The sequence below is a fragment of the Rattus norvegicus genome, chromosome 5, assembly GCF_036323735.1.
Source record: "Rattus norvegicus strain BN/NHsdMcwi chromosome 5, GRCr8, whole genome shotgun sequence".
Classification (NCBI taxonomy): Eukaryota; Metazoa; Chordata; class Mammalia; order Rodentia; family Muridae; genus Rattus; species Rattus norvegicus.
Window position 1 is genome coordinate 66,708,358 of NC_086023.1, and position 72,089 is coordinate 66,780,446.

The 72,089-nt window shown below is 45.1% G+C and overlaps 1 long non-coding RNA gene across 1 annotated transcript; it reads right to left on the reverse strand.

The window, feature by feature from the left end:
* Window positions 1–37,493: 37,493 nt before the first annotated feature.
* Window positions 37,494–51,018, reverse strand: LOC120102872 (uncharacterized). Its single transcript, XR_005504752.2, has 3 exons — window positions 50,957–51,018; window positions 49,751–50,057; window positions 37,494–41,002 (listed from the first exon to the last, which is right to left on the reverse strand). It is a non-coding gene; the product is annotated as an uncharacterized LOC120102872 (long non-coding RNA).
* Window positions 51,019–72,089: the final 21,071 nt, after the last annotated feature.

Sequence of the window (72,089 nt, forward strand, 5' to 3'; positions counted from 1 at the left end):
CAGCTGACAACTCTAAAGAAATAACTGCAAGACTTTGGGAAGGTGCTAGAAGAGGTGGCATTGTAGTTAAGCTTTTCACAAGCCTGTACTCTCCCTGGGCTCTCCTGCCTAGCGGCAGGAACTAAGTCTCACCATCGTAGTTTTTCCTGCACAACTATGGTGCTCTGGGAATCTTGGTTGATTTGCTTTGATCCAAGTGAATCTCTCAAATGGTACCATGCAACTGACGCTCTCTGTAGTGTGGGTTACAAACCCTCAGGGTAAGCAGTTGTTTCTGAAGCTGGACACAGAGAGATAGTCTGCTTAGAGCCACAAGGATGCTCAAAATAGGAAAGATGTGTACCACAGCAAACTTGCTCACCGTGGGCTCCTTTGGTTTCTGGGTCATTTACAGCTGGCTGCCTATTCTTGAATGTTCTAAAAAGCTCCTGGCTGTTCTGTTTCTCTGAGTAATAGACTGAAGATGCAAAGTAAGAAGGCAGATTGCAGTTTTGTAATGTGAACCCCACAGGTCGCCTCGTACGTAATAGCTGGCTATGTGCCATTGTGACTCTTTCCCCACAACAATTGCGCCCTTCTGTCTCTGTGCGGATATTTCCAGGGATGGGAAGAGAGCTGTCCAAAACCTTCTTACTAAGTGAACACTGCTTCACTAGACTCCCATCTGAGCTGCCTCCCTGACCCAAGCCAGGGAGGTCCCATCACTTCCTCTACCATAAAAATCCCCCTTACAGATGAACATCAGACTTCTGCCACTGTCACAGCCCCTGTACTTGTCAGTGACTCCTCCTGTTCAGCATAAGTGGCTGTGAACACCAGGACTCTAACTGAGCGTGACACCGAGATAGGATTTCAATGAGCCTGAGTTAGCACACTGTAAAATAACCATCGTGTTCCCATAGCCACAACCCACTTTTGACATTTTTCTATCTCAAAGGGCTAATACCCATTCAGAATTGTCAGTCTCAGGGTTCTAGAACCATCAGTGGGAAACTCCCAAGGGTCAAGAGAGAAGAGAAGAGAGAGGACTCCAGAGCAGAGAGGACAGATGAGCCTCTGATCCTTCCGTAAGACTCTGCATGGACAGACTGGAGGCACAGGATACAGTCCAGACCAAAGATAGTGGGCAGATGTAAGAGGCCCTGGGAAAGGATGCTGGCCTGGGGTTGGGGGTGGGGAATTTAGCTTTTAATATGTGGACTCTCCATTTAAATGTTGAAACTATAACCCTTATACTGTTAGTGCTTTAGAGATAGTGTCAAGAAGAGTGAGGGTGGAGATTTGATGCAAAAGAGGTGATGTCCTAAGGAGGGTCACGAGATCCCTCTTCTTCTCTTCCTTTGTCTGACTGTCTGTCTGTCTGTCTGTCTGTCTGTGTCATACAGAGAAGCTGCCCATACACTGACCAGAAAGAGGATCTTTATAGCTTCCAGGACTGCGTGAAGATACATTTGGTTTGTATCAACTCTCAGGTCTCTGGTCTCTCATTACAGCAGTTCAGGCTGGCCAACATGTAAAGCACACTGTTCCACGTACCATAGCAACAGCTGCCAGGCTCACACATGTAGTCAGGACAGGTGTCATGCAGCCTGGGTATGCTTGCTGACAGCCAGCCTGCTTCCTCCTCTACAGGTCATGTAGAGATGAAATGTTAGTGGGACATCTGAAGCCAGTGACAACCTCTACCTGTTTACTGAGGTCTCTCGAGAACAGGCTAAACCTGTCCCTCTCCCACCTCAGTGGCTGCACTGACTATTTTTTCTACCTCTCTTTTTCCTAACCTGTAAGCAAAACTCCCTAAAGGGCTAACAAGGGAAACCAGGGTTGAGCTCACTGCTATCATTTTGGGTTTTATTAGTTTTATTTTTATCTTATGTGCATGGGTGTTTTGTTTCAAAGGCACGAGAGCTGCCTGTTCACTTCAGAGATATTCCTACAGCACCTAAACTAGTAAGCTCCTGGCCCTCCACCCCACTGAAGGAACCTGTAAACTGAAGGGATTCCCCTTCCTCATTGACCTCTGCAGAGCCAACCCATCCCCAACATCGCATACAGCCCCCATAAGCTTTGGTATCAATGGCTAAAATATAGTGTGATTCACCTACCAAGGCTGGAAAAGTTAATTTTGGAAAGAAACTCAATATGAACTATCTTCTTGTACCTCTAAAATAATATCCCCTTCTATAGTAAAACATCAGTCAGCAGCATTGTTTCAGGGCCCGGGGCACCGGCTCTGTGATTCACACTGCTGTGTTTCCTGGGGACATCGTGGGATGAGAGAGGGCAAGGTGAACACAGTGATACTTTCCATTTGGAGCAGTGTGTGCTTCCAGGACGGTGCCAGGCTGCCACAGAACTGGGTGAGGCAGAACCCAGAAGGCTCCCTGAAAGGTGGGATTTGAGAGTCCTTCCTAGATTATCAGATCTGGAAGTAAGAGAAACAGGAAAAGAAAGATACGGTGCCTAGGGATGTTAGGTTCCAGAAAGGGATTTTTCTCAAGACTCTTGGAAAAAGCTATGAATGCCAAGTTCAGGAAGTTGGAGGGTCTTTTAATAGGTTCAGGCAAAGGGTGTGTGAGCTATAGACTGGAAGGGAGGAGAGTGATGTCAGATGGCTGGGGGTTTGTAACCACTGGGAAAACTCTAATGGGCTGGGCCAGGCGGGCGCAAGAGAGGGTCAAGAAGAACAGTTTAAGATAGACTATGACTGTCCGTGACATGGGTGGCAGCCATGTAAATCCTTCTGTGGATGTGGGCAAGAGTTCTAAGACTGTGAGATGAGAGTGTTCCCTCTCAGTCACTTCTGGTTCCTTTGTCAGGCGGAAGCCATTGCTGAGGGTGAGGGCAATGTCGATACTGGTAATGGAGATAAGGACAAAGGATGCAGGACTGGCTGCAATGCCCATGTTTGTAAATGCGGAGAAGCTGTAATTTTTAGCCTCTCGTCACTAGGGCAAAATATCTGGCATAGTTAACTAATAAAAAGCAAACGGTTCTGTAGTTCAGTTTTGAGGTTCAAATCTATTTGGACACCATTTTGGTTTGTCTGCTGATAAAAGCAGCATAGGACAGTAGTTGGAACACAGAGCATTATGCTTCAATCCAGGCAGCAGAGACAGGAGAGTGCGCCTCACAATTTCTTCTGGAGATATCATCAGAGAGAGTCAGCTACTCGCTTCATACATGTCCGCAGCACCTCGCAATGCTACCCTTGTATGTGATACCGTAACACCAGGAACTCTTGCAGGAGGGGCCTTTCCTGTTTGCACCCTCTGTCCCCCTAAGTTTCTCCTAAGGGGAAAAATTCTAAGTATGGATTAGCACCTGGATCCCAGGGAAAGGGTCTTCTGAAGGCAGAGTGATCATCTAGGGCATCACTGGAAAGTCCACCTCAGGATGTGGGCAGGAAGCTTGGATGCAAAGAGTTCGGCAAAGGACCACATGTGTGCTGTGCCAATCCACCATTTCCTTCTGTGTTTTAGATTTACCCATTTTTAGAACGTTCACATTGCACCAAGGGTCATGAAACCAAACACCACCAAGGCTCTGCCACCAGAGGGGTGCACACATTCCAGGGTGCTCCCACAGAACAAAACAAGGTCCCGCGGGACTACTTTCCATGGGGCACTTTGTCTTTACTAGAGAACCAGGGAGGCCTTCCCAGGGAAGTTCTTAACTCCAACGCAGGAAGGACCAAATGAACTGGGTCCTGTGGGAATGCTTGTGTTGGCCACTTCGTCCTTGCTGGGGAATCATGAGGACCTCCCGGGGGAAATCTTTAACCCAGGAGAGCCCCCTGCCATTTGTCGGTTCCCAGGACTCTCAGGACAGACTGGAGCAGCCATGGCGCTGGCAGTTCAGCCCTTGCCCACAGAGTCTGTCTCCCTGGGCACGTTGCTCCCTCCCGGCCTCCTTCACCAGGGCTTGCTACTAGACTTCTCCCAGGCCGTGGCAGGACAGGGCAGCAGGTAGGTAAATGGCCGCACTGGCTTCTGGGTATGGCTGCCCTGGGAATGGTTCTGGGGTGGGGTGGGGTGGGGGTGGAAAGCTCTCAGGATACTTTCCTAGCACTTGAATTTCATTGTGGAAAATCTCCCTAGGCTCCAAGCGCTGACTCATCCGTTGAGGCTGGTCCAGGAAATCAGTTTCCAAGATCTCACAAACTCACATGCAGAAGAGCTATCAATATGTTCGCGTTTGTGTCCGCGTCAATCTCCTTCTCTTAGTCTTTGATATAATGAGTTGTCTAATTATGGTGACATCTGTTGAAGAGGACTCTAGCTTCCCCCTCCCCATCAGAACCCACTACAGGGCTCTTTTGGGGGGAGATCACGTGCTACGGGGTTTGTGTGGAGAGGCAGAAACCCCAACGGAAGTCAGCCACGGCTGCCACACGTATTTGCTACCCCCAAAGTCCAGCTGTATGGCCCGCAATACCTCATAGAGGATCAGACCCATAGGCAGAGCTGATGGTAAAGCTACCGGTCATTGCCCACAGGTCTATGTAATTTCAACCCAAGCTGACCGAGAAATCAAGAGAAGAAGGAAGATCGTATGCTGGGAGACCCATTTTTTTTCTTAATAAATTATCAACAGGTATAATTGATTTTGACCCGGAAGTGAGTTTTGGGTGGCACATCACAGGACTTATGGTTCCTTTTCTCACATATCAGTGTACCCTAAAGGTGCATTTGAAGGGCCAGAATTCACTCATTCATTCCTCCATTCATTCAATGGATGTTTGTTGAGCCTATATTGGGAATTGGGGTCCTGAGACAAAGAAGCACAGTTTTGGGAGAATGTAGCATCCAGTAACACAAAGGGATGATGGCCACAGTGGCAGATGGCGGCAAGAGTTAGAGAAGATTCTTAGAGAAGCTTAGAAGACAGGCCCATCTGGTCTAGATCTCCGTTTTGCCATAGCATTTCTGGAAGTCACAGTATTTTCACCTTTCTGGTGGCTCTTTCGTCAGGACACAGGCCACTGTGCCAAACCACATATTTGGTAGGGTTAAGGGCTCCCCACTGAACTGGAGGCGTTTCCCGTGTGTCTCTCCTAGTTCCACATTCCAAGATGATTCTGAGCAGTGTTGATTCAGGTTTTCCAGTGTCCTTGGCTTTTGTGGGAGGTGTGGCTGCTTCATGGTCTTCTGACTTGTGACTTCCGAGTAAATAAGGAAGCCAAGGAACCATATCTCACTCAGCCCACCCTGTGTTTGATAAGATCTTCTCAGTGACCTAGCGCTGAGTGTCCCTCAAAGGATTTTTTAAAAATTAAAAACATTCTTCCACCCATTTTTCTAGGAAATTCACGTAGTCACTAAAAAACAACTCTTGATGTGGATCGATGGCTTAGTGGTTAAGAGTACTGGCTGCTCATCTTGAAGACTAGAGTTCCATTCCCAGCCCCCACAGAACCTCATGACCATCTGTAAGTCCAGTCTCAGAGGGTCTGTCCTCTGTGGGTATCAGGCATGCACATGGTGCACAGACATGCAAGCAGGCAAAACACCCAAATAAAAATGAGAACAATACATCTTACGTCTTGAGTCTACTGATTTCAATAATAGAACTTTGGGACTATACAGGATCTTCAAAGTAATTTTATTGAACTTATTTTGCAGGTGGAAAAAAAATAAAGGATCAGATTTTGGAAATGTATCTTGCAGGGGTTGGTCCATATTCCTTCTGACTCAAATTCTTAGGATCCTGTCACTCATTACTCACACACTTTGTCTCTCTCCATGAAAAACAAATGTCCTTGTATATAATTATTTGGGGGTTCTATAAAATGGCTCAGTGGGTACGGGGTCTTGTCACATAGCCTGGTAACCTGTGTTTGACCCCTGGAACTCACATAAGGGTAGAAGGAGAGACCCAACTCTACAAAGTTGCCGTCTGATCTCTCTCTACATGTACACCATGGTGTGCATACCCTCACATAATCATGTTCACATGCAATAATAATAATTAAAAAATTAAGGAATATTATTTTTATCTCATAATAATTAATATAATTAATTTCAATTCTAATGATAGCATTGTCACTTGATCTCTATAGGGGCATTGGTTCCAGAAAATTCCACTGGTACCAATATCTGCAGAAACTTAAGTCCCTTATATAAAATGGTGTAGTGTTTATAACATAATAATTTCTTACTCTTCCTACATACTTTAAACATTTTCTAGATTATTCATGGTCCATGGGATAGTGAAAGTTGTATGTAAATAACTATTAGCCCATGTTGCTTAGAAGAAAATGGAAGACAGATGTCTGTTCATGTTCATATGCAACCAGTAGGTAACTAGATAGCACAGACAATGAGTGATGTGATATTTTTCTTTCTTGGTCAATTGTATGTGAGTATGAGGAACTGGAAGATGAAGAGGAATGAGTGCAGACCTTCCAGGAATATTTATTAATCACATACTATGCGACTACCTCATACTACTTACATAGGAAGATGCTACAATTTGCAAAGCACGGTCCGTAGCTTCAGAAATCTCAATTTTACTTGAGTTGGCAAATAGTAGTGTCATGGTCCAAATTTAGGTAGCCTGGGGCTAAGGTAAGGACTGTTGTACCTGAAAAGAGATGAGCCCTCTGTGTTGTGAATAATTTTTTTCCATGGGAAGGTGTCTGGACCTGAGTAGGGTTGATTCGAGGGAGACAGAATGCTGCCTCAGCTTGCTTGTCTTTGATATGAAGGTCCATACAGGTAGGAACCATATCACGGTGATGTGACTCCATGTACTGAGGAAGGACATTCGTAGAAGCAGCAGTCTGAGTAGCTCCTTATCCTTAAGACTGTTCTTACCAACTCCTCCGTTTGCTTCATGTAGAGAGAGATGAAAGAGGGTGTTTTCTACTTAAAATCTTCTTGGGGCTGCACAACGTCCTCAAGGGTCAGCCCTGCTTCTTATATCTGTCATCTGTCTCTCCTGCACCCATTCATAACCACTTGCTCATTCATTCCCCGTATCCACCTAACTACAGGGTACTTTCATCACCATAACAACGGATTCCTAAGAATCCTTCAGTGTTCTCCTCTTGCTGGGAGGGTACCACTCTTCCAGACTGGACTTCGAGGATGTCTAGGATATATGGACACATACAGGTCCAGCCCTGAATGTCATGCCCATATTTCACTAAAAAATGGTCCTTCTCCAACCACCTTAATCAGACACAGGAGCACATGCTTCTCATGCTCAGCCCCCCGCCAGAATGAGAGTGCTGTGTCTAGATTGGCTTGGGTGCTCTGGAAGCCTCTCCATTAGTGCGGCAGGGTGGAGGAGGTGAGGGTTAAGAGGCGGGGTCTAGAGATTGGTAGTTATGCCATGAAGGGCATTGCCTTTGGAAGAGACTATGGTTTCTCAGAGCTCATTGATTATCAAGGAAATGGGTTGTATAGGGTGGTGCCACCCCACGTGTTTGGAGGCCTCCTGTGTGCGGCACTCCCCTCTTTTCACCTGTGTGTGCATGCATGCATGTGTGTGTGCATGTGCATGTGCATGTACATGTGCGTGTGTGTGTATATGTATCCTTGCCAGAACACTGGCACTATACTCTTTCAACCTTCCAGGTATCAGATTCATAAGCCAAATATATATTCAACATCAGGCATTCCATATGCCATACACACCTTGAGCTGATAGAAGGACTTGGAAGCTGTGTCTGTATTGTGCTGGTTTTGCAGACATGCAAAATGGAGGAATTATGAGATCACAGACACTGTCACTAATGCAGCAGCAACAAAAGGGCTAGTGAGTCCTGGCGGTATGTGCCAGGGTCATTTTCCCCATTGCATGAAGGTGAGGAACCCAAGTTACAGTGGAGACACTAGCCCTGTGGACTGTTTCTTTTCTGAGGTTCGAGTTGGTCCTTTCTCAGCTAGTTTGGTCTTGACGGTTCATTTAGCCACGTCTTCGCCTCTGTGCACACTCACATCCAGGGCCAGCGGTGGGCCTTCGAGCCTTTCCTGTGAAAAGCCACAGCAGGCTCCTCCGTTCCCACGGGGGTATCGGGAGTGTCATCTCTGGGCGTCTGTAGAGCTGATGATTTTACTTCAACGTGTGTTTGTTGGCAGCAGCCGGGTGCATCATCACACATCCAGCTCAATGTGTGATGTGCGGTACACACTGAGTGCTCTTATGAGAGCAGTAAACAGTGAGCGGAGCAAGCGGCTGTCATTTGTCTCAAAACGTCTCCATTCGGAGAATTGCAGACTGCAGATAAGAACTGTCAATCAGCAGTCCTGAATATTGCTAAAACTGCCAAACATTCTTTGCACACTTGTCTGGAGAAGAAAGTGCGAACTCTTAGCCAGGTCCCTAAACTCAAGGTCTCTCAAGAACTCGTTCAGCAACCAATATCAATTCAATACCTATTGATGCCTGACATGCACCAAGCATGGTAGGTAGGCATCACAGAGAGTATGAACCCAAAACAAAACCCTTCCTTTCCTGAAGCCTGCATCTTAGGAAGCTGCCAATAGCTGTTGACTGATTGTGGCCATAGGTCAACTCTAATTTGTGTTGTAAATAAAGTTTTATTGAGACACATCCATGCTCATTTGCTTACACGTTGAGGCCATTTGCTCACTGTAACAGCAGAGTTGAGCGGTTGTGATATAGACTACATGGCCCTCGCAACCTAAAATATCTCCCATCGGGTCCTTTGTAGAAAGTTTGCCAACACATGGCCTGGAGAAGCAAGGGGATGATTTGGGTATGAAAGTGGAAATGATGAAAAGGCACAGATCTGTGACCTCAGAGGACAGAGCTATCAAAGGAAGGGAGGGAGAACAGGAGACAGCAAGCAAGCCCACTTGGTGGGCTCAGAATCGTCCTGCAGGCACACAAGGCTGGTTGGAGCAAGCAAAGGGGCAGGAGAAGCAGGTGAGAGGACAACGGTAGTGGACTGGGCACCTGTGGCATGAATCTTGGTTTTCAATTGAGTGTGGTGGGAAGGCTCTGTAGGTCTAGTGGGAAACAAGCTGATCTTGTATTTAGAAAATCGTTTGGCTATGTAGAGGAAGGGGTACGGGTGGCTGTTGGGGGTCCAGGAGTAGAACATAGGAGGCTGCTTCCATAATCCAAGTAAGAGAAGTCTGGTATCCTGGACCAGGTATGCAGTCCCAACGGTACCCATTGAAGTTATTCTGAAGGCAGAGGCAGTGCATTTCCCTTATGGGGCAGGCTTGGGGAGAAAGAGACGCTGAGATTTCAAGCCTGAGCCACTAGAAGTTGCCATGTATGCGATGGGAAAAGGACAGAGAGATGTATGTTGGCAAGGAGGGGCAGTAGGCATCAGGGCTTCTGAATGTACCAAGCTCAAGCTTGTCTCTCACCCCCTATCCTTCCTCTCCTTCTCTTCTCTTCTCTCCCTATAGTGTCTCATTAAGTTGCTCAGGTTAGCTTAGAACTCCTGAATGCTGGGATCACAGGTGAAAACCACCACCATACCTAGCTCTCTGAAATGCAGACACAGAATAGGCCGCTTCCTCTGGCCCAGCCTTCCTGTACTTGCCTTGTGGTTTCTTAGGGTCCTGTGGTCCTTCCAGCTCTCGGCTCTCTTTCTCCATCATTACCTCCCTCCTGGCTGCAGGCATCTAGTGCAGTTTTCTGCTTCTGTCCCGATTACAATTTAAATATTAGGACACTGTAAGACGCCCCTCATGTCCCTCTCTGCCTCAACCTTCACAGACTGTCTCACATGCCTGGCCATTGGGTGGCTTTTTTTTTTTTAAAGATAAAGATTTCATCTCTTGTCTTTGTCTCTTGGACCCCCCCAAGACCCCACAAAGCTGAAAATCCAAGAGTATGCCACAGGATAGGCGTGTAACCTCCGTTATACTCTGAGGGCCTGGTGCAGTCTTTGCTACAGTTTTTCCCCCCAGTGTTTTAGAGTGAGCCCTGGCCTTTTACATAGTAGTGGGGCATTCCTCCAGGGAGCTATAAACCCAGCCCTTTTACATTTAATTTAATTTTTTTTTCAGATAGGGTCTCACTCAAGTTGGCCACACAGGCCTTGAATTCCCTCCATGTCACTAGGCCCAATGCCACACAACATTTTTTTTCTTCAGCTGTGTTGTGTGAAAAGCTATGTAGGAACCTGATACTCACATTTATTTACCTATTGTGAGGAGATGAAGGGTGTGGCCTCAAGGTTGAGGGACCTTTGTTCTGAGAGCTGTTCCCCTTGCTAAACTGAACATCTCACGCTCCGGTTTTCAGAGTGTTAGTGTCCAAAATGTGTATTCCCAGAGGTAAGGCAACTGTCAGAAGAAAAGGAAAAAAACAGAAACCATAAAACAACAATAGTAAGGGCCTGTTGGCATTTCCTTTTGCTAAATAAAACGAAAGAGAAGCCCATCCAGGAATGGTATTAGCCAGACTCCACTGAGAAGACAAATAGTTTGGCAAATCTCTCAGTTCCTATGATCAAGGTTCGATTTTCACTCCCGTTGCATGCTCTTCGACACTGGCACTGGGGTCCAGCTGGTGCAAGCTCTGTCTTGGCATTCACTTCCAGGACCTCTGAGTCAGGAAAGGAGATTTATACCTAGCTGTCTCTCAGGACTTTTGCCCGGAAGTGACCCGTTTGTCTTACTTCCATTTCATTGTGAACACAAGTTATTGGGCAGACCTAACTTAAAAGGAGCCAGGACAGTAAATCCTCCCACAGAAAGTAACAGCAGACAGAGGTCCTAGTGTGACTGCAACTCTCAGTGTTGTGATGAGGACGATGGCTTTATGAAGAGTCCCTTTCATGCTCCACATGATACAGGACAACTTCTGGTCAAATGAATGATATTTACCCATATTTTTTAAAACCATGATTTTCTCACTTTTTTGTGGGCTAGAGAAAAGCTACCATAGGTGGATTCCGGCCCTCAACTCAGTGGGTTGACCCAGGGTGCGAGCCACAGAAGTACCTCCTCAGACCAGTTCTTTGCTCAGCAGTGGCTCCCTTTTGATACCTCTCCTTCTCTACAGAGCTGCCCCAACCAGAGAGTGTCCCCACCGGCTCCTCTCCAAACCTCTGAACACCTTCTGTGTTGGGTTGAGGGAGCGCGTGTGACTGATCATGAAAGGAGATTCTGCAGGCTTCCCATGGCTGCCTGCTCAGAGATTCAGGGAGGAGAGCAACACATGGGCTTACTGCTTCCAGATTCCTTCTGTGGAAATAGATGAGATACTTGGAAGGAACAGCCAGCCAGCCCCCAGTGCCTCAGTTTCCCCTCAGACATGTGTCCAGTGGGAGGCAGCAGAGGCCTCAGGAATCTGAAACCTCAGTCCCTGCCAGTGGGTTTGGACTATGTAGAGAGCTCAGGGTTCCAGGGCTTTTTAGAAGGGAGGTTTGAGAGTCTGTTTTCCTTCCTGTTGTGCTGGTCTTAGGACACAAACTAGGCCACCTCTGTTTCCTGTAGGGAATATATTTGATGTTGCAAAGGCAGAGGGGCTCAGATTGTCCTGATGCACCACAGTGCCTGAATGAGGCCAAATCTAGAGATGGGAATCAATTCATGGCAGAGAGTTTTGTCGACTACACCCGTTTGGTTAATGCATGTTACCAAAACGTATAAGAACAACTGTGACCACAGTAGCCTAAGTTTTCTGGCACTCTTTGGTTGATATGAAACATGTTTTCTCATATACTTTCTTACTTGCTCCCACTGAGCTATGCAGGGATGGATTCTCATCAGGCCCAGAGGCTGGTACATGCTTGGGAAACAACAGAGGAAATTCACTCTTGGTGTAGTCAGGGTCGGAAGGTAAAGCAAGTGTTGTAGCTGGCTGATTCGGCACCCGAAGTTTTCCATTTAGAGTCCCTGTCCTTCCCACCTCAGTGCCATCCTCGGTTTGGCTGCTGATAGGACAGCTGCAGGAGTGCCAGAGTACCCCACAGCTATAAGAACAGCCGAAAGAGAGGAGGTTTTCTCCCATGGTGCCCATCTGGATGGCTGACCCTTGACCCCAGGTATGCTTCGCATCTCCTGACTCATTTCTAAACCACTCCCTGGGATGGGCACTGAGGACATCTCAGATCATCTTGGTCCTGGCGTAGGGAGGGGTCACCTTCACTTGGGCATCGGATGGATGGGTTGTGTCTGTGCCATTCCAGAACTGAGATCTGCTCTGCCCACTGCACCATAGATGGACTGCTAAAGTATAGCTCTTCTTTGTCTGGTCACCAGAAAAAGTAAAAATGGCAGGCTGTTGGTTGCAGTCCTTCAAATGTGCCTTCCAATCAACACATATTTAAATAACCATGTTTTATATTATATATGTATGCATATAATTTTTATTTGTCAATTTTAAAAAGAGATTAATATAGTGCCAGGTTAAATGTGATTTTTTTATAATAATGCTAGTTGCACATTGGAACAGTAGAATACTGGCACATTTAAAAAAATATTATTCTGTGCTAATTAGTCTATTTAAGTTTCCCACTTCTTGGTAAAATATATATATTTTAGAAAATTATCCATTCCACCCAGGTTTTCAAGTTCACTAGTAATTTTTTAATATTCTTTTTTAACTTAGAGTTTATAAACTTTTTCTCTTATAAAAAGAATTTATTCTTCCAAAACAGATAAATGTTTCCAACCGTCTTCAAAATGAAAGCTGCTACCCAAGTTGCCTCAAGTCCAGGGATGGGAACAGAGCTATCCTGGAGCATGGAGGCCAGCACATCTTGCCTGTGATAAACAGTTTAAGTTCTAAGGAGGAAACAGAAACTCAGAAGTCACAGGTCAGGTGGCTGCTCATGCTCCAGCCCAGATGAGGACCTGGAAGAGGAGGCGGCCAGAAGTTGTGCAAAAACCCACCTTCAGCATCCCTGTGGAAGAGATGGACCACACAGGAACATCTCCTAGGCAACTGAGTCCTCTCCATTTGCCCTTTACACCAGCACAGCCTCATCCTTGCTTCCCATTGTAACCCCAAGGGCCAAAGATAGCGCCCTGCTCTACCAGTGAGAGACAACAGAAGCAAACGTTTTTCTGAGGGATCATAGATCCTTGTTATAGTTTGAAAGGAAATTGCCTCTCAACCCCCCAACACACACAAGTTCATGTGTTTAGAAAACTGGTCATCAGTTTGTAGCACTGTTTTGGAAGGTAGTGGAACCTTTTTTGAGAGAAGGCATAGCTGGAGGAAATGTGTTGTTAGGGTGCAGGATATACAGATTTAAATCCACCCAGACCCAAGTGTTCTCTGCTTCTTGGCTTGTCAGTATGTGAGGAGTGTGTTCGTGCCACACACTTCTGCTCCCATGAGCTGTGTCATGCCTTCCTTGTTATAACATAGTGTGCTCTCTCAAACATTATTGTCCCCAAAACTCCTTCCTCCTTTAACTTGCTTCTTGACAAATATTGACTAATCACAGTGATGGTAAAAGTAAAATAAGAAATTGGTCTGAAAGGTGAAGTCATTGGCAGAATAAACCTGACGGTCGCGCTTAGGTCTTTAGAAGTGGTTTTAGGGAGGAATGTGAAAAACTTTGGAGCTGAAGGCTAGAGAACACAGTAACACTGTAAGCAGAGCTTAATGGGCTATTTTCATGGGAATTTGGAAGATCAGAACTAAAAGGCAGATTGTGAAGACCAGGCTCATGAGGTCTCAGAAGAAACAGCTCTATATCAGTAACTGGACTGAGGCCATTTACTGTTATGCTCTGCCGAAGATTAGGGTTTTATTCTGTCCATGTTTTGAAATTTTGAGTCAGTCTAAATGTAAAAGTAATGGACTGGGTTGGTTGGTGGAGGGATATTACGACAGCACAGATTTCAAGGTAAGGCAAGACTGCTTATGGTCTTAACCACATTTATAAGAACAGGAAATGCAGCTGGATGGTGAAGAAGGTTTGTAGGTGGAAAGGCAAGGACCATGAATTAAAAGGTTGAGGACAGTCTCTGCTCCCAGACCCCGTGAGAGAGAGACCCAACCGCCTGGTCAGGTGGGCACTCCTGAGGCTGCAGAGCAGAAGAGACCACCAACACTGCCCACCCCTGCCCACATCCCTGGCCCAAGAGGAAACTATATAAGGCCTCTGGGCTCCCGTGGGGGAGGGCCCAGGAGCGGCAGGACCCCTGCCTGAGACACCGCTGGAACCTGAAGGAAACAGACCGGATAAACAGTTCTCTGCACCCAAATCCCATGGGAGGGAGAGCTAAACCTTCAGAGAGGCAGACAAGCCTGGGAAACCAGAAGAGTCTGCTCTCTGCACACACATCTCGGACGCCAGAGGAAAAAGCCAAAGACCATCTGGAACCCTGGTGCAATGAAGCTCCCGGAAGGGGCGGCACAGGTCTTCCTGGTTGCTGCCGCTGCAGAGAGCCCGTGGGCAGCACCCCACGAGCGAACTTGAGCCTCAGGACCACAGGTAAGACGAAATTTTCTGCTGCAAGAAAGCTGCCTGGTGAACTCAAGACACAGGCCCACAGGAACAGCTGAAGACCTGTAGAGAGGAAAAACTACACGCCCGAAAGCAGAACACTCTGTCCCCATAACTGACTGAAAGAGAGGAAAACAGGTCTACAGCACTCCTGACACACAGGCTTGTAGGACAGTCTAGCCACTGTCAGAAATAGCAGAACAAAGTAACACTAGAGATAATCTGATGGCGAGAGGCAAGCGCAGGAACCCAAGCAACAGAAACCAAGACTACATGGCACCATTGGAGCCCAATTCTCCCATCAAAACAAACATGGAATATCCAAACACACCAGAAAAGCAAGATCTAGTTTCAAAATCATTTTTGATCATGATGCTGGAGGACTTCAAGAAAGACGTGACGAACTCCCTTAGAGAACAAGTAGAAGCCTACAGAGAAGAATCGCAAAAATGCCTGAAAGAATTCCAGGAAAACATAAATAAACAAGTAGAAGACCATAGAGAGGAGACACAAAAATCCCTGAAAGAATTCCAGGAAAACACAATCAAACAGTTGAAGGAATTAAAAATGGAAATAGAAGCAATCAAGAAAGAACACATGGAAACAACCCTGGATATAGAAAACCAAAAGAAGAGACAAGGAGCTGTAGATACAAGCTTCACCAACATAATACAAGAGATGGAAGAGAGAATCTCAGGAGCAGAAGATTCCATAGAAATCATTGACTCAACTGTCAAAGATAATGTAAAGCAGAAAAAGCTACTGGTCCAAAACATACAGGAAATCCAGGACTCAATGAGAAGATAATAGGTATAGAAGAGAGTGAAGACTCCCAGCTCAAAGGACCAGTAAATATCTTCAACAAAATCATAGAAGAAAACTTCCCTAACCTAAAAAAAGAGATACCCATAGACATACAAGAAGCCTACAGAACTCCAAATAGATTGGACCAGAAAAGAAACACCTCCCGTCACATAATTGTCAAAACACCAAACGCACAAAATAAAGAAAGAATATTAAAAGCAGTAAGGGAAAAAGGTCAAGTAACATATAAAGGCAGACCTATCAGAATCACACCAGACTTCTCGCCAGAAACTATGAAGGCCAGAAGATCCTGGACTGATGTCATACAGACCCTAAGAGAACACAAATGCCAGCCCAGGTTACTGTATCAAGCAAAACTCTCAATTAACATTGATGGAGAAACCAAGATATTCCATGACAAAACCAAATTTACACAATATCTTTCTACAAATCCAGCACTACAAAGGATAATAAATGGTAAAGCCCAACATAAGGAGGCAAGCTATACCCTAGAAGAAGCAAGAAACTAATCGTCTTGGCAACAAAACAAAGAGAATGAAAGCACACAAACATAACCTCACATCCAAATATGAATATAACGGTAAGCAATAATCACTATTCCTTAATATCTCTCAATATCAATGGCCTCAACTCCCCAATAAAAAGACATAGATTAACAAACTGGATACGCAACGAGGACCCTGCATTCTGCTGCCTACAGGAAACACACCAGGAGACAAAGACAGACACTACCTCAGAGTGAAAGGCTGGAAAACAACTTTCCAAGCAAATGGTCAGAAGAAGCAAGCCGGAGTAGCCATTCTAATGTCAAATAAAATCAATTTCCAACTAAAAGTCATCAAAAAAGATAAGGAAGGACACTTCATATTCATCAAAGGAAAAATCCACCAAGATGAACTCTCAATCCTAAATATCTATGCCCCAAATACAAGGGCACCTACATACATAAAAGAAACCTTACTAAAGCTCAAAACACACATTGCACCTCACACAATAATAGTGGGAGATTTCAACACCCCACTCTCATCAATGGATAGATCATGGAAACAGAAATTAAACAGAGATGTAGACAGACTAAGAGAAGTCATGAGCCAAATGGACTTAACGGATATTTATAGAACATTCTATCCTAAAGCAAAAGGATATACCTTCTTCTCAGCTCCTCATGGTACTTTCTCCAAAATTGACCATATAATTGGTCAAAAAACGGGCCTCAACAGGTACAGAAAGATAGAAATAATCCCATGCGTGCTATCGGACCACCACGGCCTAAAACTGGTCTTCAATAACAATAAGGGAAGAATGCCCACATATACGTGGAAATTGAACAATGCTCTACTCAATGATAACCTGGTCAAGGAAGAAATAAAGAAAGAAATTAAAAACTTTTTAGAATTTAATGAAAATGAAGGTACAACATACCCAAACTTATGGGACACAATGAAAGCTATGCTAAGAGGAAAACTCATAGCGCTGAGTGCCTGCAGAAAGAAACAGGAAAGAGCATATGTCAGCAGCTTGACAGCACACCTAAAAGCTCTAGAACAAAAAGAAGCAAATACACCCAGGAGGAGTAGAAGGCAGGAAATAATCAAACTCAGAGCTGAAATCAACCAAGTAGAAACAAAAAGGACCATAGAAAGAATCAACAGAACCAAAAGTTGGTTCTTTGAGAAAATCAACAAGATAGATAAACCCTTAGCCAGACTAACGAGAGGACACAGAGAGTGCGTCCAAATTAACAAAATCAGAAATGAAAAGGGAGACATAACTACAGATTCAGAGAAAATTCAAAAAATCATCAGATCTTACTATAAAAACCTATATTCAACAAAACTTGAAAATCTTCAGGAAATTGACAATTTCCTAGACAGATACCAGGTATCGAAGTTAAATCAGGAACAGATAAACCAGTTAAACAACCCCATAACTCCTAAGGAAATAGAAGCAGTCATTAAAGGTCTCCCAACCAAAAAGAGACCAGGTCCAGACGGGTTTAGTGCAGAATTCTATCAAACCTTCATAGAAGACCTCATACCAATATTATCCAAACTATTCCACAAAATTGAAACAGATGGAGCCCCACCGAATTCCTTTCTACGAAGCCACAATTACTCTTATACCTAAACCACACAAAGACACAACAAAGAAAGAGAACTTCAGACCAATTTCCCTTATGAATATTGACGCAAAAATACTCAATAAAATTCTGGCAAACCGAACTCAAGAGCACACCAAAACAATCATCCACAATGATCAAGTAGGCTTCATCCCAGGCATGCAGGGATGGTTTAATATACGGAAAACCATCAACGTGATCTATTATATAAACAAACTGAAAGAACAGAACCACATGATCATTTCATTAGATGCTGAGAAAGCATTTGACAAAATTCAACACCCCTTCATGATAAAAGTCCTGGAAAGAATAGGAATTCAAGGCCCATACCTAAACATAGTAAAAGCCATATACAGCAAACCAGTTGCTAACATTAAACTAAATGGAGAGAAACTTGAAGCAATCCCACTAAAATCAGGGACTAGACAAGGCTGCCCACTCTCTCCCTACTTATTCAATATAGTTCTTGAAGTTCTAGCCAGAGCAATCAGACAACAAAAGGAGATCAAGGGGATACAGATCGGAAAAGAAGAGGTCAAAATATCACTATTTGCAGATGACATGATAGTATATTTAAGTGATCCCAAAAGTTCCACCAGAGAACTATTAAAGCTGATAAACAACTTCAGCAAAGTGGCTGGGTATAAAATTAACTCAAATAAATCAGTTGCCTTCCTCTATACAAAAGAGAAACAAGCCGAGAAAGAAATTAGGGAAACGACACCCTTCATAATAGACCCAAATAATATAAAGTACCTCGGTGTGACTTTAACCAAGCAAGTAAAAGATCTGTACAATAAGAACTTCAAGACACTGAGGAAAGAAATTGAAGAAGACCTCAGAAGATGGAAAGATCTCCCATGCTCATGGATTGGCAGGATTAATATAGTAAAAATGGCCATTTTACCAAAAGCAATCTACAGATTCAATGCAATCCCCATCAAAATACCAATCCAATTCTTCAAAGAGTTAGACAGAACAATTTGCAAATTCATCTGGAATAACAAAAAACCCAGGATAGCTAAAGCTATCCTCAACAATAAAAGGACTTCAGGGGGAATCACTATCCCTGAACTCAAGCAGTATTACAGAGCAATAGTGATAAAAACTGCATGGTATTGGTACAGAGACAGACAGATAGACCAATGGAATAGAATTGAAGACCCAGAAATGAACCCACACACCTATGGTCACTTGATTTTTGACAAAGGAGCCAAAACCATCCAATGGAAAAAAGATAGCATTTTCAGCAAATGGTGCTGGTTCAACTGGAGGTCAACATGTAGAAGAATGCAGATCGATCCATGCTTATCACCCTGTACAAAGCTTAGGTCCAAGTGGATCAAGGACCTCCACATCAAACCAGACACACTCAAACTAATAGAAGAAAAACTAGGGAAGCATCTGGAACACATGGGCACTGGAAAAAATTTCCTGAACAAAACACCAATGGCTTATGCTCTAAGATCAAGAATCGACAAATGGGATCTCATAAAACTGCAAAGCTTCTGTAAGGCCAAGGACACTGTGGTTAGGACAAAACGGCAACCAACAGATTGGGAAAAGATCTTTAACAATCCTACAACAGATAGAGGCCTTATATCCAAAATATACAAAGAACTCAAGAAGTTAGACTGCAGGGAAACAAATAACCCTATTAAAAAATGGGGTTCAGAGCTAAACAAAGAATTCACAGCTGAGGAATGCCGAATGGCTGAGAAACACCTAAAGAAATGTTCAACATCTTTAGTCATAAGGGAAATGCAAATCAAAACAACCCTGAGATTTCACCTCACACCAGTGAGAATGGCTAAGATCAAAAACTCAGGTGACAGCAGATGCTGGTGAGGATGTGGAGAAAGAGGAACACTCCTCCATTGTTGGTGGGATTGCAGACTGGTACAACCATTCTGGAAATCAGTCTGGAGGTTCCTCAGAAAATTGGACATTGAACTGCCTGAGGATCCAGCTATACCTCTCTTGGGCATATACCCAAAAGAGGCCTCAACATATAAAAGAGACACGTGCTCCACTATGTTCATCGCAGCCTTATTTATAATAGCCAGAAAATGGAAAGAACCCAGATGCCCTTCAACAGAGGAATGGATACAGAAAATGTGGTACATCTACACAATGGAATATTACTCAGCTATCAAAAACAACGAGTTTATGAAATTCGTAGGCAAATGGTTGGAACTGGAAAATATCATCCTGAGTGAGCTAACCCAATCACAGAAAGACATACATGGTATGCACTCATTGATAAGTGGCTATTAGCCCAAATGCTTGAATTACCCTAGATCCCTAGAACAAACGAAACTCAAGACGGATGATCAAAATGTGAATGCTTCACTCCTTCTTTAAATGAGGAAAAAGAATACCCTTGGCAGGGAAGGGAGAGGCAAAGATTAAAACAGAGACTGAAGGAACACCCATTCAGAGCCTGCCCCACATGTGGCCCATACATATACAGCCACCCAATTAGACAAGATGGATGAAGCAAAGAAGTGCAGACCGACAGGAGCCGGATGTAGATCGCTCCTGAGAGACACAGCCAGAATACAGCAAATACAGAGGCAAATGCCAGCAGCAAACCACTGAACTGAGAATAGGTCCCCCGTTGAAGGAATCAGAGAAAGAACTGGAAGAGCTTGAAGGGGCTTGAGACCCAAAAAGTACAACAATGTCAAGCAACCAGAGCTTCCAGGGACTAAGCCACTACCTAAAGACTATACATGGACTGACCCCGGACTCTGACCCCATAGGTAGCAATGAATATCCTACTGGGAGCACCAGTGGAGGGGGAAGCCCTGGGTCCTGCTAAGACTGAACCCCCAGTGAACTAGACTATGGGGGGAGGGCGGCAATGCGGGGAGGGTTGGGAGGGGAACACCCATAAGGAAGGGGAGGGGGGAGGGGGATGTTTGCCCGGAAACCGGGAAAGGGAATAACACTTGAAATGTATATAAGAAATACTCAAGTTAATAAAAAAAAAAGAAATGTAAATAAGAAATACTCAAGTTAATAAAGATGGAAAAAAAAAGAAAAAAAAATAAAAGGTTGCGGACAAAGCAGCAGTAGTTGTTAAAGGGTTTGGTGCATTTGAAAACCAAGCACACATCCTGCATTGGGACAGTGGAAATGGCCCCTCAGACTTCAGATCCTATTCGTTAAAATTTCTAGGTCACAACAATATAAACTCCTCACTTACAGAACTTTTATTTAAAAAAGAGAAGACCTGTGAAGAGTACCTGAATGGTTTCACTAGTAGTTGCTCTGACAAAGCCACCTAGGGAAAGGCTTTCCCCGTGTTTCACCTCCATACAACCAAAGGCTGTGGTGAAAGGCAGACAGACCCCACCTGGAGCAGGCAGCAGAACCGGGAAGCAGTGTCCACGCGGCGTTGACTCTGCAGGCAGGTAGAATGCAAGAGTACTGGAATCATGAAGGGTTGTACCAAGGCTTCTGGAAAAATCCAATGAAGCCAGGCAACATTGGGCGGTCATATTCCTTGCAAAGAAGCCTTCAGAAGCCATTGCACGATGCTAGGAAACTGAAGCTTAAGATGGAAAGGAGACCTCGGGATGTTGGAGATTCTGAGGATGAGGACTGTGCAAGGAAACTGCAGGTTTTCTTGTGGAGCTGGCCCAGGAGAGGCCATGGGTGCTGCAGGCAGCAGAGCGGTAGGGGAAGCCTGGATGATGGATAGTGCCAGATGCCAAACGTGAATCTGCAGGATTTGGAGTTTGTGGGTCGTACTAAGTTTCGTTGCTTTGATCTGGTCTTTTTGGTTGTTAGACAACCTTTTCTGAAATGGGTCTGTTTACTCTGTGTATATTGGATATAAAGAGTATAGGTTTTGCACTCTATAGGGATTTGCAGTTAAGAATTTCCCTTCGGTTTCAGAAGATGTTGGGATTATGAAAGAGATGGAGATGGTTTAGATTGTTAAGACTATGGGGGCTTTTGAAGTTGTATCGATTGGACTTTGCACTGTGAGACGATGCCTATGAGGGCCAGGGGCAGAACATTAGTGCCTGATTGTAAGATGATGCACATAGGTAGATACATTCAAACACTTAGCGCCCTTGTGATGATTGTGGTGGTTTGAATATTCTTGGCCCAGGAGGTGACACTGTTAGGAGGTGTGGCTTCTTAGAGTAGGTGTGACTTTGTTGGAGGAGTGGGCTTTGAGACTCTCCTCCTAGGTGCCTGGAAGCCAGTCTTCTGTCCTGGCTGCAGTTGGATCAAGATGTAGAACTCTCAGCTCCTTTTCTAGCACCATGTCTACCTGCACACTGCCATGCTTCCTGCCACAATGATAATGGATTGAACCTCTGAAAGTGTAAGAGTTTCCCAATTAAATGTTTACCTTCGTGAGAGTTGCCTTGGTCATGGTGTCTTTTCACAGCAGTGGAAGCCCTAGCTAAGACAGTAGTGCTACCTTAGCAGGCCTTGGAATCTCCAGGAGGTAGAGTCTCCCTGAAGGAAGTGGGTTTCTGAGGGCAGGGTAGGCTTTATGAGATATAACCCAGCCCTGTTTGCTACCTGAGCTCTCTGCTTCCTGGTCTATTGAGACCTGACCCATTCCAGTCACACGATCCTATAGCCATGAACTCTCTGCCTTGATGGGCTGCCCCCTCTCAAGCTTCAAGCCCAGCAAACCCCTCTTTTTAAAAGTTGCTTCTTGTCAGGTATCTGCTCACAACAACCAGAAAAAGTAACTAAGCAATGCACACACACCCTGATTTTCAAAATCATGTGTCCCTTTTTATAGCAAGAGGGGTTTTGCGGCTATGATTAAGTTAAGGACCTCAAGGTAGGGAATGCTCTAGGCAGACTCAGTGTGATCCAAAGGGTTTTACTAAGATGAAGGTTTTGTGGGTGAGAGTCACAGAGCTGTGGCAGTGACAGTTGTATCATTCAGAAAGGGGCTGCTAGCTAAAGAATGCGGGCAGCTGTAAACTAGAGGACTGGTGAAAGTCTTCCCTGGAGCCTCCATGATAGAGGGGCTGTCCCATAAGAACCGTTTTGGATTTCTGACCTAACACTTACTATTACCATGAGATAATAAATGTGTGCTGTTTTACGCTACTTGGTGGCAGTGTGTTAAAGCGTAGTTGAAAACTAACACTGCTCCTCCAGGAGTGGAGGGAGGCCTTGAGTACATCAGGCTCGCCGGCCTTTGGTATCTGCTCAACCACAGAGGCCAGCATGTGAGGTCTGTCACTGCCCCTGGAGCTGCTGTTCTATGAAATGATAGACTGTCCAGCTGCAGACATGGATGTACTGCACCAGCAATGGTTTGATGGAGGCCCAGGCAACAGATAAGGCAGATAAAATAGCTAGGCAGCAGAGAAGGGGAGCTGGCCGAGGGGAAAAGGCAGAGGAAGGATTCCGTGTGTCAGGTGAGGGAGAGGAAGGGCCTGATAAACTCAGATGTGGCTTGAAATGGGAAGTAACACTTAACCTAGACAGTTGACCCCAGAGGAAGAGCCAGGTTGGTGGTAAAGAGGAGATTGGATTCTATGTTGCCAGGTAAGTTGTTTATATGGAACTGACCTATACAGAAGAAAGAATTATCTAAGTGAGGACCTGGCTTTGGGGAACATTTGTGGATCTAGCTGAGAAAGTAGGAGTGGGTAAGGGAAGGACACTGAGGATGAAGCCCCAGGGAAGTATCCAAGAGTCCACTGAAGGAAGAGAATGCAGTGCAGGACACAGATCAATAGGCAGGTAGCGGGCAACCAGCACTTAGTCGCACCATGGAAACCACGTGGAGGAGAAGACTGGTAAAAGATGCCAGTGAGCCTTGGCTAGCCCAGAAGGCTGACAGGGGCCTTCAGAAAGACTTGCCATTAGGTTTGGGAATTCAGAATCCATCAGTGACCTCTGGGTGAGCCGTTTCCATGTAGAGGCGGGGGCGGAGGGAGGAGTCAGATTGTAGTAGGTTGAGGAGGGAACTAGAGGTAAGGGTGCTTGGGTGGTGAGCTACGGGGACATGTGTTTATTTCAGTAGGAGATGCAATGCAAAACACCAAAGACATCTAGAAACCTTTCCAAACAATGGAAAGAACAGAAAAACACCCCACAAACAAACAAGCAAACAAATCAGCAATGACAAAAACGCCCCTCCCCACACACAATATAAAATGACAAAATTCCTCAATGTTTGGAGCTTTGTGGTAACAGAAAAAATGTGGAGAGGAGCCTCTAAGGAGAGTGGCAATACACAGCCTAGGAATTTGAGGATGGCTACCATAGTCACTGACCTACATAGTGTCTGTCCTCATGGCTACAGCCCCTCCATTAGCAACTCCAGGTCAGCTCACTCTACAGTTTTGGTAGCCTGCATGAGTTCCAGGCCACCCTCTGCCCTTCTCCTTGGGCAGGTGCAGATTTCTTGATTCCTAACTTTTCTGTATCATTTTGACTGAGGGCAGACACTCAAATGTCCACACAAAGAGCAGGGGCCACAAATCTCTACTGGATGGAAGCCATCTCCTCCCAACCCTTGTCAGTTTAGCGCACAGCCTGACTGCCAACCTCCAGCACTGGTGGGTATGTTGCATATGGCTTTCTCTGCCCCCCCCCCCCGGGGCAGATGACGTGTGGCTTCAACCAACCACCATTACTCCTGGGAAAGCTGTTGACAAGGGCTGAAAGGGTTGGTTTGTTCACACCCTGATGACAACCCTCAGACAGTTGCCCCTAACTCTGCCTCTAGCTGGATGAAGCAGTTGCCTCCAGTGATAGGGACTAACTTCCTCACACCCTCTAGTGACTATCTTTCCAGCCCCACCTTTTTATTTTCCTGGGTTCATCTCCTACATGAGCCTCTTGCACCAGCATCCTTTATTCAGTATAAGCTTCCAGGACAACACAGATAAGGCAGAGGGCTAACTGACTCCATGTGTGGCCAAGCTCCTCTGGTCCTACAGAGCTGCTTCTGGCAAACAAGGAGGAGTTCTGGAAACCTTGCCGGCTATCTATCTGTTCACAGCATCGGCACCTGTCATCTGTATTTATTTTCATAGTCCGAGAACTAACACGAACTTCCCAAGGCTGGGTGACTGAAAAGAGCTGGGGACCCAGACAACCTGATTCTACAGGTGCTTTACAGTTTCTCATGTAAAGGCATTTGTCTAAGACCTCCGGCTGTAGTTGGAATAATGAACTCTATAAAGACGTTTATATCTCCTTTCTTAAAATCCATACACATATCTTCCGAGGTAGGTGTGCACAGAGACTGTCCTTAGTAAATGAGCATCCCGGTGGAATACTAAGGTTTTTAGAAGAGACAGGCAGGGCACACAGTTAAGAGAGGAAGAAAGTGTGAACGGAGAAGCAGGACTTGCAATGATGTTGAGAAGGAGGGTCAAGGGTCAAGGGTCAAGCAATAGAAGCAGTTTCTGGAAATAGGCAGGGTAAGGGGTCAGATTCTCCCACAGAATCTTCACAAGCAGTGCAGCCCAGCAGACTTCAGGACTTCTAATCTCTAGAATTGCAAGAGAGCAAATCTGTGTTTCATTAAACACCAAGCAGTAGTCATTTGTGACAGTAGGGCACTAGCAAAGTCTGCACGCAGGTTAAATAGACAAATCTGTAGATTCCCTGTCAGATACACAAGCACACAGCCTGCCCACCTTGTAAACTATAATAGCCAGGTGACCTTCAGGAAGTCCTCACAATGATTTAGGGATAGTGCTGACCTCTGACCCATAGGTTGCTAGGGGCTGAGTGAATGAGCACAGGCTAGCTGTTTGATAGTGTCTCTGGTAATAATAAGATTGATAATGGCAGTTTAGTTGCTATTAATGTCTATGATAACCCTGCAGGTGAGTGCTTTGTTTATTTTTATAGTCACATGAACTTCCTAAGGCTGTGTGACCAGAAAGACCTGGAGACTTAGACTACCTGATTGTACAGATCTTCTACTTGCAGACAATCCCATCAGTGAGCTTTCCCAGTGATAGCAACTGTCCCCTGGACAGCTGGTCTCTGCTCATGCTTCAGTCACAGTCCCTACCCTTGGCTGTCACTGAACCTACCAGGTTTGCCTCATGGCCATGAGATCCCATGAATGGGACATCTGGGAAACACCCATTGTGATATGTTCACAAAGGACCACCTCTTGTTGTTTCTGAAACAACTCTGGAGTGGACATGGTGGGGTGTGCCATCTCTCTTTCAGGGATGAACCTAGAGAGTCTGGGAGACTCGTCCTAGGGCCCTGGACCCTGGGGTGGCAGAGCAGAAGGGAAGGGGGCAGGTCTCCAGGCTCCTCAACCCAAGTCTCTCCTGCAGCTTGCAAAAGCCTCCTAAAGGCTCCTTCAAATCCCCTGCTGTTTAAATCCCAGCCAGTGAGAACTGCCGTTGACTTGACACTCTGTAGGGAATGTGATATAAGCCCCACGTAGGTGGGCAGCGGCGTGTACACATTGAGTTTCCCTTTACCGTTGCTCGGATCCAGTATCACTTGGGTAGGCTCTCTCATTGGCAAATGTTTCTGCTTCCTGGATTTAAAAACACTAGATGTTCCCACCCACTAGAAAATACCGTGTGATGGAACTATTTTCATTTTCCTCACGAAGCCAGTGGAGAGCCAGGGTCCCCTGTCAGGGTTCAGTGTGGTACATTGAACCCAGCTGGGGCGGTTTGCGTCACTGACTGACAGAGAACAAATTCCTTCCACTCTCTGGAACCCAACAACTTGGTCTGGGAAGTGAGGGGGTTGGACTAGATAATTCCTAAGAGTCTCTGTCACTCAGGGTTTAGACAACCACCAGGGTAAAGGTTCTTAGCAGCAGAGAGGATTTCTCTCAGCCTGCAATGTGGGTCTCAGTGGACCGAGAGAGCTGGGAGGTATCCAAGGGCCATATTGGGAACACAGCCTGTGTGTTCCTGTCCCAGCCTGGCTACCTTTGTTTCTCTCTGACATCACGGGGAAGGCTACCCTGCCCTAGGCTCATGTTCTTCTGGGCCAGCGTGTTACCAGGACGGCTAGGTCTTCTCTCATTAGTAACGTGGAGATCAGACAGAAGCAGCTGCTTGGCACTGTTTCCCACGTCTCTCATCCTGTTTGTGCAAAGAGCTCAATAGAGGGTCTCTCCACAGAGGGGTATGGAAGTCTCTGGCCCACCACTGGGGTGAGCATCCCCTTGGCTTTTCCTAATGGTACTTTTCATAGAATCAGTTTAGTAGATGATCACTTTGCCGAGTAATGGTTTCCATGCTTCCACATTTATTCTGTCCCCTTAACTTTAAGGTTGGGCATTGACAATTTATTTTGCATTTGCAATAATATAAATTCAATGTTTGTCATTCTCTGAAACATGAAGCTGTATTTATATCCCAAAGGGTAACCTGTAGCTCAGATACAAGTCTTAGCAGTTTGGAGACACATTTCAAGGCCAGTGACATTAATATCAAAGTCTTACAAGCTTTTTAGACTGCTGAGATGACCAGAAGTACTCAAGGGACTTCTCCTTTCTTTAGCTTTTTAAGCTTATCCCCAGGGCCCCCATCTAAGCGCTATAGCATGTGGACTTATAACCTTAATCTCAGTTTCAGTTCAAATTCTCCCTCCATAAGCCTTTCCTATTTGGGGTACTTGACCCCCAGGTGATGAGAGCTGAAACCTATGTTTCTGTGAACAGACTGGGGGAAGGGACTAGCCTGATCCTGACCCTCAGCCCACACCCTCCACCAGGACCTGGGCCTTAGGTCTGCAGGTCAGACAATTCCTCTCCTCTTTTTAGTCCTCTAACGCCACTCCTGACTTCAACAATAAAGTCCCTGCCTTGTGGCAGCAACAGGAGACCACTGCATGGGGAATCAGGAGGGCTATGCACAGCCCACAAACTGCAATCTTCCCATATTTAGAAACCTTTCGAGTGTTAGGGCTTTACATACTAATTGACAAAGGGAGAGTTCTAAGATGAGTTCCTTCCATAAGTCTTTATCTAATCACCACGGAAATGAATCTTTTAATGCAACAAATAAATAAAACACACAAACCCCAGAATGACTGACACCAAGGAGCAGGTCACTGAAACATCAAAACGCATGCTTGTCTCAAAATAAAGGGAGAGCTGGTAGTGCAGCAGTGGAAACACTTTTCAAGATGGCTAATTTCAGTTGCCAACTTGACTGCGTCTAGAATCTCCTGGGCACTCCTGTGATTTTTTTTTTGACCACATTATATGATGTGGAAAGATACACTCTACACATGGGCAGCAGCTTCCAGTGGCTTCCCACATAAAGGGTCGTGGAAGAAGAAAACCGTTCACCCTCAGCCTCGTTGGCAAGATCATCTACTCTGGTACTGTGTCATTCGTCCACTAACCTTAGAGCTGATGTCTTTGGGATTCCTCTGTGGACTCAGGACCAGTAACTCCCCAGGAGTCTTCCAGGCCTCCAGTGCCTGACTGAGACAGCTGAGACGGGCAGCCTCCTGGCCTGGACAATTCCTGAATCCTCAGCCTCTCCAGGGTCAGACTGCAATTGTTGGACTTCTCAGACCACAACCTGTAAAATAGTCTAGTAAATCTCCTTTACACACACACACACACACACACACACACACACACACACACACACACACACACACACATTCATTCATTCTATCTGTTCTATTCCTTATAGATCCCTAGATAATACACCTAGCATGTGTCAAGCCCCTAGGTTCAATCCCAAGGACTTTAGGAAAACAAAGTCCACAGGAGCTGAACTTTTAGGTGAACTGGTCATTGCATAATTTTATCAACAAGAAGTCTTTGGGCGAGGTTCTCTGGCCAGCGGTATCTGTGAGGAGTAAACCTGTTTACAGTGAGATGTGGGTTCTTGGACCTAATCCAGTTGCTGGGGCAGGCACTCAGTAGATACTCCTTGCCTTCAGGAGTGCATGCACAAACTCGGTAAACTCCGTCAGCTCTGGCTGAGTTTTGCTCACAGCCATCAAATAGAGTCTTCGTAGAACATCTCTATTTTCACTAATATTCCAGAGTTCCCAGAACACCAACAAAACTCACTTTCATTTGGAAAACAAACCAGCAACAGGTACTTCAAAGGCAGTGACGGAATTCAGCAAAGCAGAGAAAATATCTCTGTTTGCAAGATGTGCACTGGTCCGCTTGTCCCCTGCACAGAAGGCCAGCAGCTGGGTAGAGGAGATTCTAACAATACTCTGTACTTCGCATCTTCTTAGATGAAGATAAGGATGGGCAGAGTTCTAGGTTACCTAGAGATTTCCCAGAATCGTGTTAGAGAGTTGAAATGGTCCCAGATGCTTGTAAAGTTTGTCAGTGTAGTTCAGTAGAATTTGTAAGCATTCGCTGCATGTCTGGCTCTGGATTGTAATGGAAAGTAAAGCACAGATCCATTCTTAGGGAAGTCGCAACTTGGAGCCAGGTTAAGAAGACATTAGGTTTAGGCTGGAGAGATGCCTCAGTGGTTAAGAGTGCCTGCTGCTCTTCCAGAGGACCTGGGTGTGACTCCTTACACCCACTTTGAGACATTTTCAACCTCCTGGAACTCTAGCTCCAGGGGATTCCAACAACATCCTTTGGCCTCTCCAGACAGCTGAACCCATATCACATACACTCACACAGTTGTACACACGCATATACACAAATAAAAGAAATCTTTAATTTAAACAGAGTACACTAAAATTTAGCCTAATAAAGAGAAGTTCGGGACACGCACGGGCTGCTGTGAGCTCCTGATCTTCCCAGAGCTGAATGCAGAGGACGAGGAAGGAAAAGTTGGTGGTTCGAGAGACATGGGGTATGGCTTAGAGCATGGTGGGAAGATGCTTAGGAGCTGGGAACTGCACAGGAACAGGACAGAGGACAAGGAAACAGCCTGGAGTTCACTCACAGCTTTCTGGTGTGACGTCATCTGAGGAATTGAAGGACATCACTGGGGGATTCCACTGTTGGGGATAAGCATCCATCTACCAAATGGGATATATGAAACTATGCCACACTAAAGGGAGCTCTGAGGAACTGAGGAAATCACCAGGAATCTGCCCTGGAAGCTCCAGAAAACGATATAGCCACCTCTTCTTGCGAACAGGGTATCATCTTGTGCTAAAGAAGTAGAAAGAGAGAAGTGAGTACATTCTAGGGGTTGAAGGGAAAAAGTCATATGATCCTACTCAAAGAGGCAACAGAGGTGAAAGCAAGCAGGCAGGCAGGGTCTCCTGTGAGACCCTGAAAGGGTGTAGGAAACCCAGGAGTTCTGACCAGATCACTAAAAAATCAAGCTGTGTTGGGAACTTGTGCTGTTGAGAACATGGGACTCCCAGTCTTCAAAGGACTGGAATATATGGCAGTGATGCCACCAAAGGAGAAACCCCTACCTAGCTACAAACCCTTCGATCAACAATGGTGACTTGCCTGTAGGGGTGCTAGTGCAATCTCGTAATAGTGGCAAAAGGCCTGAGGGAGCGACCAACCAATATCTGATTGGATTTAAGGCCCACTCCATGGGATGGAACCCATCCTCAACACTGCTTTGGTAGCTAAAGAATCTGAGATCGGATAGGCCAGGTACCTGGGGGGAAACCAAATACTATCGTTCTGCTAAAGGAGCCCAGCAATAAAATGACTTCTAATGATACTCATAGATCAGTGCCTTGCTCAGCCATCATCAGAGAAGATGCCTCCTGCGGTAGATGGGAACAAAGACAGAGACCCACAGACAGAGACAGATGCATTGAGTGAGAGACATCGGAACACTCAGTCCTAAATGGAATATCGCCATCAGATTTCTCCCCACAGGGCAGAAGGAACCCTGTGGAAGAGGAGGCAGAAAGATCTTAAGAGCCAGATGAGGTGGAATACACCAAGAAAACAAGGCCAGCACTCAGATGGCCTCACAGAGACTGTGGTACACGCACAGGGTCTGTGTCAGATGGGGTTCCAGCACTGAAAGAAGTAGGTAATATCCCCGTTCCCCAACCCGGATGCGATCTCCCACTGATAACAACTCCTGAATGAAAAGTTAGTTTTATTCAGGGAGTCTCCCTGGGACAGAATACTCGTAAGGGTGCCCAGCAGCAGGTGGCCAACGCACAGCAAGCTCAGTGGCATCTGCGCTCTCTGTCTCAGAAGGTTTTGTCAGTGGATTTGTGTTATTTTAATCTTGCAGGTCCTTAGTGTATACGTTGTGGATTTAGTTCTGTGGGATTCCTGTGTGTGCAAATTTTTCCCCTTTGACTCCTCTTCTTCTGTTTCTATGTTCAGTCCAATTTCAATTTGCTTGTTTTTGTTTTATCATATTGTATCTTATTATTATAATTTAAATGACTATTTTCTCATGAGATTCATAAATCCCATTGGGGTGTATTTGGGTGGGAGGGGAGCTGGGAAAGGAGTTGGGGCAGAGTGAACCATAATTAAAATGTAGTGTATGAAAAATAATTTCAATAAAAAATAGAAAGAAAAGAAGAAAGAAGGAAAATATGGCAGCAAAAGAACTCTGACAAGGCAGACAGCCTGAACTAATTGCTTCCTGCTTAATTGTCATAGGACATCATTATTGCCATTGGGAAGGCTGGCTGCTGGGTACTTCAGGGATATCCTTGGAGCCCTGGAATGCTTAGGGTATCATCTCAGTGCTCCACCAACAACTCTGAGCACCATCACACCTTTACATCCATGGGTGGTAACTTTATTTCTGCCCCTCTACCCCTGTAGGGAGTGTCACTCCAGCCTGTGGCATTGTCCTATTTGGCAAATGAGAATGGTCAGAAAGACAAGTCAGCTACAGAATCAGGCCTCAAAAATTCCACAGTGAGGAGCTGAGGAGACAGCACAGAGGGGCTCAGTCAGTCAGGTACATGCTAGGGAAACATGAGGACCTAGGTTTAGATCCCCAGCACCCACGTGAAACAGTCAAGCATACTTGTCATCATGAGGGGTGGGTGTGGATGGTTACAAATAAATTCCTGAAGGCCATTGGCCAGCTAGCCTAGCTGAATGGATGAGCTTCAGGTTCCCTGAGAGACCCTGTCACAACATAGAAAATAAACTCCCAGTGAACACACACACACACACACACACACACACACACACACACACACACCTTTAAAGCACCATGGCTCATCTCACAGTCCTTGCCTCCTCCTGTGCAGTATTTCCCACACAGCCTTGCTCTGCCAATTTCAAAGCCAGTGGGGATTTAGAAACCATTTACTTAAACTGTGACCCCATGGGGAGGCCTTGCTGCCTACTGTTGTTTGCAGAAGGAAGGTCACAAATAGAGACGCAGGTTCTACCTTGGGTAAAAGTCACTGTGAACTTCCGAATGAACAAACGCCATGGTACCAGTGGCCTCGTTGACACTGGGTGATGGAATTTCTGGAAACTGGTAAATCAAGTCTTATATCTCTGATTTGTTTTCTTACTTGTCTATCATAAGTTAAAAATACCTTCTTCAGCAAGATAGTCAACGGTGTGCGTGTGTGTAGTGGTGAATGGTGGCAAATTCTCAAAAGAAATCCTTTCCATAACATTTCGAGGAAAGAGCCTTTGTATCCCTGAGTAACACACCACAAAAGTCGCTGCTCCACAAAGTCTGTCAAAGCAGTGGCTCCTCCTTCCCACCACAGCCTGTGGCTACCACTGTAAAATGTGCCACAGGAGCTGTCCAAAATGGCGGCTCCTGTGAAAACGGCAGCACTACACCATCTCCTCAGCCTGCAGCCTTCACAGATGCTGCAAGAGCTGTCTACGCGGGGGCACCGCCTTTTCTGCCTCAGCTGCAGCAGAGAAGCTGTCCACAATGGTGATACCTTTCCTGCCTCAGCTTACAGTTTTCTTGAAACACGAAAGCAGGAGCTGTCCATGGTGGCGTCAGCTCCTCTCCAGCACCACCTCCCCAACCCCCATCCCAGCAGCCCCGCAGAGATAGCACTTAAGCAAAGCTGGCTGCAGCGGGAAGGACTTCCCACCCTAAACCATGGGCTCGATGCAGAGAAAGAGAGTGATTAAAAAACCACCAATCTCTGATCAGAAAACCCCACCAATCCCTGAGCTTTCCACAAAAACAAAACAAAAAAAGAACCACCACCACCACCACCACCACCACCACCACCACCACCACCACCACCACCACCAACAACAACAACAACAACAACAAAATAATCCCTGAGCAGAAAACCCAATAACAAAAACCCACCAACCCCTGAGCAGAAAACACACCAATCCCTAAGCTCTGAGACCACTCTGTCCTCAAAGCTTAGTTAGGACTTGAAATCCCACCAATCCTCACTCCAGAAATCTCTGCCCTGAAAAGCTCCACCCCCTCAGAAATCCTATTTAAGCAATTCCTCTTTGTCCAGTTCCCTGCTGTCTGCTCCAGAGAGCAGAGGGCAGACATCCCTAGATTGGTTCTCCACACCCTGGACATCCCAATAAATCTCCTTTTTGAGATTTTTTTTTAAACCTGGTATGACTCTCATTGGAAGAAACCAAGAAACGAAGCAATGAAGAGAAGTGAGAAGGAGCAGGACTGAGGCTCCTGAGTTCCTCAGCTCAGCTGGGGACACCCTCCCCTGGGAGCTGCAACACGCCTGCTGAGAAGGCTTCCTCTCAGAGGTGTGTGGTTCCTGGGCTCCTGTGTCTCAGGATGCCTTTCCATTGGGACTCTGCCCCACTTTACAGATGTAAGGTTTCCGAACTCCCATGTCTCAAAATGTCCTTCTACTGGGATACCCTCTCCCTTAGAGCTGTATGCAGGTGTCCTGGGTATGCAGGACACCTTTCTGGGTTGTACGAGTCCTAGGACACCCTCCCATCCAAGCAAAAACACTTGTAATTTTTTGAAATTTACCAAGAAGCCCATGTTAACATGCACCAATTTGGTAAGGTCTGAGGACTTGACCCTTAAGGTGGTAGAAGGGATGAGTGGACAGAGGCAGGCCCACTGACCAGGGATGACCCTTTCCTGTCCATTGTGGGCAGTCAGCTTCCCTCTCTCATTCTGGTCTTTCTCATTCCTCCCTAGACAGAGCGCCCTGCTCCCCATTGGCCTCTCTACACCTCTCTCTCTCTCTCTCTCTCACACACACACACACACACACACACACACACACACACACACACACACACACAATTGGCAATCTTTTTCATCCTTATGACTAGGCCTTGAGATTCTCAAATATCCTTTAAGAGACCATATCACTCATTTCTCCAGCTTCAACTCTACCTCCCTAATCCCAGTCCAGGCAGAGTGCTCTGCACACTTGTGAACCAGACTTCTGAAGGTTCTCGGATCCCCTGGGCTTTCTCCCAGCCTGGGTCTGCACTAAGATGTGCCAGATATACTTCTTAGAGTGTCCCTCACGTACTACTTCTCCAACAGCCCTACTCCTCCAGGAACAGGCTGAGGTGATATCTCCTTACAGAACTCCTCCCTAGTGCACCATCTCCAATCAGTCCTAGTAGAAATACACATCTCCCCATAGTTCTATCGACGGCCCTTGTGTTCCTCCGTCGACGTCTTCATGTTGAATCATTTCTATTCATGAGCATGACCATACCCCCTGATAGGCTGTGGGCTCCTGAAGGCGGGGCCATGGACAAACAAATCTTACATAGAGGAATGGTTAAGAGCTCAGACATTAAATCCAAGCCCCTAGGTTTAAATCTGTGCACTCTTCTTGAATTCTGAAGTCCTGGGTAGCGTGCCCCAGTCCTCCCTCTTCAGTCCAGCTTGCCCATGTGCACAGGGGGTTCTGCCAGGATCTACTTTATTGTTCATAATGCTTTTGGGTGGCAGTTAACCAAGAGTGAGTGATATGGATGAGCAGGGCCCATTTGATCTTCCTCTTCCTGACCCGCAGGCATCCATAAACTAGCATTTGATTTCTACCTTGGACTGGTTGTCCTGAACCAATGGCTCTTGGAGACCCAAAACAGAGTTAACTTCCAAGAGGGGGAAGCCAGCAGAGAATACCTTCTTGGACAGGCAGTCCCTTGGTCAGTGTCTCTGTGGCTCAGGCTCCTGTGGCAGCAGCTGAAGCTCACCAGGGATAGCTGAAGTCTTTCTGAGGCCTGAGAGCTTGGGAAAGTAGGGTTCTTTGCTATGGTGGGAAGCAAAGTGCTCAGATTTGGGAGCCAGAAAACCCTGATTTTTTTTAGCCATGTAGTGCTAAGAACCTTTAAGCACAATGGGTCCCCGTTTCTCATTTCTCTATGAGAATATTACAAAACACAAGAAGCCATGTTAGAATGACACCACACCTCAGTGATAGACGTTCCTGCCCCTTGGACCCTAACTCCTTCAACCCCAGGAAAGCACTGTATGCCTCCACAGCTCCCAGCACTCCCAAACTACTCTAGAGAGTGAGCTTGACTTGGAAGAGTGCACAGGTTGGAGAGGGACTTCCTGTCCATAAAGTGTGATGAATAGAAGCTCAAAAGTGAGAATCCATGTTTACCTTAAGTAGGGTAACAACAGACCAAGTGCATTCCGGGCCCATTTGACCAGGTAGTTTGGACGGGCCTCGATTTTTCTCTTTCCTTCCCTGTTTGCTTGTTCATTTCTTAACTGCCTGTGAGAGGTTAAAGCAATCTGAATTAAGTTAGTTAAATTGACTTTTATTATTGAATTATAATCATTTGTGCAATTATGAAACCAGGTGTTCCTGATTGAGATCAATTATTCCCTCACCTGATGACTACAGAGCTAATAAGAACTTAGAATTGCTGTTCAAGGACCCTTCCAGCCGCGCTGAAGCCTTCTGGAAAGGTGTTTATTAAACCAAGGAGTGGTGGGAAAAAAAATCCACGGAGAACAGAGACAGAGATTAAAATCCTTTAGGAAAAGGCCTGGAAGGGCTGATTTGATCGTCAAGGAGCCTTGACGGGTGGCTGGCTGTTGATGGGAGTCTTGGAGGCGTTGCTGCAAGGAACTTCTAGGATGAGTGTGGGAGGACAATGGGGTGAGGACATTTTCTACTGTGTTTGCCGGCTCCCTCTTCAGGCTTCAATCTGGACTCCAGGTATTCTGGGATGCAGCCTCAGGACCCCATTCCCCAGATAAGGGCTATGTGAAACGTGCTTTTGGAGACACAGGCTTGGGATTCCTTCATATCCAGGCTTTTCTGTGAGTGTGCTCGGTGAAGGGAAGAGCCCAGAAGTTATTTCTGTGTTGCATGCAGGACCCTACGCTTTTATCAAGAGGCGTTTGCAGCTTCATGGACCCTGGGACCAAAATGTGATCTGCATAGAGCCCTGTTAAGTCTACCAAGTGGTCATAACCCGTGGCTGTGTGTCCCATCTAGAGGTGGTTTGGGTAAGCTGATCATCTCTACAGTGGTTTCCCACATTTCTACACACATTTGAGGGCTTCTGTGCTGAGGCTTGTTCCTCAAAACAGCACTAGAAGTGAGTCTGGTGATTCTGATGGAGAGCAGGGCTAACGGGTGGCTAGTTGGCAAAATGGAGGCAAGCTTGGAGCATCCTGGAACTGTGTAAAACCTTCTGCATCACAAATTGCAGATACTTAATTCAGTTAAGTTGGCTTGGTTCTTGGAAGGAAATTTGGTAGAGTGAAATTTCAAGGGTGAGTAGTATTCAGGGGTAGAAAATTACCCGTTCCTACCCGCCCGTCTTCACAGCCTTTGCCCCAACTCCATAGTCCACCTGTGCGGCATCTTCATTCTTTCAACCCTACTCTTCATACAGAACGAGAGACTTATTCACCAATGGCTCCCCTTATCTCCATTGCTGAAGGATTAGAGACTCACTTCCCCATCCATTCTTAGGCAGGAGACTCCCCAGGCCAACAACTTTGACCACATATGACAAAGACTGGCAGTCTCCATTTCATTAACATGGCTAGAGAGAGGAAGGGCCTGTGCCCCTCACCTATGGTGTCCATAGCCGGTCTACTGTTAGCAATGCTTCTGTAGTTGTCCTGATCAAGGAGAGCTGAAGTTCTGTAGGTCTGGAGTGTATCAAGGAACAGTTCACATCTTTGGTTTTTTTTTTTTTTTTTTTTGTTTTTGTTTTTGTTTTTTGTCTTTTTTTTTTTTTTTTTTTTTTTTTGGAGCTGGAGACCGAACCCAGGGCCTTGTGCTTGCTAGGCAAGCGCTCTACCACTGAGCTAAATTCCCAACCCCACATCTTTGAATAAGGGGTCTAGTGCCAATCATTTTGTGAATGTAAGATAGCTGGTGGGAAATGCACAGCGGACGGGTATGGATGCCGTGTGGGTACCACCTGTGGGTACCAAAGAGTCGCAAGGCCTCAGATCTACATGGATTTCACATGACAGAAACTCAACTCTAAATGCTTTATGCACATAAGTGAAAGAACCTGTTAGTTCATAGGGCTATGAAATCGAAGGGGTTTCCTGTTAGGGTGGCTGGATTTGGAGTTCACACAGCTTTCTGAAGCTCCGTCCTCCCCTCTGTCTCTCTCAGCATCACCAGCCAGTATGTGGGTTCCATTCTTAGGCAAAACATTTCCTCAAAGACCAGAGGACCATTAGCTTCATTAACAAAAACTCCAGGATGACATATATTGGCACTGCACGGGTCCCAGATCTAGTCCTGCACTGAGTTCTGAGAAGGGAGAACAAACCCAGAGGAGGGTGTCCTGGTGCTTGCAAAACACTTGACTGGCTGGGCTACCTCTGGGTTTGTTAAAGTACAGGATTCCCAAGAAACCCTGACAGGAGTGGGAAGGGAGTCACTGAGGTGGTAGAAAGGGCAGTAAAAGAGGCCTCAGTTTTTAATTTCACATTCCAGGTCTGTTTCTGACCCACTCTGTCCCCCTCAGACATATCATTTCTAGGGTTTTTCCCTCCCAGTGGCCAGAATGACTGCTAGGATTGAGGGAAAACACATGGGATGAAATTACCGTGATAGCCTCAGCTATTGTCAGCAGTGACTGAGAGCTGTGTTCAGAAGCACAGCCTTCAGGTCAGCCATGTATCACAGAAACACATTCTAGAGAAGAATCATTTAAACGTGAATGTGAACTTTGAAGAAAAGGACGAAGTGTGATGTGTAGGAGGCAGGCACACTCTGGAAGTCCTCGGAGTAAAGAGGACAGTCATGTCAGAGGGAAGCTCTGAGGCAGGGCACTGCTGAGTGTTCACCAGGAGGAGACTCTGGGTGTGGCCTTCCCAGGCCCGGACCATTCTCAGATCGCTCCTCTTTTGGATTTACACTGTGAAGGCCCAGGAGTTGGATGAGCCTCCAGGCAGGCGGCCACCCTACACACTACAGCCACGCTCCCTGCTGACACTGAGGGCTGTCTGGTTTTTCTCATTGTCATGTTGGGCTCTAAGTCACCCACTTAAGTCACCACTGGACAGGGAGAAGCTCGCAGCCTGCTTGCCAGAGCCCCATCCACCTCAGCCATTAGTGTGTTTAACAGAGCCGGCCCCATGCTGACTTCTGACACGCAGCAATTAATCCCTCTCCACTCTGAAGGGGCTATTTACAGAGCTTGATTCAAAAACATTACTGTTCCAGTTGAAAAAAATACTCCAAGTGTTGACTAGGTAAGCCATTTGTCATTTGTGAAAAACCTTTGCTCTTTATCCCACCTTTTATATGAAAATAAATCCTAGGTGTACTATGGGTTTACATATAATGTATGATGTCACACTTTGCGAGATGAACACTTGAGCACCGTTTATATACGCTGAGAGCAGAAAGGGTCGTTCAGTCTCTCGCCAAAGGCAGGAAAGGATTAAGGCTCATGAATTTCTTCATATAAAAATGTTTATACATGCGTGGCTCCAGTCAATAAAATAAGTGTATTTAAATATAAATAAAATGACAAGTTTGAGGTTGGTGCTTACAGTGTCCAAGGGTGGTTCCCTTACCACGAAGTCCAGGGCGATGACAGTAATGACATTAGCTAGTCTTTATTTCTACCAGCCGGGCCATGCATTACCACGTGAACTCTATTTAATTTGCAAAGGAAAAGAAATCAAAGGGCAAAGAAACACAAAGGAAACAGTCTGCTTTTCTCAGGCAAGCAAGTGTTCACACTCGTGCATTGCTGTTGGGAACCTTAATAAAGGGAAGATTGTCAAAACCCAAGGCATAGATCCATTCCCACATCCAGGAGTACATCCTGGCGAAATAGTTAAGGATATGCAAAAGGATAGAGCTACAAGATGCTATTTTCACAGTAAAGATAGGAATCGACTTAAATGCTCCACAGTGGAAGGTTTGTTGAATAAGCTGTCATACACCCGTATGAGAGCCTAACCAGGCACACGTTAAGTATTCTGGGCAGCTGTGCATTTATTAACTCAGGAAGAGGTGCCCTATCTATTGTTAGCAATAGAAGCAAACTCTAAAATTGTACGTTCAACATACAAAGCACCCCTCTCAAAAACAGGAACCGGGGTAGGAGAGGGAAAGCCTGGGGAAAACCAAGCACCCACAGTGATAAAGTTGTCTCTCGGTGGTAAAATTAGAGGAGGCTTTAATTTTTCCCATTTTGTTGTTCAAAATTTTTTCTGTGGTGGGTTTCAGTTTTCTCTGGTGGGTTTCAGTTTTCTGCCGTGGGTGACTATTGCTATGAAGTGACTACACCGTTTATTGACATTTCCTGTGAGGACGGAACGATGCAACAGAATGTGCTTTAGATGCCCTTCCTGTAATAAGTGCTTCTCAGAGCTTCAGTGACAGGGATCTCGCTGCCCATGACAGTGAGCCACACATGGGTGACGTCTGCTGAACAAGTCTAGAAGTTCTCTCTGGTTATTTACCAAGTCCACTGTCCGTTTCCGTAGGTTCCTCCTTACCGGGGATGTCTGTAGACTCACTTTTAATTTTTCATGCTTACATACATACTTACTGTCTAAAGTATCAATGACTGTTTTTATAGACCAGCCCTGACAGTGCCGCCGGGCTCTGGGCTCTCTGGCTGGTTTCTCTTCTGTTGTTTTTGCTGACTTTCTCTTATGGCTCCATTGCTCCATTTTCTTTTTGTGCTGTTATCGTTGATATTTACTGGAAGTCGATTTAGAAAAACTTTATTTCCTGCAATAAAACCTACAACAAAAGTACAATAAAACGCAAAAGGATTTGGGTTGCTTCTGGGGGTGTTCTAATTGCTTTCTGATACTATGAGAGAGACACCACGGCAAAAGCAACCCGAGGAGAAAGGGGTTTGTTGGCTTTACACATACGGATTGCACTCCATCATGAAAGGAAGCCAAGGCTCAAGCAGGAACCTGGAGGCAGGGACTGAGGCAGAGGCCGTGGAGGAGTGCTGCTTCCTGGCTTCCTCCCTATGGCTTGCCGCTTAGTTTGCCTTTTTATACACTTCAGGATCATCTGCCCAGTGTAGGCACTACCTGTAATAGGCTGGACCTCTCATGTCAGTCAAGAAAATGCCTCACCTGAGATCCCCTCATCCCACATGTGCCTAGGTTATGTCAAGTTGGCAGCCTATCAGCTCACAGGGTCTCTGATTCTGACACAGGAGCCTAAGGACTTGTTTCCTTTGTGCTCCCTGAACTGATGCTACAGATCCTTGGGACACACTATATCAGGAGGTTGGAACAGACCAAGAAGCCTGGAGCCAGGCCCTGCTGCCGTGGGTGCTGGACCACATCTGCCTGACCTCATTCTGAGGGTGAAGTTTTTGGGGTTCTAGCTTGGTGGGAGAGGTGTGTCTCCTTACAGATGCTTCACAGTATGTGGGCCTGGACCTTGATTTTGTTTATGTGCCATTGAGCTCTGGGAATAAAGCTCCTGGATTTCAAAGCTCAGCACATAGGTTCAGCTTAGCAGCAGCTATGACGCCTGCTTACCACACCGGGTGATTCCCCCTTCTCTTTTTATTTCATTTTTTCCTTTCATATTAAATTTCTTGAAGTTAGTTTACATCGTCTTATGGTCTTGTCATATGCACGTGCCACTATGCTTGGTCCTAATTCGTCTTCGTTTCTCTTTACTTTTAATATGGCAATGTTCTCTTGTCATCTCTTTGGTTTTTAGGCAGATTTTTAAAAAAATCTGTATTTTCAGTTGTTTCCAGAAGGAGAGGTGGTCTACACAACCTACTCCATGGTTCCCAAGGAGGCCTGTGTTAGGCGCATCACTCCTCTTCCTCAACTCATTTAATACAACAACAGCAGCAGCAGCAGCAGCAGCAGCAGCAGCAGCAGCAGCAGCAGCAGCAAACAATCCAGAGAACCTTCCATCAACGCCTCTTTCTTTTAGACCAGTCTTTGTATACACTCTGGTCATTTACTCAGAGTAAGACAATTTCAAAGCTTTTTTCAGTCATTTATACCTATTCTTATGGACAGGCTCCTCTTCCTCCAATCTCTGCCTTTCTAAGAATGCACCTCAATGCTCTTGAATTATCTGGTGTCACTTCTGGGGACAGCCTCTTGGATTTCAGAATGGGGCGGCTGAAAGGAAGACCCACTTCTCGTTTTATGACTAAGGAGACTGGAACACAGAGAGAAGAAGAAGCAACTTCTCCAAAATTGGATGAAAAGCTGGTACAGCACCTGAAACCCCAGCTCCAGTCCTCCTCACCAAGCCCACAGTATTCCCAAGACCACACGACAGCCCTTCATGATGGGGTGTGAAACTGGCCTCACCGCAACTTCTGTGTAGGATTAATCAAGAAATGGCAAGCAAGACGGTGTCTTCTAAACCTGGGGAAAAAACGAAAAGAAGATGGTACATTTTTATATAGTTTCTGTCTGCCTTGTTCTGGAGACCACGGTCTCCACCCTCAATAGCTGAAGCAGGAGGAAGCAGTCCACAGACAACACGGGAAGAAAATAACCATTCAAGGGGGTTTTAGGCTGTCTTATTTCATTTCTGAGAGACCTCTGAAATCGAAGGAGCCCTGAACTGCCACAGCTCACACCCACTGTCCTCTTGGATGGCTTCCAGGGAGAAGCAGCTTCTAATTAAATAAATCCACTCTGCCGTGCATGCTTGAGAGAGCGGAACAAGACTTCCAATGACAAGTATGTTTGACTGGGCTCAGTTTATTACTTGTTAAATAATCATTGATTCTTGCTGTTCCTATCTGTCAGACAACCTTTCATTAGCAGAGCATAGAAGAATTATAACAAACAAAGAAACAAACAAACTCATCATAATGAGGGGGAAATGCCATGCTTAGGGACTCGAATGTCTATAATGAAGACCATTAAGACAGGAAGCAATAATGAGTAATTCCGGAACTGGGTAGTAACTCATTCAATCTAATTTCTCAAAGTCCTGATCTCCTGGTTCTTAAATACTTCCCTGACCATATGTCTGTCTCTCTGAGCTTCACCTCAGCTCATCCAGACACCTCCCCATCCTTGTGTCTCATTGGTAATTCAGAAGCCCTGAACAACCTCTGGACCTCACATCCTGGTTGTTTTATTTGTTTGTTTGTTTTTGTTTTTGTTTTCCCTAGAAATCAACACCCAGCGTGATTTTCGTCTATAAAAATCTTTTTCAGTCTTCAGGGTTAATATCAACTTCCTGGAGATTTCTCAGGAAAGACACCCTTATCTCCATCTGTGAAAATCTCCTTTATGAAGGTCATTCTCTGGAAAGAACTCTAACTACTGAACCATGGCCTAAATATAAGAACCCCTTACCTCTTAAGTATATTTAGTATATCACATCCAATGATTAGACAAATACCAAGACATTACTCATTGACTGTAGTCCAGGTTTGCCCTGGAGTTATCTGTATTTTGATACTAATTCTGCTGCCCCAAGGACAGCTGCCTAGTCAAGTACTCAGAACTCAGGTGACTTCATCAGAACCTTCTCCCCGTTTAATTTGTAAAATACAGGTGAGGGCTGGTACAGAACAGAACAAAGCCTGTCATTGAACAAGAAGGAAGGATGGGTGGGAGAAAAGTTTGAGGGAAGCGGAGGAGGGAGGTGGCAGAGTAGCTGCGGGACAATATGGAAGCTGATGTTAATGTGCAAACACAGTGTCCAGAGTTTCATTTGGTAGCCCCGATTAGGATGCCGTGTCACTAGTTGACCTCTGTGGGTATCTGTAGATCCTGCTTGCTGTCCTGGGCACCGCCACAGCCATGTGCTATCCATTAGACGAAGGCTTACTCCTTATTCTTGTTCTCCACTATTTAATAAGCAAGTTATTAGGAATTAAATATACCCTTGAATCTCTTCAAGTATGTGTGGCTTTTTAAGCTCTTCTAGGAATAGCATCAATGAGAGCAGTAGAAATAATATTAGTTTCTAAGAACTTTGAAACGTCCTTATTTCTCTTATATGAGGAAGGAAATAAATAGACTTAGCACTTAAATAATTCCTCCAGGGGATAGTGAGTGGCTAGTGGCTTGTAAGGGACAGAGCTGGGGATAGTGAGTGGCTAGTGGTTGGTAAGGGGCGGAGCTGGGGATAGCGAGTGGCTGGCTAGTGGCTTGTAAGGGGCGGAGCGGGGGATAGCGAGTGGCTAGTGGCTTGTAAGGGGCGGAGCTGGGGATAGTGAGTGGCTAGTGGCTTGTAAGGGGCGGAGCTGGGGATAGTGAGTGGCTAGTGGCTTATAAGGGGCGGAGCTGGGGATAGCGAGTGGCTAGTGGCTTGTAAGGGGCGGAGCTGGGTTCTTCTGCTGCCTCTCACATCATTGTGACTAATGCATTACTCATAACCTCTCACCATTGATTGCAACATGCCAGGGTACTATGACCTTTGGTTGTAAACAGAGGTTTATTGGGCCAATTCCCTCAGCACTATGGGGGATTTTCATCACTTGATAGCAATTGCTCAGTTTCTGCTGGTCTCTCCTCCAAGTTCCAGCTGAAATCTCCAGGGAGGAGAAACTATAACTGTCTGTCTCTCAATCCCAAGAGATATTTGATGAGTAGCTAGAGAAGCATGTAGCTTTCACACTTATGCTACCACACACTCTGGGTGGTGACTTTCTTTCTTTTTTTTTTTTTTTTATTAACTTGAGTGTTTCTTATTTACATTTCGAGTGTTATTCCCTTTCCCGGTTTCTGGGCAAACATCCCCCTAATCCCTCCCCCTTCCCTTCCTTATGGGTGTTCCCCTCCCCATCCTCCCCCCATTGCCGCCCTCCCCCCAACAATCACGTTCACTGGGGGTTCAGTCTTAGCAGGACCAAGGGCTTCCCCTTCCACTGGTGATCTTACTAGAATATTCATTGCTACCTATGAGGTCAGAGTCCAGGGTCAGTCCATGTATAGTCCTTAGGTAGTGGCTTAGTCCCTGGAAGCTCTGGTTGCTTGGCATTGTTGTTCATAAGGGGTCTCGAGCTCCTTCAAGCTCTTCGAGTTCTTTCTCTGATTCCTTCAACGGGGGTCCCGTTCTCAGTTCAGTGGTTTGCTGCTGGCATTCGCCTCTGTATTTGCTGTATTCTGGCTGTGTCTCTCAGGAGCGATCTACATCTGGCTCCTGTTGGCCTGCACTTCTTTGCTTCATCCATCTTGTCTAATTGGATGGCTGTATATGTATGGGCCACATGTGGGGCAGGCTCTGAATGGGTGTTCCTTCTGTGTCTGTTTTAATCTTTGCCTCTCTATTCCCTGCCAAGGGTATTCTTATTCTCCTTTTAAAGAAGGAGTGAAGCATTCACATTTTGGTCATCCTTCTTGAGTTTCATTTGTTCTAGGCATCTAGGGTAATTCAAGCATTTGGGCTAATAGCCACTTATCAATGAGTGCATACCATGTGTGTTTTTCTGTGATTGGGTTACCTCACTCAGGATGATATTTTCCAGTTCCAACCATTTGCCTACGAATTTCATAAAGTCATTGTTTTTGATAGCCGAGTAATATTCCATTGTGTAGATGTAGGGTGGTGACTTTCAATGCCTTCCTATTTCCCATGATCCTCTTTCCCCCAAAAGGAAAATTCCAATTCATTCTTCAAGATCTGGTGCAGATGTTGCTGTCTCTGAAAAGGGCTTCCCCTGGCTTCTTCTATGTGTTTTCTCGTACTTTAGTATTTAGGTCATGACTGAACTCCTGGTCTGTAGATCACCTCATCTGTGTTGCCTGGTGTTTCCAAGACTCCTGGCTTCTCTTGGCCCAGAATCAGCCATGGAGCAACATTTAGCCAAGTGCCTGGTCCCCACAACCTCCGCTTGTCAACTGATCAGTTGTTTGTGGAACTTGGGTACTGATTAAGAACAAATACCCACAGGTGGTCCCGCACTCACCGTCATGAGGAATCTAGGTTCTGGGCGGCTTTCTGCTGCCTGACTGTGTACCTTTGCCTATACCTGGCTGTGCCGTTAGGTTTTGGAAGTAAGTTTGACTGTGAACTGGAGAAAAGGCTTCGAGGAGGATCCTTATGGTACTGTCTGAGTTCAAACTTCTATGCACCTGATGATGTTTTATGACATGAACGTCAGTATCTTGTCCCAACGCAGTGCCACTAACTGGTGACTTTAGGGAAAGGAAGGATCAGGACACCCACCCCAGAAGGAATCAGCAGCTTTAAAACAGACTTCTGAGCTACCTGATATAATGCAAGATACGGAAATGGAGGCTCAGAAAAACAAAGGGAGCCGCCAAGTTTCTGGTTTTCCTAATTTGGTCCCATGTGTGTCTTCCCACGTCCACAGTCACTGGGTGAATATTTTGGGATGAAGAGGAACTGGGCTCGATCTGTGTTCCCAACTAATCCTCAAGCAAGGCAGCTATATGCTTCACCCGGAGAAAATATAATTTTGGATGGATTCTTGTAAGTGACAGCTCCCCACACAAACTTTCATGCAGAATGAAAAGAGTCTCTCTTACCATGCAACCCAAACCAGAGGAAAGCAGATGTGTGTTTGGAAACAAAATGGAAATTAAATTCTCATGCACAATCCAAAAGCTAGAACTCCAGACAGTTAATGTGCAGTGATTGAACATGCAAGACCACAGCTCTTCATCTCCGCCATCCTCCGAGGCGTAAACAAATCTGCTGATGTTGATGATATTGCTGAAAACATCACTAATCAAACCTTAAGTACCAAATACATTTAAGCGCACAGAGCTCCGGTTACAGTCAGCCTAGCTCCTGGGGAAGGAAATCGAAATCAGAGACCAGTTTGAAAATGGCCAGAGCCACATGGCAACCTTGCAATAATTGACCAGCATCCTCAAGGCAGTGTTTTCTCCGAAGGACAGAGGCCTGAAATGCAAAAGGAAGTTAAGGAAGAGAAATCCAGGAGGCGCGTGCTAATGCGATTTCAAACTGGAATTACATCAGCGGGCTTTAAACAGATGGTAAAACGGGAAGAAACGTGTTCATTCCTTTCTCTTACTTGGGTTTTCATTGTTTACATCATTAAAAATAAGGAGAGTTTAAAATAACGTGTATCATCACACAGCAGCTTACAGGCAGGCTGGCTAGTTTAAGAAGACTGGATTTGGTTGTTTTGAAAACAACTGGGTGAATTCAATTAAGCAGTCAGCAGGTTATTCACAAAAGAGAATTGTAAGGCATGCTGGTTATGACTGATCTGGGTATCCAGAACTGGATGATACAGACATTGCTTTCCAAACAGTCCTGTTGCGTGTATGAAGGCCTGGGAGGGTTACAGCATCTCCCAAGGCACAACATGAAGCTCCTGATTGATGGCTAAGTCCAAGGATGGCAAAGAAATGCCACCACTTTGTGCTGTCAGACCTCAGCGATGTCACTGCTTACCTGGGTGTTGTCATTCCTTCTGTCTGACACGGAGTGTCAAACCTCTGAGGGTGGCAACTTTCTCAGGGCACAGTGGGTGAACAGAAACCAATTTGCCACCCCCCTGATCCAGGCCAATTCACTCACTTATTCACTGAAGCACAGAGGCCCATTAATGACGCTGTGGATTTTATCTTGATGTCTTGGATGGCTTGCTCAGGATGTGTGTGTGTGTGCGTGCACACGTGTGCTTGCATGCATGCATGTGTGTTTGTAAGAGAAAGAGTGAGTGAGAGAGAGAGAGAGAGAGAGAGAGAGAGAGAGAGAGAGAGAGACATTGATTGGATAAAGGCAGGGGGCAGCACCACATTGCCAGCATCCCTGTGGTGGCAAAGTCCATGTGGCCAGAAACCGAGACCTCTTGCCAACAACCACACTGATTTACCATCTACTCAACTGGCCATTTTGAAAGCAGAGTTTCCATTACGTGGCTTGCTTCCCAGGCTGAGAGAACTTGAAAACCAGAATGATTGCACACATGATGTTATTATATTCCTTATCCCACCTTGGCCCACATGCCAGCCTAGGCAGGCGCTTACGGAGAGACAAGACAATCAGATTGACAGAAACCTCGCAGTGTGCTCCAAGATGAACTCTGGAGCCATCCAACCAGGTTGCTTCTGAGTTCCTGGCTCATAGACCCGACGAGATACCTTATTGTTTTGAGCAGCAGTTCTGGAATAATTAGTTACAGTGCAACAGTGGGTAATTAACTCAGAAGGAAGTGCGGGATGAGAGCAGAGCATTCTCTCTGTCTCTCTTAGGGGCCGTCTCTACATAAAAACCTGCATACTGGGTCATAGACTTTCTGATTTATTTTTTTTAAGTGGTTTGCTCTCTTCCCTCAATCACTCCTATAAAGGATGAGTCAAAAGCTAACCAAGGCTGAAGTCCCCACCAGCAGAAGACTCTCAGATCCCAGAAGTTCTGTCTCCTGTCCCTGCTTTATGGAAATTAGGATATGGGATGTGTGCTTTGAGATGACACCCTGGAGGCCTCACCCACATTAGCATCAACATGTCAGTGCCTCATTAACATTTCACCCTAAGCCTGCTGGAACCCCCTCATTGTTTTTACATACACTAAGTGAAGGATTTACTGGAGGAGAAACAAGAACAGGCATTGTGTGTGTGTGTGTATGTGGTTTTTTTCTTCTTATAACCTGCTTTTAATGTACCCCCCAAAAAATTATAAATCAGGATTCATTAATGTTTTATACAATTGATCCTACTGAACAAAATGGTATACCTCGTATTTTTGAATATATATGATATGTATATAATATTTTGCAAACCTGTAAGTATACATTCATATTATTTATTGTGTTAACAGATAACTGAGGGATACTTTAAATTGCTTTTTAAGAATTAAAAGTTTTCGAAATCCTCTTATCCTTGGATCAAAATAAAATGTACGTTGAAAGATTTATTTTATTTTTGTGTGTGTCTGTGTGCCGATATACCATCAGTGTGTGGGTGAGCAGATGTCAGAGAAAGTGTTGGTCCTCGGTTTCTGGGGTTTCAGGACTTTGTAAGCTTCCTGATGTGTTTCTGGAAACCACACTGGGTTCTCTGGAGGAGCCACAAGCATCCTTACCTCCTGAGCCATCTCTCCAGCCCCACAGTAAGAGTTTTAACAAGATTTACTTATGTGTCTTTGCATGCATATGTGTGTCAGTATATGTGCATTTGTATGCAGGTGCATGCCCTGCACACACACACATACACACACACACACACACACACACACACACACGAAGTAGATAACTTTCTCTGTAACTCTCCACTTACTCCCTTGGGGTAGCCTGGGCTTGTATTTTCTGGTTGGAAGTCAGTAAGCTCCAGTCATCTCTCTCTGTTTCTCCAGGCATTGTTGGCTATGTGACTTGACATGTGGATGCCGGGAGCTGAGCTCCATCCCTCATGCTCCCATACCAAGACCCATATCTGCTGCCCAGTCGTCATCATCGTCGTCGTCGTCGTCATCATCATCATCATCACCACCACCACCACCATCATCTCACTTATTTGTGAGGATGCTTTAATTTAAACATTTAAATGCTGAATTGGATAGATTTGTTGGACCTTTTACTTGAAGGACTATGACATGAAATCTTTGTCTTAGAAAGATATTTCTTCGAAATTGTCCAAAGCTAATGAGCCAGATTGATTATAAGTTAAATACGTTTTATATTCTTAACTTGTCTAAAGTAACAAATTGTCATTATTTTTCACAATCTTTTAAGATTAAAACATTTTAACTTATTCCTCACAAACATTACTATTGAGATCTGCTCTCATCTGCCAAATTAAACCCTATTATAAAACCTAGGCCCCAATGAGCAAAGAACAAGGAATAAGTCAGAGAACCTCTTGAAGGGAGAGACTGCCTGGGTAGCTTTCTCCGGTTGAGTCAAACATTAGTTTCAATTAGTTAAAAATTAGCTTCAATTTCCCATTAAATACTATTTTAAAAACTATGAATGGCCCAACACAATTACTACAAACTTACTCTATGCCAGATATAAGTCTAAAACCTAATGCATATTCAACTGTTTAGTATTTACCACAATACCATGAAGTTAGTGTTATTACAAAGTAGCAACCTGAGACACAAAGAGACTGAGTGCTTAGCTTGAAGGCACATAACTTATGTGCAGCAGAGGGATGAAACTGGGTGGTTTGTGCTTAGTTCTTTGCTAAGTGTAAAAGGAAACCTTAACAATAGTAGGGGCAAAGGACCCACGTTCTATTTGTTTTAAGGCATCCAAACAGAAATACACTAAAATAATTTTAAAAAAATAGGTAATAGTTAAGAGGGAGAAAAACATGGGGAGATGCCCATTTTCCACATCCTGCTGGTAGGACTCAAAATAATACTGTAGGATAAATGCATTTTTTCCCTATTGTCATCCTAGAGTGCCACCCACACCTGTGTGCACTGTTGCACAGGGGACGCTGTGGTTACAGGAAAAACTGAAGTCAATTTGGATTGGGGAGGGGACACTCAGTAACTTGCCTGGGAATCACTAGGGGCGGGGCTTGAGCTCTGGTTTTATTCTGAAGCTGGTGCCTCCCTTGTAGGAGTCCAGTGCAATACACAGGACTGGGTCATTGGAAGCCTCTGCACCAATGGAGTTTCATATCTTCTACTGTTTTTCCCAAGTTAGGGCTAGGTGTGGCTCACCGGGGCAGCCAGATACATAAAGTTATAGAATGTGTGTGATGCTGTTTATGTACAAATAAAACAGTCCATGTGTTTCTATAGACACATGCACACACGTATAATGTACTTGTGTCTACGGACACACATCACAAACCTCCATCGAGTTACATGCTAAAGTGACATACCTCTAGGCAGTGGACTAGATTTGAGGATGGTGCTTGAAGAGGGATTTTTGCCTCATCAATAATATTTTTAAACTTTCTTTTCTTTTTATCACATTGTATTTATTTAGCGGGGAAGGGACAAGCCCCAGCACATGTGTGGAGGCCAGAGGACTACTCTGGCAGGGAGGTAGGTTCTCTCTTTCCCCCATGTGGGTCCTGGGAATCACGCTCAGGTTTTGGGGCCTGGTGGCAGGTACCTTTACCCAGGGAGCCATCTCAGGAGTCAGACTTTGACTGCTCTGTAGTGGATTTAAAGTGTTTATAATAATTTCTATGTGTTAGAATGTTACTTAAAGGCATTAGAAAACAGAGAGAAAATCCCAAACGTACCTTTAAAGAGCTGCCTGCAGGTTCGATCTGTTTCTTCTCTACCCTTTGTCTAAACCCAGGGCTTGGGTTTGTTTCACTTCCCTTTCTCCTTGTGACACACAGCAGGGACTGCTGTACGGTGGTTTTTCCTTATCGCCCATGATCCTTCAGGAGTGTGTGCGGGCAGTCCTTCCCTAAGAGTCTGCGGGAGTGGGGGTGGGTGGGACTGGGTCTGGAGTGGACTGTAGCAGGGACAATACCTCAGGGGGCTCTGAGGACTTTCTCCATCCCTTGACAGAACTCAGCATTCCTGGTGGGGCGGGGTCAACTGTCAGAGAACAGAAACACATGATAGACTCCACGTGAGTTTGCTCTCCCACATAGAGACACACATTCCGATATATATGAAAGGAAGGAGTCATAGCTCCATCATCCCATATACAAACGTTGTAAGTTAAGTATACAGAAAGACAAGAATTGAGTCACGTGGTGTGGAAGGGAGCATGGGATACCTTTAACTCTCCAAGTGGATGCACCTGTCTTCTGCTCTGCATGTCAGTGATACAACCTACTTTCTTTGTTTTTGTTTTTCTCCTTTCATTGGATATTTCTTTGTTTACATTTCAAATGATATCCCCTTTCTGGTTTCCCCTGCAGAAACTCCCATCCCATCCCCACTCCCTCTGCTTCTATGAGTGTGCTCCCCCCGTACTTACTCCCTCCCACCTCCCTGCCCTGACATTCCCTTACACTGGGACATGGAGCCTTCACAGGACCAAGGGCTTCTCCTCCCATTGATGCCTGACAAGGCCATCCTCTGCTACATATGCAGCTGGAGCCATGGGTCGCTCCGTGTGTACTCTTTGACAACCTACTTCTTAACATGGGAAAGTCTGTCCCAGTTGAGCTTTTCAACCCTTAGCACGCATATGATGCCGTTTGTTTGTGTTAGGCACTGGAAAGAATGCAAGCTAGAGAAAAATTGAGAACCAGGGCTGCTGTGTGGGTTCCTAGGTTCCAGAAGGGAAGATGTGTGTGCATAAAAAGGACTGATTTAAGGAGGCACTGATCATGATGGCACTGTGGCTTAAGAGCCCTTAATCAATACACGAGTGATAAGAGGGACAGGAGGATAAAATTCTGCTACACATTCCTAAATCCATATCTATGGGGGTCAGTTTTCATAACCTCTCCCCTGGTTCATTCTTAAACTTTTATTAAACTCACCTCGTTACTGTGGCTGGAATGCATCCCCGTGCTCCTCGTGGCTGCTGCAGGAAGAAGGCTGCTCTGCGGGGTTCTACATCCGGGTGAACCTTAAATACTCCCTTCCTGTTCAGCTCGGGGAGGCAGTGTGAGCTAGAACGGTTCCGAGCTCCCCTTTGTCCTGTGCTCTCTTTGAGTCAGAGGAGCTGCTGAGTGAGAGAGGGCCTGCCATTTTAAACAGCCACAGGGTGGCCATCAATTCCATCAGTTTAGTCAGGGTATCTAATGTTTATGCTTCGTCCTTGGAGAGCCTGGCTTTTGTTTGAGAGGCAGCGATCTCCTTTGTTGTGATGTTAATTTTTCAAACCCAGTTTCTTGCTAGAAGGCTTCATAGGTGACAGTTTTGATAGCCAAAAGCCAATCCGAAGTCTCTTCCTACCAAAGTTGGTTGCCTATTGTTTTTGCAACCTGGTGGCAACTTTGTTGGTTTCCGTTGCGTGCGTGGGCTGGGTATTTCCAGCCTTCTTTATAGGCTCTTGATTTATGCCTTTCAAATAACCTGGTGATCCCTGGAGGAATATCACAGTCTATAAGTATCACTATTTACAGTAAGATGGATTTTTCTACCTTGCTAATTAGAGTATTAATTTCCATTTACAAGTGGATAATTCCTAGCATCAATTCTTGTCCTGTCATTGGGGGTGGAGCCATTATTTCCAGAGAAAGCCCCAGGAACATCTTTTCTCTTCCAGTCTGGTTGTGTTACACGTAATAGAAGAGAGAAATAAATGGTTGAATAATGCCTCGATAGCAGACTGCGCAGGTGGATATCGCTTCGGTCTCTTAAAAGCACTCTTCACAGGGCACCACGCTCTAGGCTCCATCAGCGTTCCGAATCGTTTTTGATTGTCCTCCTTGCCTTATCCCCCTATAACCAAACCCAATCTCATCCCCGCACCAGCTATGAAGGCATTCTCCGCGTTATTGCAGTATTTATATTCCCGTTCCACTCTCTCGTGCATATTTCACTCTGTCACCAGGTGTGAGAAGAAATTCACGCAGTGAAAACATTTCCCCACACGCTCTGCTTCTTCGCTTTCAAACCCCAGCCTCACTGCCAGCAGGGGCATCTCGAGAGCTTTCAGGAATTCAATCAGTTCCCGGAGAAGAGGATAACAAGATAATAACTTGAACATTGTTTTCCTCTATGAATTTGGGCAGCTTGATAACTTCTCTTCTAACCAGGATGCAGGAGCACTGAGCGTATTGGGGTGGGGTGTAGGAGTTTAGGAACCCCCACAGACCAACACTTTCCCCCTCACGTCACTGGTGCCAGAAAGATGGAGATAAACGGGTGGCACAAGTCTGTAATCCCAGCTTCTTAGGAGGTTGAGATAGGAAGATCATGAGTTTAAGGCCAGCCTGGGCAACTGAGTGAGCTGCTATCTCAAAATAAGAAGTAAAAGGACAGAGTGGGGGAATTAGAAACGTAGCTCATTGGTTAGGAGCACTTGTTGCTCTTAGAGACTACCGGGCTTCGATTCCCAGCACCCAGATGGGGCTCATAACCACCTACAACTCCAGTTCCAGGGATCTAACGCCCTCTTCTGGTCTTGCTGGGCATTACATGGTACACTGACATACATGCAGGCAAAACACTTGTACCATAAAACAAAAATAAAGTATTTTTTTAAAAAAAATGTTATAAAAGGGCTGGGAATATAACTCAGTGGTAGAGGGCATTCCTAGCAAGAATGAAATCCTAGGTTCAGTTCACAGTACAATAGAGAAGTAAATAAGACAAAATAAACAAGTAAACGCCCAACTCAAAACAGCTGTGGGGACCTCTGTGTGCAAATAGGCCTGGACTCTCTATACTGATATTAAATCTTAACATCTTGTAATAACCTACTTAACTCATCTTCTACGTTTCCTTTGGCCATGATTTTAAAACTGTAGAGAGTCCTAAATGCTTACCATGCTCTAGAAACCCTTGCAGGACCTTTTTGTGTCAATTAAGTGAGCTTTCACGGCGTTTCCCATTGTTCCTTGAGAAGAAGAAAGTCATTATATTCTGGTTGTGTGCACAGATCCTCAGGAAGCCCCTTAAACACTGCCTACGTTAGTCTCACGTGTTCCTGCCCTAACTCACCTGCATCACTTTTAAGTGTAACTCCCCAAGGCCCACCAACTACTTTCCAGGTCTTAGGGACTTTTGTCATCTCCAGGTCCTGACCACCACACAGGAACGCCTGGCAAACAAGAGAGCTCTGTGTGCACAGGAGGGTTTTCAAACAGATCCTGGCATCAGCGTCTCTGTCTCCATTTGCAAGGAATGAGAGGGAAATCAAGTGGGGAATAAGACATTGCCAGGGCTCCTCCATGAGCAAGAGTCAACACCCAGCCCTTCAGTCTGTCAGCACCTTGAAGAACTACAAACCACACAAGTCCTTTTAAACCTTTTGCCCCATTTCCCCTGTATTATTAGAAAAATCTCTTCTGATTTTATCTCAACCCATAGCCCCCAAACAGCATGGGGATGACTCCAACAGTATTTATCTCCTTGTTTCTCAGGGTCTAAATCCAGCGGTGCGTCACTAAGTTCTTCTGGCTCTGGATCTCGGCTGGGACTGTGGCTAAGAAGGGAGCGGGATGTCACCTAAGACTTGACTTGACAAAGTCAGGACTTTGACTAAAGCTCACTCCTGCAGCTTCTCACCACAGGAGCTCCTCCATGGAGCTATACACACGTGTCAAATGAGCAAAAAGAGAGAGGGGAGGAGACAGGGGAAGAACACGGAGGGGGGAGAGGAGTCTTGAGATTTCAAAGTCAACATACCAGCTTTGAGCTTGTCTTTCTTTGGTCTACACCAAATTCAGAAGCGAGGGTCACCTATCTGTCTTTTAGGATCCACCATCAATGTTTGTTCAGGCTGAGAGCCTTCTACACTGGACACCATGAGGTCCGGCTAAAATAATTAAAAGCAACAACAATGCCATGAACTTCTCCTGGTGGCATATAAGCCCCTCTGAAAGCCACTGGGGAGTGGCTTATATCATATGTTACTTGATTAATATGCTGTGTAGAGAGAACGCAGGGTTTTTTTTTTTTTCTTACACAAAATTTAGAATTACAAATATAATGATTTTAGATCATGAAAGGAACTTTGGACTTCTCTAGATCAGTGTCAGCTTGTGACAACGGATCACCTTTTCTGGCTTTGGCCACACCCTGAGCATTAGATCTGTTTGGAAGTCAGATGCTTATGTCCATTGGTTGACCCATGAGCACTTGCACATCATCGTGTCAGAAAGTTTATTAATCATTTCCTACCCCTCCCTGCTTTGCATGTTTTGTTTAGTTAAATTATCCAGGAGCCAGCAGGCCACCGTCTGCTGCGTGTGGGAACTATGCTAATGGTAGTCATGGTGGCTGTATCTGCCCCATGCCCCTTCCAACACCTGCCTTTCTTGCTCTCTTGTTCTCCGAGTCCACAGCCTCCCCCACACACTGATTGTCTTGTCTCTTCTCTCCTCTCCTGCTGCATTCCTTTGTGAACTTTCTACCTCGTATAGAATGTTCCCGACCAGAAAACTCTTTCCCAAGGCTGCATTCATCTTTCGCTGTCGTCTAGAGCGCTTGCTATTTCTGTGTTCTACCCTTCCGCAAGACAATGAGCGTTCTACCTCACAGTTAAAATGAAACAAAATAAAAACAACAGAACCCTCACTGCTCTAAGGCTCAGTGACAGATTTATGGTTCATTCAGTTTGCCAATAATAGCGGTGGCCGTGCAATATCTGAAACCAGAGGTTATGCCCAGGGCTCCTGTACCCTTGCTTAACCACTGGGGTCTCTGGTGAGCTAAGCCCAACAATTGTCTTTGAAGCAGTCTTTAAACCTCTGTATCCAAAGATGTGTGTTTGTCCTGGTGGAGGTGGGTCCTGCCTGCTGATTCCCCTGCCATTGGGCCTGGGAGAATTTGTATAAGGGACTAGGTAGGGGTGCTTGGGCCTTGCTTGAAGGATGGCCCAAGAGGGAGAAGTGCCAGTCTGATTTGCAGAGACCTGTCACATAGAAATCTGTCAGCTTTCATCTCCATCTTCCCTACCCCTGAGGCCAAAAGTCAAATTCATTTTCTGCCCATCCGTTTGATTTTCCGTGGCTCTTCAGCTCCAGAACCTTTAGGAAGCAACTTCCCTGGAAAGCTCCAGGTGGGGCTCTCTGCGCTGAGCCAGTCCTTCCCCCGGCAAGTGCACAATCGATGAAAGAGGTCTCAGTGGAGGCTCTCCTGTCCCAGGTCTTGCTAAAAGGCACTTGCAAGAGACGAGAAAGGCTCTTAGAAGCCTTTCACAATGGACCAAACCAGCCTGAACTTATCACCTTTATCCTCCTGGGTGACCACTCAGCACCACCACCTCTTTGGCAATCAAAACAGAACACGACAGACAAAGGAAACCGCTTCCTACTACATGCATTCATGGCCAAATCTTGGAGCAGGAAGGAAAGTGAGCTCTGACGAAACTGGGAAAGTAGGCTGGGTGCTAGGCGTAGGCTGGGTCATTGGGCTTTGGTTCTTCTCCACCAAGTGTTTTCTGCTTTCAGTTCCCACAGTCATTACCACACTTACCAGCTCCCAGGGAACCCAAACTTTGACTATTTCCTTGAACATTTTGTTAACACATTCCATGCTTCCCTAACACAGAAGAAAATAAACAAAAGCATTACTGGTAGTATTAAGGCTGGGTAGATATCTGGGTTGATGAAGTACTGGCCTTGCAAACATGAGGATCTCAGTTCAATTCCCAGAATCCATCAGAAAAAGAAGGTGAGTGTTGTACCCCAGTGTTGAGTTGACGGAGATAAGTGGATCCGTGGGGTTGACTGGGCAGCCAGCCTAGCCTTACAGGGTAAGCCCCAGGCTAATGAAAGACCCTGCATCAAAAAGGAAAAAAGTGGCCAGCACTCAATGAACAGCACCCAAAATATTGTCTTCCCTCTACGTGCACACACATATGGCATGCACATACATATATGTGTTCACACTTTATAAGTGTTACCCATGTTTAAAGTTTATTCTAGACCATCACATCTTGACGTTGAGACTCCCATAGGGCAAGCACAAGAGATCTTCACCACTCTTCCCTCAACTCCTTACTGTTCCCACCTCCTACCTTGTCTGGCTTTTCCTCCAAGTCAGTGGCCTTCCTGAAACCCCAAGCTCTCTGACTGCGATCTTGCTCTCCATCAGCTGAAAGCTGTTATAAAGGACCCTCTTGCTTGAACAACATCAGAGCATAGGACATCAGTTAGGAGACCAATGAAAGCTAAACGGAGGCCGTGGGGATGGCGCTATTCCCCTGAGGGATGGGTGTTTGAAGTGTTTCTAGTTCTAAGTATGTCCCCCCATCCCAGAGCTGCTTCAGAATACTTGTGTAAATCTTGGGGTGGGCTTGTATTTCCACTTTCTCAGGAAAATATCTAGGAGTGAGATGTACCAGGTGCATTTATAAGGTAAGGGTATGCTTGGCTTTGTGAGAACTGGGCAGTTTGTTTTCCTTTTCCCACTAGAACCCTACTTATTATTCATCACAATTCAGGGATGAGGGAAAAAATATATTTAGCTCAACCAACTTGAATTAAATTAGTGAGAGCTGAATTAACAAGATTAAGCCATTGTGAAATGCTCATCCCAAATTGGGTTAGATTCCTAATGCATATAAAAGGATACTTCTAAACCAGTATGGTGTGCACAGAAGAGGGGTGTGCAATTTTGTGAACATTAGATATTTTTCTCAGAAAAGAACACCACGATGCTATTTTAACGGCGGGACCCAGTTACATAATGCAAAACGGTAAACCACTTCATGAACATACATCAACTGTTACCATTTTATGCAATGGAAGCCTCTAAGGAACTTGGAACGTTGTTTTGCTTTTAAATATCATGTGGGATCAGCATGTGTCGTGATAATATCTTAGTTGAGCAGAAAGCGAGGACCAGTGTGTGTTGCTAGGTAGGCCATCAACTTTGAAAATGATATCCGGTCTGTTCTCAGGCGTTCTTTTCTGCTTGGGAGCCTTTGCATTGCCCCAAGGGGCCTCACATCTCCAGGAGCAGCCTAATCATTGGCTCTGAAGCTTCTTTAGAAATTGATTGACATCATCTGCCAATCTAGATTATCACCAGAGAGCCCCAATTAAAACCCTGCCCATCGATCCTACCGCCAGGACTTGGAACTTAATACCAATCCACAAGTGGAAGGAAAAAAAATTAAATTACCCACTGAGGAAAAAAAAAAGCAGTATTTTTATAGTGTGCCTATATTCTACAGACTTAGTATACATTATTTATAATTCATAGACACATTTGTAACCCATCCTCCTAAATGTTGTGCTGTTAGTCTAATAGTGTTGATATTCAGAACTTTTTTTTTTCAATTCTTCACTTTGGATGGGGACATTAGTCTGAAAGAAAATATAAATGAAAGGGTATTTTTAGTCCTGACAAAAATAGAGCCGATTTTAAAGTATTCTGTGCTATTGTCACTGCTGGAGTCTTCATCAGCCACCCAAAGAGGAAGCACCCAGTGCCTTTACCAACCCCCCAGAGGGGGCCAAGTTTAAAGCCATCTGTGGGGATGATGTGAAGATGTTAAAACTTGGCCAGAGAAGGTGACAGGGTACCTTGATAATTGAGACAATCCTGGAAGTCGGCTGCTCTGTCCAACCGCTGTGAACTAATAGTGGGTACTCAGACTCAGCAGGTCTGCACAGATACTGGGAAATGCCAACCAGCTTCCTGGATGCGTGGAATTCAGCCTTAATTAGTCACAGAGGAGGAATAGGGACATTTAAACTAATCCGAGGGATCATTAGTCTGAGTTGCTTACATACAAACCCAGGAACGGTTGGCCCGAAAGCAGGTGGATCCTACCTGCAAAGGCTGGGCGTACAAGAGTCCACTGACCTTTACAGAGAAGAAATGTCCGAGGAGGAGGAGTTCTCTCCATCGTTTCTCTCTATTTTATTTTAATCCTGGCTTCTGTCTCAGCAGCTCCATCTCGTCCGGTGGATAATAAATGTGTAGCCCATGTTAACTCAAGGACGGCCACCGACAGCAAATATAAGTGGACTCTTAAATGGTTTGGATATTTTATGGATGAGCACTGCACGCCGTGTTTGGCAGGAGACAAGATAGACCTGGCTGTTCAGGCAGGGCTGCTCACGGCTTTCCCTGGGGGTGGCGGGGGAGAGGGTCTTCATTGGCAACTCTAGCAGGATTGGGAACTGTAGGTGGTGTGCCTGCTCGCTGCCCCAGCATTGTAGCTGAGAGAGTGAAGAACAAAAGCTTTCGGTGCTCTGTCTGCCATTCAGATCTCTCTGAGCTCCTTGGGTGCTCGGGCTCAGCGAAACAATGTGGATTTACTGAGAGTGCTAGGTCCAGAATCAACTTCAGTCCCTCCCCCAACCTCTTCCTTCACCTATGGTTTGAGAGTCGATCTGCTCTTCAGGTGGTGCTGCATGTGGGACTGACTGGCCCCTTTGGGTAAGGTTAAAGGGATTCTTCTCTCCAGAAGCCATTTGAATCCCCTCTGTAGTCATCACAATGAAAAGTGGCTCCCACAGAAAGAGGAGCTTGACTTTTAATTCTTTACTGCATTGTTGGCTGTCCTACCTCAGTGGGCAGGGAGAGGTGCTCCCCAGTGTCCTGATATGTGAAGGTAGACATGGAAACTACAGCCCTGATGTCCAGGCATGGAAGACAAAGAAGCATCCGCATCGGTGGTAGGAAGTCTGTTTGTCGGACTTCAGCTGGGATGCTCTGTTAAGTCATTCCAGTCAACTTCTGTGCCCATTGAGCCCCTCTAACAGGAACCCATTATCAATGTGCACACTGGAGTCATCATTGAACCAAAACGGTAGGTAGAGAGAGAGCACCAGCACTGACAATCCTAGCTCCTAGAGGACAGACGGGAAGATGCCTCTCCCTTCCCAAGCATGCAGGGTCAATGGTATTTGCTGGAGTGAAGGCTTATTCGTTGTCTGTCCCCAGAGAGAAGTCTAAGAAAGTCCCTTAACCTTTCTCACAAGGCTACTGGTAAAAATGTCTAATGTCCCCAATCAAGATGATATTCTCCTTTCAGGAACTAAAATGACCAGTGGGTGTGAACTTGGCAACCCTGATTGTACTCAGAATGGATCCCGCCTTTCCCAGCTCTGGCCTGCCTCAAGTTTGGCATCTGTTGCCAGTCACCTTCTTCATATTCTTCACTGCTACCTTACTGGGCTGAATCTGGGTCCAAAGGAGCTGGAAATGGGGTGGGGGAGAGTAGAGGGAGAACTGATACAGATGTAGTCAGGCTGCCTCATAGAAGGAGGAAGGAGTCCTAAAGCTGGTTCTGTCCCTGAGGGATGCTCTCATGATTGACCCAGAGACATCCTTATCTGCAGCCTCTGTTACCTGAATGACAGTTGATGTGAGTGAGTCCTCCCCTAAGCCTTTGAGAATCTAGAAACTTTCCCATTATCCTTACAAGGACGTTTTCACTGCAGCAATCCAAGTTGATTCTAAATGTCTTTCTTCTATGTGGCCATATTTGGTCCTTGAGATACTGGAACTCACTTTGGATATTTTTGTTAATGCACATGCAATTTGGTCTCTGCAAATTGTAATCATAGACCTTTCCATCAGGATCTTGCTACAGTTATAATCTTATTTGATTATTTTTTCTCTATGTATAGTAGATTTGTGTATATGTGCACAAGTGTGGGGTAGTGTGTGTACCCACGTGTGTGGAGATCAGAAATTGGCTTCAGAGTGTTCTGCAACTACTCTCTACCTCAATTTTTTTAGACTAGGTCTTCCCTGGAATCTGGGGCTCACTGGTTAAGCTAAAATAGCTGACCAGCTAGCCCCACAGGCCTCCCATCTCTACCTCTCCAGTGCTGGGAGTATAGTGCATTGTACCTGGCTGTCTTAGTCAGGGTTTCTACTCCTGCACAAACATCATAACCAAGAAGCAAGTTGGGGAGGAGAGGGTTTATTCAGCTTACACTTCTACGTTGCTGTTCATCACCAAAGAAGTCAGGACTGGAACTCAAGCAGGTCAGGAAGCAGGAGCTGATGCAGAGGCCGTGGAGGGATGTTACTTACTGTCTTGCTTCCCCTGGCTTGCTCAGCTCACTCTCTTAAAGAACCCAGAACCACCAGCCCACGGACGGCACCACCCACAATGCTCCCCACCTGCCTTGACCACTAATTGAGAAAATGCTTTACAGCTGGGTCTCATGGAGGCATTTCCTCAACTGAGGCTTCTTTCTCTGTGATAACTTCAGCTGTATCAAGCTGACACACAAAACCAACCAGTACACTGGCTTTTTACATGGATGCTAAGAATCTGAAGTCAGGTAATCATGATTGTGTGGCAAGCATTCTGCCCTCTGAGCCATCTTTCCAGGATAGATTGGGCATGGAACTTAATGCCTCACAACACTAGGCCTCACTATTCTAAATGGTTCCCTTTAGGTTCCCAGTCTCGGTGGGTGGGAGAAGAAACCCCATGTGGAGTGGGAGAGCTAAGCACTACACATATAACCAACTCCTTCCAAAGTGATCCCATACCAGTCTTTTTAACGTCACCCCTGATGCCCCCAGTGTGGGTGATGGGCTAATAATTAGTAAACTGGATATTTCTCTGCACAGTCTATTCAACACTTTGCTTTGGGATGTGGAGATATTTAAGACTATTGTTTTGTTCTTAGCCAGCTATTGTGACCGCAAACAAAACAGACACAGAAGAGTCCTGTTTGGACATCCCATCATGCTTTGTTGGGGTTTGAACATGTCCCTCACTCACCCTACTTTAGAAAAGTCTGCACTGGGCAGTAAGTGAAAGGAGGTGGAGGTGAGATGTGTGTGAGAATACATCTCAATAGAGGAAGAAATCAGAGCTGGATCGCACACCATCCAGTAGCCACAGACATTGTAGGGGAGGAGAGGACGCTGAACTTCCCATAGACCACGAGCAAAGTCTCAGACCAACATTAACATCTGGGAACGATTACTTCTATTATCTGTTGACATGATGGAGGAAACCTGCCAAGTGACTTTTGGTGGCAGGTTCTAATGGAGCTTTGGTACAAACAGTAGCCTACTGTGTGGCTGGCTCCGCAGCCCAGAATGCCCCAGTACTCCTGGGCCCCTTGAGTTGCTTATCACACTTCTCCCAGGCTTGTGCACCTCATCTCGTTTACAGCCTTTGCTCCAGCTTATTCACTTGAAGTCATGGGAGTGCCCACTACAACTGTCGCAAGCATTTTAAGGACACAAGCATTGTATATACATCTTCATTTGCAAAAGATTCCAAAAGAGACGTTAACATGAAATCGAGTTTTCGGGGGAATAAAATAAAAATAACTGGAGATTCTTAGAAACGGATTCAAAGCTTACATTCACGCAGATGAGATGAATCAGCATTCTCACGGTCTGGGCTGGGGCTGAAATTTCTTTCAACTGGGTTACAACTCTGTATTGCATAGAGACCCACCTGCTGATTTTTTTTTCCTGATGGAACAACACTCCTGATAGACTACAGCTATAACCCTGTTGGATGGGCTTTACATGTAGACAAGCCCACTTAACCCAACATTTCCTTCAGTGACTCTCAAAGGTTCCCTGGAATGGCTTTAACATCTTCCTTCATTACTAAATGAGTTGAATAAAACCTTTGACATCTGTTCATTTTATATTTGAGAGGTCATAATGTTACCTTCTTCCCAGTACCAATGAAGGGTAGCTTATAGCTACCTATGACTGTGGCTCTTGCCTCAGAGCTCTTGTTCTCTTCTGACTTCTGCAGACATGTATGGTACTCACATACATTCATGATATGCGTGCATACGCACACACACACGTGTGCACAAATAAACATAATAACAATAAAACCTTAATAAATGTGCTTAGTCCTACTGTGGTGTTATAGTCTTTCTTCCCAATACCAGCAGGAAGAGCTATGTGAGTTCAAGGCCAGGTTGGCCTACACAATGAGTCCCAGGCCAGCCAGGGCTACCTAGTGAGACTGTCTCAAAACAAAAATTTCCTTTTCATTTGTTCTGCTTGGTTCCCTTCTGCAAGGACAAACCCTGGAGCGTGGGGACCCTAGCTGTCCTGAGCACCACTACAGTTTGTCACGTGGCACAGTCCTTTTAAGATTATGCTTGGGTCCTGATTTCTTTATAGCCCTCTTGCCAGCACCCCACGACACCCCATTATCCTCTCCCCTTCGAATTGTCTCAAATATCTCTTGGCTCTTCCTCTTGCAGCTGTTCTGAGGTTCCTCTCATGTCAGCACTGGGCATAAAGTAAATCATAAAGCACAGAGGGATCTGGTTTCTCTCCTGAGAGAATGTGCTCAGATAAGTCTAAATCCTTAACCCAGGCTGCTGTCCCCTTGTGATCCTACCTTGCCTGATTCTAGTCACTCCCACCCTTGATTATGATGGGACTTCCTCATCTTAGAACCTTTCCACACACCGATCCCTTCACCTAGAAAGTTCTGCCTTCGTACTTGCCTAGCTAACATTTGCGTTGCCATTGGCACAGCTGTAATATCACTCCCTCAGAGAAGAATTGGTGCTACCTGAAGACCCCGTATCACCCCAGTGATTTCATTTCTATCATCTATCTTTCCAGGGGACCATAGACATCCTGAAGTTAGGCTTGAATTTTATTGTGTACAGCCCTGAATTAAATGCTGAGCCCAGCATAGGAGGCTGTAACTCACCAGTTCAATATTAGGAGGCTTCTTTTAACCATTAGGACATCAGAGTTAGCATTTTCTTTTCCAATTATAAGTGAGATGACTGTTACATTATAATCAACTGTGTCTTCCATTTGAAGAAATGTGTTGGGGGGCCACACAGGTGATTATCTACATCAGAAAGCCTGCAGCTACTTAGTGTTCACCAGCATGAAGAAACCCTGCTGCTTATGCCTGGTGTCAAGAAGGCTATTTGCACATAGCAAGCAACAGATCCAACCTCTGGTTTCTTCCCTGGGTGGTGGGTAACAAAGTACTTCATCCCACCCCCACCCCAACTCCGGTACTAGCTAGACATTGTGTGTGTTGCAAGTTTACAAGGAGAGAAACGTATCTGGGACAATTTGTGCAAACTCCTGCCTGCTGCTCTGGTGTCTGCTGATTCAACTTCTGTCAACACAATTCCATGTCCCAACCACTGCTGTCAGCACCTCCCCTGCCAGAGCTGATGTCATGTCAGCTGCCCCAGCTCAGATCAGCTGTCTGCATCACTGTCCCTACACTCCGAATAGCGGCTGCTCTGTATCAGCTACTTCTCAGTCGCTGTGATTAAACTCCACCACCAAAAGCAACTTAGTTTGGTTTACAGTTCCAGAGGAAGGGTCTGCGATGGTGAGGGAGCTATGGCAGCAGGTGATTGGCTAGAGCGAGAAGCTGCGAGACTGCAGATTCATCTACACAAAGGAAACTGGAAGAGTGAACTGGAAATAAGGCAAGGTTATAAACTCTCAAAGCTCAGCAAGGCTGCACCTCATAAAGAGTCCATAATCTCCCCCAAATAAAGCTGCCAATAGGAGACCAAATATATAAGTATGTAAGCCCAAGGTGGGTGTTTCTCATTCAAACTACCCAGTACTCCCATCTGGCTGAAGAGAGTGGCCTTCTGGTACGCAGAAGATGCTTTGATCTGTCTGTCATTGTTCTAGAGCCCTCTGTTGGGATCCCAGCCACAGCCTTGACAGAGAGTAGGGATCTGAAGAGTTCTTGAGAATTCACTGCATTCCAGCCTTGACTGTTGGTACGAAGTCCCAGGACCACCTGAATAGGAGAGTTCTTTGACATTCAAGCATCTCTCTGGACCAATTGTGGCAAAGAAGGCATTACATGTGAGTCCCAAGCTTCTTGTTTTGTTTTTGTCCTAGACTCTAGCCTGCCTTATCTCCTTCATAAGAGTCAGTTTTTCATGTGGTGGAAGTTCCAAACCCTGATCTCATCCTGAGAAAATTCTGTCCTTATCTGTGGGCATGTCTTGACCTCAGCAGAAGCAGACATTAGGAGAACAGGTTTGCTCACTGACTCTGTCCTTCATAAGTTGCACCATGATTGATGAGGCGTCTATTTCTGGGAGCACTCCTCCCACCATTACCATACCTAGGGCTTTACAAAATACTCGAGCTGAATCACATTGACAGATCTCTTAGTCACTTTGAGTTCTGCCAAGGGAACATGGGCACGGACTCTCACTTCCTAAGTTAACTTTGATTCCCAGCAGATCCCAGTTCCTTTGGGCTTACAAAACACCTAAAAACCCAGGTAACATTCCCTTTTTTCTTATTTTTATTAAGAATGTTTTTATAGACTCATTAGGTCTTACTTCAAAAGCCTGTACTCCACAAAATTGGACAATCTAAATGTAATGAATGATTTTTCTTGATAGATTCCACTTACCAAAGCTAAATAAAGATCAGGTAAATAAACTAAACAGTCCTATAACTCCCAAGGAAATAAAATCAGCTATGAAAAGTCTCCCAACAAAACAAAAGCCCAGGGCCAAATGATTTTATCACAGAATTCTACCAGAATTAGCTCTTCAGAAGAACTAATACCAATACTCTTCAAATTATTCCACAAAATAAAAACAGAAGGAATATTGTCAAACTAATTCTATAAGGTCACAATCACCCTAATACCTAAACCACATGAAGACGCAACAAAGAAAGAATTTCAGACCTACTTCTCTTATGAACATTGGTACAAAAATACTAAATAAAATACTTGCAAATGGAATCCAAGAATAAATAAAAACCATCATGCTTCATGATCATGCTTCATCCCAGGGATACAGATATGCTTCAATATATGAAAATCCACCAATGTAATCTACTATTAAGCAAACTAAAAGAAAAAAATGATCATCTCATTAGATGCCGAAAAAGCATTGACAAAATCCAACACCCCTTCATATTAAAAGTCATAGAGAGGTCAGAGATACAGGGGTGTACCTAAACATAATAAAAGTGATACACAGCAAGCCAGTAACCAATATCATATTAAATGGAGAGAAAATTAAAGCAATCCCACTAAAAATAGGGACAAGACAAGGTGATCACTTTCTCTGTATTTATTAAACATAGTACTTGAAGTCCTAGCCAGAGCAATAAAACAACCTAAGAGATCAAAGGGATACAAATTGGAAAGGAAGAAGTCAAAGTATTATTATTTGTTGATGGTATGCTAGTATATATAAGTGAACCCCCAAAATTCTATCGGACTCCTACAGCTGATAAGCACCTTCAGCAAAGTGGCTGGTTAATAAATTATCTCCAAAAATATTAGTAATCCTCCTTTATACAAATGATAAACAGGCAAGAAATCAAAGAAGCGATCCCTTCACAATAGCCACAAATAATATAAAATACCTTGGTGTAACTCTAACCAAGCAAGTCAAAGATCTGTACTACCAAAATTTCAAGTCTCTGAAGAAAGAAATTGAAGAAGATATCAGAAGGTGGAAAGATCTCCTATGCTCATGTACTGGTAGGATTAACATAGTGAAAATGGCCATCTTATCAAATGCACTCTACAGATTCAATGCAATTCCCATCAAAATGCCACTACAATTGAAAGAGCAATTCTCAACTTCATTTGGAAAAACAAACAAAACAAAACAAAACAAAACAAAACAAGACAAGACAAAAAACCCAGGATCGTTTTCACAATACAGTAAAGGAACTCCTTTTTTTTTTCTTTTTCTCTTTTTCATCTTTATTAACTTGGGTATTTCTTATTCACATTTCGATTGTTGTTTGTTGTTCCCTTTCCCGGTTTCCAGGCCAACATCCCCCACTCCTTCTATATGGTTGATCTCCTCCCCATCCTCCCCCATTGCCGCCCTCCCCCCACCAGTCTAGTTCACTGGGGGTTCAGTGTTAGCAGGACCCAGGGCTTCCCCTTCCACTGGTGCTCTTACTAGGATATTCATTGCTACCTATGGGGTCAGAGTCCAGGGTCAGTCCATGTATAGTCTTTAGGTAGTGACTTAGTCCCTGGAAGCTCTGGTTGCTTGACATTGTTGTTCATATGGGGTCTCGAGCCCCTTCAAGCTCTTCCAGTCCTTTCTCTGATTCCTTCAACGGGGGTCCTATTCTCAGTTCAGTGGTTTAATGATGGCATTTACCTATGTATTTGCTGTATTTTGGCTGTGTCTCTCAGGAGAGATCTACATCCGGTTCCTGTCGGCCTGCACTTCTTTGCTTCATCCATCTTCTCTAGTTTGGTGGCTGTATATGTATGGGCCACATGTGGGGCAGGCTCTAAATGGCTGTTCCTTCTGCCTCTGTTCTAAACTTTGCCTCCCTATTCCCTCCCAAGGGTATTCTTGTTCCCCTTTTAAAGAAGGAGTGAAGCATTTGCATTTTGGTCATCCCTCTTGAGTTTCATGTGTTCTGTGCATGTAAAGGAACTTCTGAAGGAATCACTGTCCCTGATCTCAAGCTGTACTACAGAGCAATAGTAATAAAAACTGCATGGTATCGGTGCAGAAACAAACAGGCTGATCAATGGAACCCAATCAAAGACCCGGAAATAAACCCACACACCTATAGACAAATAATTTTTGACGAAGAAGGTAAAACCATACAATGGGAAAAAAGCATCTTCAACAAATGGTGCTGGTCTAAGTGAATGCCTGCAAACAGAAGAGTGCAAACAGATCCATATCTATTGCCCTGCACAAAACTCAAGTCCAAGTGGATCAAAGACATCAATGTAAAACCTAAATCTAATAGAACCTACACTAAATCTAATAGAAGAGAAAGTGGGGAATAACCTTGAACGCACTGGTATAGGACACAAGTTCCTGAACAGAACACCAATGGCTCAGGCTCTAAGATCCACAATTGATAAATGAGACCTTCTGAAACTGAGAAGCTGTAGGACCTTGTCAATAAGACAACAGCAGCCTATGACTGGGAAAGGATCTTCACCCCCCCTACATCTAACAGAGTGCTAATACCTAAAATCTACAAAGAGTCCAAAAGTTAGACACCAACCACCAAATAACCCAGTTTAAAAATGGGGTGCAGAGCTCAACAGAGAATTCCCCACAAAGGGATCTCGAATGACTGAAAAGCACTTAAAGAAATGTTCAAAGTTCTTAGTCATCAGGGAAATTCGAAACAAAACAAACACGAGATTCCATCTTACGTCTGACAGAATGAATAAGATCAAAAACACAAGTGACAGCACATGCTGGCAAGGATGTGGAGCAAGGGGAGCACTCCTCCATTGCTGGTGGGAGCACAAACTTGTAAAGCCACTCCAGAAATTGACTTGGTGATTTCTCAGAGAATCGGGAATCAATACATCAAGACCCAGCTATATCACTCCTGGGCATAAACCCAATAGATGTCCCCACTCCACCACAGAGACACTTGCTCAGCTATGTTCAAGCAGCTTTTTTTTTTTTTTTTTTTTTTTTTTTTTAGAATAGCCAGAAACTAGAAACAACCTAGATCCTAGATGTCCCTCAGTTAAAGAATGGATAAAAAAAAAATGTGTTACATCTACGCAATGGGATACTATTCAGCTATTAAAAACAAAGACATCAAGAATTTTGCAGGCAAATGGATGGAACTTGAGAATATCATACTGAGTGAGAAAACAGACCTAGAAAGACACGTATGGTATGTACCCACTTATAATTGGACATTAGCCATAACGTGCAGGATAACCATGCACAGACCTCTCCCCACAAAAACAGTGAAATAAGGAGAGCCTAAGGGAGAATGTGTGACTCTCACTCAGGAGGGGAAACAAAGCAGTCATCAGAGGTGGATGGAGAAAGGGAACTTGAAGGGAGACTGGGAGAGGAGGGGGGTTGGGGATGGAGATCAAATGTTGGGGGAGGAGGCGGGAGTAGGCTGGGCGTGAGGATGGTAATCAGGGGGAGGCATCTCTGGGGCTAGCTGGAGACCTGGATGGGAGTGGTTATGGAGAGTGTATGGGGGTGACCATGAGATTCCTACTAGCAGGGACATACAGACTTGAAGCGGTCACCTTCTGTAGCCAGGCAGGACTTCCAGTGGACAAACCTTCATCCCCAAAACTGCCCCGCTTATAAGATGGGCAGGGATAAATATGGGGCAGGGACTGAGAGAATGACCAACCAATGATTGCCCAACTTGAGACACTTCCCATGGGAAAGAGCCAACCCCTGACACTGTCAATGATACTCTCTTGTGCTTGCATAGCTGTCTATGCATACCTAGCATAGCTGTCTCCTGAGAGGCTTCATCCAGCAGCAGGTGGAAACAGAAGCAGAGAGCCGCAGCCAAACTTCAGGGAGAGAAGGGGCAGACTTGTGGAAGAATAAGTAGGTGATAGAATTGAGTGAGCTGGAGGGGTCAAGGACACCACAATAAGACCTACAGAGTCAACTAACCTGGGGTCATGGAGGCTCACAAAGACTTTGGTTGGTTGAATAACCAACCAAAGATCATGCAGGAGCTGGACCTAGTGCCCCCCCCCCACATTTGTTACAGGTGGGCAGCTTGTTCTTCATGTGGGTCCCTGACAAGTGGAGTGGGGCTGTCTCTGACTCTGTTGCCTGCCATTGGATCCCCTTCCCCTACCTGGACTGCCTGGCTGGGCCTCAGTGGGACAGGCTTAGTCCTGCTGGAACTAGATGCCCCAGATGGGGTAGTATCCAATGAGGACTTCCTCTTCTCTGAAGAGAAGGGGTGGGTGGAGCAATGGGAGGAGGGGTTTCTAAGGACAGTACTGGGAGGAGAGGAGGGAGGGGCTGCAATTGGAATGTAATATGAATAAAAATAAAAAAATAATCAAAAAATTCTGCTTACATTATTTTTTTTTGATGTATAAACACTTGTGAAGACTCTCTTCAGGCGATTTGTATGGGGATCTAGCAGATGAAGGTTTAAAAATGGAAAACTTAACGATTTTCAGAAACAAGAGGGTGAATATTTGACAGGAAGTTGGAGGTGTGGGGTTTAGTTCCAGGTTTGGCAGGTTCAAGTGAATTTAAACAAATTCTGTACTTCTAGGATGAGGGAGATCACTAGACTGGGAGAGAAAAGAGTCTGAAGGGGAAAGGGAATTTTATTTAAATTTAAATTTATTTAAATTTAAATCCTTCAATTAAAAATTAAATTAAGTTAAATTTATTTAAATTTAAATTTAAGTCATTCGATTTTTGTGTTTTGTATTTTATTCCTGTCCCTTTGCAAAAAAATTCTTTTCTCTACTTTCTTATTAGTTTGAATTCAGATTAAGAAGCTAAGAAATAAAAATGCAAGTGTGTTGTTTCCCCCACCAAAAGAGAACAAGACAAAATAAAAGAATATTTTTATTGGGGCTGGTAAGATCGTAACCTTTCTTCTTTATTTTTTTTTTAAAGCCATAAAATCCATTTGTGCTGCCTGTATGCTCTTGGATGTGTGGTCTTCCACTGGAACATGCTTGACCTGTTAGAAGACAAACACCTTTTTAAAATAAAAGCTGACCCTCCCTCTCCTGACAGCCATTCAGTGTCCACAGCTCCTCAGTTAGGTGTGAGACTTCGTAGCCTCTTTCTCAGTTCACGGTCGAATTTTGTCTGGGATGAGCTTGTGAGGGTCTTGTGCCTGCTGTGTTAAGACTTGTGAGTTCATATGTGTGATTGTCCTGTTGGGTACAGAAAGAACTGTTTCCTTGGAGTTGCCCACTGCCTTTGGCACTAAAATTGTTCTTCCTTCTCTTCCGTAATGAACTCTGGGAGGAGGGTTTTGACGTGTAAAGAAGGAAAATCATGGGGCAACAGTGCTGAAGCGATGCATCAAGAGTCAAGAGTACTTGCCTCTCTTGCAGAAAGGACCAGATTTCAGTTGCCAGAGCTCATTCCAGGCAGCCTACAACCGCCTGTAACTCCAGCTCTGGTCAATCTGACGCCAGCCTCAGTATATAGAAACTTTGGGCTGCCCAGAGCAACCATCTGAAATTAATTAACAGATATTTTTACCAGAAGGACAAGACTGTCTCTGAGGTATGGGACACTCTCAACTCATGGAGGGTATAGCTGGGGGTCAGATAGGGCCCATGAGGGCACAAGAAATACATTTGTTACCACAGATGACTCTCTAGGAATTAGCTGCCCTGATAGCCCATGGGAACTTGCTTCTACCCAGCAGAAGCCCAGATAGGGTTTCTTTTACTAGTCCTACCACTTTCTGACAGAGTCGGCTTTTCCTGGTGTAGGGGGATTCATGAGGGTTGTGACAAAGGCATTATGTGGGTTATTGGCCAACCTTCAAAGATCTCAGTACAGAACATTTAGCTTAAAGCTCGCCTGGTGTAAATTCTCACCTGTAACAGTTCATGCCCACATTATCTTTGAACTACATCCTCCTCTTGAAGAATGAAAGTTCACCCAAGTAAGGCCTTCATTTTGAACAAATATGGACCACTCAGGTATCTGTCTCTGTCTCTGTCTCTCTGTCTCTGTCTGTCTCTGTCTCTCTGTCTCTCTCTCTCTCTCTCATACACACACACATACACACACACACACACACACACACACACACACACACACACACACACGGAGGTAGTAATCTCTTCCATTTATAACCCCATTTTCTCCCACTTCTGAATGGCAGCTTTCTGCATAAATTATAATTCAAATGACTACAAAATGTTGAAGTACAATTTCATCTAAGAACTTTCCCAAAGAACTCCATTCACCTTCTGATGTTGAGTGTTGAGATCTACTCACAGAACCAAGAGAAGTCTAGGTTTTTGTTTAGAAGACTAGTTTTTGTTGTTGCTGTTGTTTTGTTTTGGTTTTGCTTTTTTTTTTTAAAGAATGCAAAGCTCAGCAGTCCCCCCCCCCACCCCCCGGCTTCTGCCTTTCCCTGTCACTCTTCCCCATTGCTTACTGCAGCTTGCTTTCTGTGGTGGCCTTTTATTCTGTTCAACTTGTTTCCAAAGCCACATCTCCCCCAGCCACCTTACAATCTCCTCCTTGAGCAGTCCGTCCTTCTGTTGGCCCTTCCCTTTAAAAAGTCCATTTGGGGAGAAAAGAAAACTCCTGAAGAGCTCACCAAATAGCCCAGTGTTTCTCTGACATTTTCTGTCTTTACTTTGGGGTATTTTCTTCCTCCCTTGAAATAATTGCATGAAAGTGGATTCCTCACCTAGATTTTGCTTTTTAGTCTTCTTTACTTCTCTTGGTTCTGTGAGTAGATTCCATATTAGGTCTCTCTGAGTTTGTCCCTTCCTTGAGAACAGAACATTCTTCTTGAGTTCGTTTTTGGTGTAGGGTGGTAATGACAAATTAGGACAGAGGCCTGCTCAGAAGCAACTGACAGCTTTGAACTGGATTCGTTGATTCTCAATATACAAAGAGAGAGATTTTCCTAATGGTTGCCAATTGTCCCGTTTAGAATAATGTGTTCGCACTATTCAGAGTGAGGTTGGCTATGACTCACAGTAGGTCTATCAGCTCACAGCTGACATCTGTGTTAGTGAGCTTCTCAGCGTTAGCATTTGATACCTGGTCTAATCAACTTATTTAAATGAAAGGTTTCTTTTGTCTCATGGTGTTTGTGGTTCTAATCCTTAATCAGTTGACTTGGTTGCTTTGGAACGATACAGAAGCAACATGGGTAGCAAGGCCATGCAGTTCTTCAGGGCTGGGATGCAGGGATTAGAGTTCCACAGTCTCTCCAAGCATTTGTCCCCCAAAGACCTAAACACCCCCCATTAGGTTTGCCTCTTAGAGGTCTGAAAGCTTTTCTGCAGCCCATTTAAGGCTGTTTGTTTGTTTTGTGTGTGTGTGTGTGTGTGTGTGTGTGTGTGTGTTTTAATCCATAAACTTTTGCGGGACACTAAAGATCTAAACGGGAAGACCTTAGATCTAGGCCGTGCCTGATGTCTGGAGGGTTGCCAGTCATGTCTTAGCATCCCTTCCAAACTGATCCCAACTCTTCTGATTGAGCAGTTTTCATTGTCTGTGAGTTGGGAGTTATACCTCTAGTCACAATTACTATTATTTGTGGACATGGTTTTTGTTCTCCATTTCTTTGGATTAGTTTACAGGTTACAAAATAAAGAAGGCT